The 72,089-nt window shown below is 38.9% G+C and overlaps 5 protein-coding genes across 5 annotated transcripts in view; 4 read left to right on the top strand and 1 right to left on the bottom strand.

Annotated features, from left to right (window-relative positions):
- LOC129654200 (olfactory receptor 10G9-like) overlaps positions 1 to 980 on the top strand; it is a 4,889-nt gene extending 3,909 nt beyond the window's left edge. The window contains exon 3 of the mRNA XM_055583735.1: positions 958 to 980. Coding sequence (XP_055439710.1) covers positions 958 to 980 — 23 coding nt within the window. The remainder of the gene's footprint in view (positions 1 to 957) is intronic.
- Positions 981 to 19,704: 18,724 nt separating this feature from the next.
- Positions 19,705 to 20,646, top strand: LOC129653797 (olfactory receptor 10G9-like). The gene has a single exon (XM_055583485.1). The coding sequence runs from the start codon at positions 19,711 to 19,713 to the stop codon at positions 20,644 to 20,646; it is 936 nt and encodes a 311-aa protein (XP_055439460.1). The 5' UTR covers positions 19,705 to 19,710.
- A 10,783-nt stretch (positions 20,647 to 31,429) lies between these two features.
- On the bottom strand, positions 31,430 to 32,362 carry LOC129653796 (olfactory receptor 10G9-like). The gene has a single exon (XM_055583484.1). The coding sequence runs from the start codon at positions 32,360 to 32,362 to the stop codon at positions 31,430 to 31,432; it is 933 nt and encodes a 310-aa protein (XP_055439459.1).
- A 24,895-nt stretch (positions 32,363 to 57,257) lies between these two features.
- LOC129653795 (olfactory receptor 10G4-like) lies at positions 57,258 to 58,193 on the top strand. The gene has a single exon (XM_055583483.1). The coding sequence runs from the start codon at positions 57,258 to 57,260 to the stop codon at positions 58,191 to 58,193; it is 936 nt and encodes a 311-aa protein (XP_055439458.1).
- Positions 58,194 to 68,984: 10,791 nt separating this feature from the next.
- LOC129653794 (olfactory receptor 10G7-like) lies at positions 68,985 to 69,914 on the top strand. The gene has a single exon (XM_055583481.1). It carries the CDS (start codon positions 68,985 to 68,987, stop codon positions 69,912 to 69,914), a length of 930 nt encoding a protein of 309 aa, XP_055439456.1.
- The last annotated feature ends 2,175 nt before the right edge of the window (positions 69,915 to 72,089 follow it).

Genomic DNA, 72,089 nt, shown 5'->3' with positions numbered 1-72,089 from the left:
TCACATATTGCTGAAGCCTGGCTTGGAGAATTTTGAGCATTACTTTACTAGCATGTGAGATGAGTGCAATTGTGCTGTAGTTTGAGCATTCTTTGGCATTGCCTTTCTTTGGGATTGGAATGAAAACTGACCTTTTCCAGTCCTGTGGCCATTGCTGAGTTTTCCAAATTTGCCGGCATATTGAGTGCAGCATTATAAGAACCTTATAAAATAGGTACTGTTGATACATAAGAAGTCAAAATTGAAGATTAGGTTGGCTACTCAGATTCACACAGTTAGTAAGGAATTTGGTCAAGGCTTAACCCCTGATATCTGACACCAAAGCCCATTGTATTAAATTCTACCCTGCATTGCTACCACTAAATATCAGGAAACTTTTAACTGTTTGGGGAGCAGGACAATATCATTGGACGTCAATAACCACTGAAAGAAAAAAGCGCAGAATTTTGTACAGTTATGTGTAGTTTACATATCAAATGTAGGTTTTGGAACAACTCTCCCTCATATACTGTGAAAAGAACCTTAGTTACTCTACCTCTGCCTGACTTAGATTCTAAATGCTTCATCACACTGCTGATTTACATGCTCCACGTTAAGTTGTGGACTCCTCAGAGTCCTCAGAATACTGTCTGAATACTCCTCAGAAATACTGTCTTATCCTGTATAGTAATCCACCTTCATAAATCTTGGTCTGTTTTCTTTATGATGTTCTCCCTGTTCCAGGCACTTTCCACTTCCCTGGATGTTTATACTTTCTGAGGGACCCAAGTTCTTATGCACACTCATAATATTAGATATCACTCCTAAACAGGGGCCTTCTCTTTCTCACCATGCTATTCCTGACTTCCTTTTTCAAATCCTTGTTTGTCAAGGTATTTCCATTAGGATATAAAACTATTGCATCAAATTTCCTAGGTCTAAATTTTTTCCCCCTCTTTTTCCTCATTTGGCTTGTAGGTGCTATGATTGAAGCAGTATAAGTTACCCTAAAACTCAGAGGGTCTGCCCATAATCATTCCTTGTACATTTCTAACTTATACAATTGAAAAAGGTATAAGAGAAGAGATAAATAGAGATGATAGAGGTGGGATGGAACAAAAGATCTCAGAAAACAAAGAGTAATGGATAATTGGAATACTTCAGCAATCCTTTTTATTATCAAATATTAATTGGAGCTACTTTATTGTATAAACACTTCACCATCTCATTATTAATAATAAAAAGGAATCAAATAGTTCAGAGTGATGTTTGCTTTCCACTTAGGAAATGATGAAAGCTGAGCAAACCTTTCAACACATTATGCTGTATTTTGATGTATTCTCTTGAGTCCCTCCTTGAAATAACTGCTGTGGAGCACTGAATTTGTCCTCCGAGACTCATTAGCATCATGTCATTCCCCTGTTAACCTGAAATTTTAAAATATTGTTTGTAGTAGTGTGATATGTATGATTGATTGCTTGAAGTTATATTTTCTGTGTTAATTAGTACTTGAAAAGGATCTTAAATTATAGAAGTAAATAGTTACATTATAAAAAGTAAATAGGTAACAGGTCTTCCCTTGTGGCTCAGCAGTAAAGAATCTGTCTGCCAATGTGGGAGAAACGAGTTTGATCTCTTTGTCAGGAAGATCCTATGGAGAAGGAAATAGCAACCCACTCCAATATTCCTGCCTGGAGAATTCCCTGGACCTAGAGGAGGCTGGCAGGCTATAGTCCATAGGGTTGAAAAGAGTCAGACATGACTAAAGTGACTGAGCCCGTGCACACACACACACACATCTGTATTTAAGGCACAGGAAATCCAGAATGTCAAGACAGCATTTGTGCTCCAAAAACTCTGGTACTGTGTACCACCAAAAGTGAAACCCATAAGTAAGCACGTGAGGTTCAGATTGCCATAAAGTGTATACGTGGTGCCATAGTAAACTGCATGGCATCTAACTGAAGTTAGAGAGTTGGGTGAGTCACAGTCTGAAAGTAAAATTACATAGAAGAGAAAAGGTTGCCCCAAACATATAACTCATAATAATAAAAGAGGTAGCACATGAATAATACAAAGTCTGCTTCAGCTTATGTGTTTTGGCATCTGCCCCAAATTCACAATGCTTCTACTTTTCAGGCCAAATCATACTGTATTCTGAGTCTTTTAGTTCTAAGAAGAAAATCTGGACACAAGAGGCTAAATTCAAAACATTTCAGATCTCTTTCTTTCTCTGATAATCTCAATGCCCAGACCTTGCATTCATATTGCCCAGGACCTGCCTCATCCAACCACAAGAAGCCACTAGGTGCATTCCTGCCGTGTCCCTGTGGTGGGCATGTGGAGACATTAGGTGGACAGTGCTAAGGTATTAATTCAAATGTTTACAGTTTGATCCTTTTTTTCTCACTGTGGGCAAAATGAAGACAAAAGTACATCTCTTCCTCCTTGGTAAAATGTGGGGGATGTTTTCTGCATTCAAGGTTATCATCAGCAAAATATTTTCAAGGAACATTGTTCTCATATTTTGGATACCCATCCTATCAAAAGTGACCAGGGGTCATGCTTATTAGTTTGAAAGAAACATTTATGGAACCCAAAAGACACTAGGTGAATATCATATGTTAATTACTGTAAAATGCTCTTTGAATTTCTTTCTTTTTTTTCCCTTTTTTTTTAATTATTTTTTTTTCTTTACAATATTGCATTGGTTTTGCCATACATCAACATGCATCCGCCATGGTGTACACGTGTTCCCCATCCTGAACCCCCCTCCCACATCCCTCCCCATACCATCCCTCTGGGTCATCCCGGTGCACCATCCCCAAGCTTCCTGTATCCTGCACCGAACCTGGACTGGCGATTCGTTTCTTATATGATATTATACATGTATCAATGCCATTCTCCCAAATCATCCCCCCCATCCCTCTCCCACAGAGTCCAAAAGATTGTTCTATACATCTGTGTCTCTTTTGCTGTCTTGCAAACAGGGTTGTCGTTATCATCTTTCTAAATTCCATATATATGCGTTAGTATACTGTATTGGGGAGAAGGCAATGGCAACCCACTCCAGTACTCTTGCCTGGAAAATCCCATGGATGGAGGGGCCTGGTAGGCTGCAGTCCATGGGGTCGCTAGGAGTCGGATACGAATGAGCGACTTCACTTTCACTTTTCACTTTCATGCATTGGAGAAGGAAATGGCAACCTACTTCAGTGTTCTTGCCTGGAGAATCCCAGGGACGGGGGAGCCTGGTGGGCTGCCGTCTATGGGGTTGCACAGAGTCGGATATGACTGAAGTGACTTAGCAGCAGCAGCATACTGTATTGGTGTTTTTCTTTCTGCCTTACTTCACTCTGTATAGTAGGCTCCAGTTTCATCCACCTCATTAGAACTGATTCAAATGTATTCTTTTTAATGGCTGAGTAATACTCCATTGTGTATATGTACCACTGCTTTCTTATCCATTCATCTGCTGATGGACATCTAGGTTGCTTCCATGTCCTGGCTATATAAACAGTGCTGCGAAGAACATTGGGATACACAAGTCTCTTTCAAATCTGGTTTCCTCAGTGTGTATGCCCAGCAGTGGGATTGCTGGGTCATATGGCAGTTCTATTTCCAGTTTTTTAAGGAATCTGCACAATGTTCTCCATAGTGGCTGTACTTGTTTGCATTCCCACCAACAGTGCAAGAGAGTTCCCTTTTATCCACATCCTCTCCAGCATTTATTGCTTGTAGACTTTTGGATCGCAGCCATTCTGACTGGCGTGAAATGGTACCTCATAGTGGTTTTGATTTGCATTTCTCTGATAATGAGTGATGTTGAGCATCTTTTCATGTGTTTGTTAGCCATCTGTATGTCTTCTTTGGAGAAATGTCTATTTAGTTCTTTGGCCCATTTTTTGATTGGGTCATTTATTTTTCTGGAATTGAGCTGCAGGAGTTGCTTGTATATTTTTGAGATTAGTTGTTTGTCAGTTGCTTCATTTGCTATTATTTTCTCCCATTCTGAAGGCTGTCTTTTCACTTTGCTTATAGTTTCTTTTGTTGTGCAGAGGCTTTTAATTTTAATTAGGTCCCATTTGTTTATTTTTGCTTTTATTTCCAATATTCTTGGAGGTGGGTCATAGAGGATCCTGTTGTGATGTATGTCAGAGAGTGTTTTGCCTATGTTCTCCTCTAGGAGTTTTATAGTTTCTGGCCTTATGTTTAGATCTTTAATCCATTTTGAGTTTACTTTTGTATGGAAATACAAAAAACCTCAAATAGCCAAAGCAATCTTGAGAAAGAAGAATGGAACTGGAGGAATCAACCTGCCTGACTTCAGGTTCTACTACAAAGCCACAGTCATCAAGACAGTATGGTACTGCCACAAAGACAGAAATATGGATCAATGGAACAAAATAGAAAGCCCAGAGATAAACCCATGCACCAATGGGCACCTTATTTTTGACAAAGGAGGCAAGGATATACAATGGAGAAAAGACAATCTCTTTAACAAATGGTGCTGGGAAAACTGGTCAACCACTTGTAAAAGACTGAAACTAGAACACTTTCTAACACCATACAGAAAAATAAACTCAAAATGGATTAAAGATCTTTCTTTCTTTTTAAATTGGAGTGTAATTGCTTTACAATGTTGTGATAATTTCTGATGTATAACACAGTGGATCAGCTATGTCTGCCTGCCTGCTAAATCGTTTAAGTTGTGTCTGACTCTTTGCGACCCTATGGGCTGTAGCCTGCTGGGCTCCTCTGCCCATGGGATTCTCCAGGCAAGAATGCTGGAGTGGGTTGCCATGCCCTCCTCCAGGGGGTCTTCCTGACCCAGGGATCAAACCAGTGTTTCTTATATCTCTGCATTGGCAGGCAAGTTCTTTACCAATAGTGCCACCTGGGAAGCTTGAATCAGCTTTACATTTACTTATATTCCCTTCCTCTTGGACTTCTATCCCCCACATCCCCATCCTACCTCTCTAGGTCATCATAAAGTACCAAGCTGAGCTCCCTCTGCTATACAGTAGCTTCCCACTAGCTATCCATTTTATGCATGGTTGTTGTTGTTCAGTCACTAAGCTGTGTCTGACTCTTAGCGACCCCATGGACTGCATCACACCAGGCTTCCCTGCCCTTCACTCTCTCCTGCAGTTTGCTCAAACTCATGTCCATTGAGTTGGTGATGTCATGTAACCATCTCATCCTCTGTCATCCCTTCTCTTCATGCTCTCAGTCTTTCCCAGCATCATGGTCTTTTCCAATGAGTCGGCTCTTCACATCAAGTGGCCAAAGTGTTGGAGCTTCAGCTTCAGTGTCAATCCTTCCAATGAATATTTAGGGCTGATTTCCTTTAGGATTGATGAGTTTGATGTCCTTGCTGTCCAAAGGACTCTTGAGAGTCTTCTCCAGCACCATAGTTCAAAAGCATCAATTCTTTGACAGTCAGCCTTCTTTATGGTCCAACTATCACATCTGTACATGATTACTGGAAAAACCATAGCTTTGACTATACGCTTTTTAATACCCTGTCTAGGATTGTCATAGGTTTTCTTCCAAGGAGCAAGCATCTTTTAATTTGGTGGCTGTAGTCACCATCTACAGGGATTTTGGAGACCAAGAAATAAAATCTGTCACTGTTTCCACTCTTTCCCCATCTGTTTGCCATGAAGCGATGGGACTGGATGACATGATCTTAGTTTTCTGAAAGTTGTGTTTTAAGCCAACTTTTTCACTTTCCTGTTTCACCCCCATCAAGAGACTCTAGTTCCTTTTTGCTGTTAGAGTGGTGTCTGCTGCTGCCACTGTTAAGTCGCTTCAGTCATGTCTGACTCTATGCGACCCCATAGACTGGACTATGCAGCCCACCAGGCTCCCCCGTCCCTGGGATTCTCCAGGCAAGAACACTGGAGTGGGTTGCCATTTCCTTCTCCAATACATGAAAGTGAAAAGTGAAAGTAAAGTCACTCAGTCGTGTCCAACTCTTAGCGACCCCATGGACTGCAGCACACCAGGCTCCTCCATCCATGAGATTTTCCAGGCAAGAGTACTGGAGTGGTGTCAGTCATGTGCATATCTGAGGTTGTTGATATCTCTCCTGGCAATCTGATTCCAGCTTGTGATTCATATGGCCCAGCATTTCACACAATGTATTCTACATATAAGTTAAATAAGCAGAGTGAGACAATATACAATCTTGTCCTACTCCTTTCCCAATTTTGAATGAGTCTGTTGTTCCATGTCTGGTTCTAACTGCTGCTTCTTGACCTGCATACAGGCTGTACGTACTACACATGGTGGTATGTATATGTTAATCTCTCAGTCTGTCCCACCCTCCCCACTGTGTCCACAAGTCTGTTTTATACATCTGCATCTCTATTCCTGCCTTGCAAATGGATTCCTCTGTACCATTTTTATAGATTCCACATATATGAGTTAATATACAATAGTTGTTTCTCTCTTTCTGACATCACTCAATATGACAGATTTTAGGTCCATCCACATCTCTACAATGACAAAAGAGGCAAGATTATACAATGTAGAAAATACAGTCTTTTCAATAGGTGTCTGATTCTTTTGCGGCTCCATGGACTATAACCTACCAGTCTCCTCTGTCCATGGGATTTCCCAGGAAGGAATACTGGAGTAGCTTGCCATTTCCTGCTCCAGTGGATCTCCCTGACCCAGGAATCGAACCCACATCTCCTTCATTGGGAAATAAACTCAAAATGAAATGGCAAGGGTAACATAGAATTTTGAAACAGCTAACAAGGTATCAGCCATGCTTTAGGAGGTTGGTTTATGTTTGTAGTACTGGTGGGCCATCTGAGGAGTTGAGCTGCATGGAGACAGCCATGGACCCTCACCAGTTATTCCTTTGGCATTATTTTGCAAACATTCTGCCTGGCTTTCATGTTCCCTGTTCCTTTTATAAGTTTGACTCTTTGGCTTTTTGAGTTTCTTTTTACCTGGGTTTGGGCATGTGGGGGTATGTTTTAACTGATAAATACTTTTTATAAGTTTGCTTTTTCCACTTAAAATATGCATTGTAATCATCCCTACATATCAATATCCAGTTATTTTATTTTCTGGTTTCTTTTTACATATATATGCATGTAATTATTAATTAATTAGGTTATATTACCCATCTCATATTATTATTTTCATCCTTAAAAGTATATTTGCTTGTTTTTATCATCACTAGTCTTCAGCCTATAATTAGTAACCTGATTTTATCTTTTTACTCCTCTCTCTATGCTCCTATAATACACATATTGTCAGTTTGTTTTACACAAACTGACAATGATAGCCGCACCCCCTCCTATTAGAAAATATCATGAAAATCCCTCAAGGTTAATTGATGTGATTATAAATAAGTCTTTTATTAGCTGCTACATATTTCATGATGTAGCAGTACCATGATTTATTCAACCATTCCATTTAGGAATTTTCACTCTTTTTAGTTGTTTTGCAAATATAAGTTATCTATTAACACATATATGAATAAATACTTAGCACTGGTTCTTTTATTTTTATGATGTAGCTTCCTGGACTGGAATTACTGGATTAAATTATATAAATATATATAAATTCAGTAACAATTACCAAGTTACTTTCTTATAACTATTCATATTTATACCAACAATATATAAGATAAAGCTTTTTTTTTCATCCAGGCCACCAACAGATGTTTTCACTATTTGTCCATCTAACGAACAGAAGAATTGATGCTTTTGAACTGTGATGTTGGAGAAGACTCTTGAGAGTCCCTTGGACTGCAAGGAGATCCAACCAGTCCATTCTGAAGGAGATCAGCCCTGGGATTTCTTTGGAAGGAATTATGCTAAAGCTGAAACTCCAGTACTTTGGCCACCTCATGCGAAGAGTTGACTCATTGGAAAAGACTCTGATGCTGGGAGGGATTGGGGGCAAGAGGAGAAGGGGACGACAGAGGATGAGACAGCTGGATAGCATCACTGACTCGATGGACGTGAGTCTGAGTGAACTCCAGGAGTTGGTGATGGACAGGGAGGCCTGGCGTGCTGCGATTCATGGGGTCGCAAAGAGTCGGACATGACTGAGCGACTGATCTGATCTGATCTGATCTGAACGAGTATGAATTAGTAACCTGTTCTGTTATTTGACATTTTACTGACTAGTAATGAGTTTACTCTATGAAAGAAAGTGAAAGTGAAGTCGCTCAGTTGTGTCCGACTCTTTGTGACCCCATGGACTCTAACCCACCAGGCTCCACTGTCCATGGGATTTTCCGGGCAAGAATACTGGAGCGGGTTGCCATTTCCTTCTCCAGGGGATCTTTCCCACCCAGGGATTGAAACCGGGTCTCGATGGTTCAGAGGGTAAAGCATCTGCCTGCAATGCAGGACACCCGGGTTCAATCCCTCGGTTGGGAAGATCCCCTAGAGAAGGAAATGGCAACCCAATCCAATATTCTTGCCTGGAAAATTCCATGGACGGAGGAGCCTGGTGGGTTACAGTCCATGGGGTCGCAAATAGTCGGACATGACTGAGTGACTTCACTTTCACTTTCTTTTCAATGAGTTTACTCATCTTTCCAAGGTTATTTTAATCATCAACTGTGAATTGCTGATCTGTATTCTTTGCTCAGTTTTCCAATTTGAGAGGGGGCTCTCTATATTTTTTGTTGATTTGTGAATACAATTTATTTTGGATCTAAGTTCTTTGTGAAAAATACGTATTACAATTACTATCTCCCACTCTGCAGCTTGCCTTTCACCCTCTTAATGTGACTTGGTAATAAAAGAAATGATAAATTTAAGAATGAAAGATAGTAGTGAAATTTCAAAAAGATAACATTCACAATATCATCCAGAAATCAAATAACTAAAAGATACTCAACTTTATTTTTCATCAGGAAGAGAAAAATTCCACCCCAATAAAATATCACTTCACACCCATTAGCTGCCAAAGTGGAGAAGACCAATGATGCCAAATGATGGTCATATGTGAAACTACTGGAAATTTTATGCACTGACACTGGGAGAATAAACTGGTAAAACTCTGTCAGGATCTACTAAAACAATGATAAACATTCTCTGTGACTCAGCAATTCCATTCCTAGGTATATATCTGATAGAAACACATGTGTGTGCTTATACAAATCTGAATGTGGCTCCAAAAGGAAGACTGTTTTTGTTTAGTCGCTCAGTCGTGTCCAACTCTTTTGCAACCCCATGGACTGTAGCCCACCAGGTTTTTCTGGTCATGGGGTTTCCCAGGCAAGAATACTAGAGTGTGTTGTCATTTCCTTCTCCATTGGATCGTCCTGACACATTAGGATCCAACCCACGTCTTCTGCATTGGCAGGCAGATACTTTACCACTGAGACACCAGGGAAGCCTCAAAAGGAAGACATATAGCATATAACCTATAAAATATAACATATATAAGATTATATATATTATATATAATATATTATATATAGATTTGCCAAAGAAAATTTCATATGTACATACACATGAAACATATACTCTAATTTTTTGTATCACTATTTTTAACAGGCTAAATTGGAAGCTATTCAACAGCCTATGTACTGTTGAATTAGAAATAAATTGTGGTATAGTCACACATTGGATTATAGCAAAGAGAATCTGTGCTTTATAACACACGTGAAAATGGTTTATGCGCTTATAATTTGTGCCCAGCTGTTTTGGTTCAAAATAAAAAGCAAATGTTTATTAAACATCTAGATCAATGGCTTTCAACTGTGATTTGAAAATGTTTGTAGAAGTTGTTGATTGTCTCAGAAGCTGGCATCTAGTGGCTAGAGATCATGGATGCTGCTGAACATCTTATGATGCATGGGACAGACCCCCACAAGACTCATCTTGCTCCAAATGTCAATAGTGCTGAGGTTGAAAAAACCTTGATATGGATAAAAATGTAAGTAATGATGTATAAGACCACACCAATAGAAACTGAAAAATGCTTTTTGAGAGATATATAAAAGTTTCTGAAGAAATGATGGATTATAAATTTCTCATGGCTTGAAAGACAATATTTTAAAGATTCTTATTCTCCTCAAATTGTTTACAGATTCAGTGAAATTCTAGATATAATCTCATCACTTTATTCTGTAGATATGTGGACCCTATAGTGTATTTTCAAATGGAGAGGGACTCACAAAATGGCATAGATAATCTAGAAAAGGAAAAGCTTGAAGATTTGAAAGACTGGATATCAAAATTCATTATTAAAGTTTTCCCTAGATTTTCTGGTTTTGTTTATATGTTGTCTTAATGCTTTGTTTTTTCCTTATTTATTTAAATCTTTACTTCATCTGGAATTAATTTCATTTTAGATATGGCATACTGTCAGTATTTTCTGCAAAATAAAGAATTATAATTTAATTATCTTATTAACTAAAGTGCTATTTAGAAAATTGGTTTAAGTTCTCAACTCTTTTCTCTACCTGTAGTATGGTTACTAAGCTCTAGCTGTATTACATAAGATCAAAGAAAATTAGCTGCATAATTTTAATTTTATTTTTTAATTTGTTTTGTTTTTAAATAATTCTTCAAAGATTCATTTATTTACATCATGAGTGTTCTTTCTTTTTTTTTTAATTTTATTTTATTTTTAAACTTTACAATATTGTATTAGTTTTGCCAAATATCAAAATGAATCCGCCACAGGTATACCTGTGTTCCCCATCCTGAACCCTCCTCCCTCCTCCCTCCCCATACCATCCCTCTGGGTCGTCCCAGTGCACCAGCCCTAAGCATCCAGTATCATGCATCAAACCTGGACTGGCGACTCATTTCATACATGATATTATACATGTTTCAATGCCATTCTCCCAAATCTCCCCACCCTCTCCCTCTCCCACAGAGTCCATAAGACTGATCTATACATCAGTGTCTCTTTTGCTGTCTCGTACACAGGGTTATTGTTACCATCTTTCTAAATTCCATATATATGCGTTAGTATACCGTATTGGTGTTTTTCTTTCTGGCTTACTTCACTCTGTATAATAGGCTCCAGTTTCATCCACCTCATTAGAACTGATTCAAATGTATTCTTTTTAATGGCTGAGTAATACTCCATTGTGTATATGTACCACTGCTTTCTTATCCATTCATCTGCTGATGGGCATCTAGGTTGCTTCCATGTCCTGGCTATTATAAACAGTGCTGCGGTGAACATTGGGGTACACGTGTCTCTTTCAATTCTGGTTTCCTCAGTGTGTATGCCCAGCAGTGGGATTGCTGGGTCATATGGCAGTTCTATTTCCAGTTTTTTAAGGAATCTCCACACAGTTCTCCATAGTGGCCGTACTAGTTTGCATTCCCACCAACAGTGCAAGAGGATTCCCTTTTCTCCACACCCTCTCCAGCATTTATTGCTTGTAGACTTTTGGATCGCAGCCATTCTGACTGGTGTGAATTGGTACCTCATAGTGGTTTTGATTTGCATTTCTCTGATAATGAGTGATGTTGAGCATCTTTTCATGTGTTTGTTAGCCATCTGTATGTCTTCTTTGGAGAAATGTCTATTTAGTTCTTTGGCCCATTTTTTGATTGGATCATTTATTTTTCTGGAGTTGAGCTGTAGGAGTTGCTTGTATATTTTTGAGATTAGTTGTTTGTCAGTTGCTTCATTTGCTATTATTTTCTCCCATTCTGAAGGCTGCCTTTTCACCTTGCTAATAGTTTCCTTTGTTGTGCAGAAGCTTTTAAGTTTAATTAGGTCCCATTTGTTTATTTTTGCTTTTATTTCCAATATTCTGGGAGGTGGGTCATAGAGGATCCTGCTGTGATGTATGTCGGAGAGTGTTTTGCCTATGTTCTCCTCTAGGAGTTTTATAGTGTTCTTTCTTATTGAAATATATTTGACATATAACACTGTGTAAATTTAAGGTTTACAGCATGTTGACCTGATGTACTTATATACTATAATTGCCATTGTATCAATAGTTAGCACCTCTATTATGTCACATCTAAATTTGTATTTTAAAATGAAATCAATCCCCCACCCCACACACAGTGTTCTTGAGCTTGATATATTTTTTTCTCATTTAAGTTTCAAAACCGAATAAAATGCAATAAATATAGTTCAATGCATCATTTTTTATGGTCAGCCTTCTTTGTTTTCTTTAAAATATCTTTATCTAAACAACTATAATAAAGAATGCCATAGTTATGTATAAATTCAGCTTTTAAAAATGTTTAGAAATTCAGCAGTTTTAAATCACCGTAAAATAGGGAGCAAGAGAGTGAGATATAAGATGGGAGTACAAAAGGAGATGATCACTTTTGGGTTCTGTGCAATTTTATGTTGAGAATAAACCATTGTGAGCTTATCTGCAACACTGATGAGGGAATAGGATAACTGAATCCTTCTTTCCTCTTAGGTAAAACTGCAAGCTCCAGAAATACATGAACTTTTCTCAGGAGTGTTCAAATAACAAACACACAGGGAAATATATGCGTGACTTTTAAAAACCTTTAATTAGTCCCTTTCAATTGTTTTTCTGATCATCCAGGAAACTCAAGAGGAATCTTATTCCCTGAGAAAGTAAATCAAGTTATGCTTCTCTGCCTGTCTAGCTATGTGAGTTTCCATTCTCTGCCCTTCAACTAGTGGGGTCCTAGAACAGAAAGGAACCACTCCACAAACAACCACAGGTACACCAGCTCTTTGAGTATTAACTTGCAAACAAGTGCCTCAACATAGCATGTAGCAAGTTAAACATTTTGACAGGGTGAGGGATAAACACAGATGAGTTTTATATTGAAAGGAATCACATAGTGGCGATGAGTTCTTAGAAAAGTAGATTTCTCTCATTTCCTCTTGCTCTTGCTTTCCTTCCTAAACTTCCATTCAGAGGTAAGATACTTGGGGATTGTTAGACTTCCTTCTAAATGTGGTTATCAAGTCTTTGTCTCTATTTCACTCTCTCTTTTTCTCTTTCTTTCTCTCTTTATATATACACACACACACAGACACACACTCACTGCATACATATGTATGTATATGTTTATACACACAGATATACATATCTGTATATATACAGTTAGTAATGTGCTGTGCTGTGCTTAGTCTCTCAGTCATATCTGACTCTTTGTGACCCCACGGACTGTAGCCTGTCAGGCTCCTCTGTCCATGGGATTCTCCAAGCAAGAATACTGGAGTGGGTTGCCATACTTCTCCTCCAGGGGATCTTCCCTAGTAATAAGGACCTACGAATAGTGACTAAGTTGCTATGGCATGAACATACAAGTTGAACATCAATACCTCTCACTGATACTCCTGCTTTAGGTTTCAGGCTGCCTTGCAATTCACCTGATGAAAAATTTCATACTTAATATAAATGTGATTTATCCTGATGATGGGACCCACTGGTGCAGTAGAAATTTAAGAGACATATTTGTTCCTTTTTTTGAGTTCTGATATCTACATAGGTGATCACTGTAATTGTGTCTGTTATTTACTCTTTTATTTGGGCAATATACCTTTAATGTAGTGGCGGATTCATTTTGATATTTGGCAAATCTAATACAGTTATGTAAAGTTTAAAAATAAAATAAAATTTAAAAAAAAAAAAAAAAAAAAAAAAAAAAAAAAAAAAAAAAATAAAATACATTGTATAATATATGCTGGGAAAAATTGAAGGCAGGAGGAGAAGGGAATGACAGAGGATGAGATGGTTGGATGGCATCACTGATGTGATGGACATGAGTTTGAGTAGGCTCTGGGAGTTGGTGATGGACAGGGAAGCCTGGTGCGCTGCAATCCATGGGGTCACAGAGTCAGACAGGACTGAGCGATTAAGCTGAACTGACCTTTAATGTAGCTTAAGGCACTTTGTGTGGCGATAGGATCCATTGTGTATGAGTTTTGCTAAGAGCAGAGAAACTCATTTCTTTCATATTGGTGAGTCTTTCCTTGAAAAACAGTAACAATCTTGAAATCAACTATATTTTGGATTAAATTAAGAACATCTACCTCACTTTTCACTGTACACAATTCCAACTTTTCTTGACATTCATGTAAAAAATAGGTTCCTTTCTCTTATGTTGGTTCTGTATTTTTTTGACACAAGGAGTAGATTTTAAACAAGAATCAGATACTTGATGGAATTGTCTTCTCTTATGAGGGCGTCACTGTGTTTTATGAGTATGAGGAGTGGAAGATGGGGGAGGGATATCATCACTAACAAAGCCAATACTGGAAAACACTTAGATATTTAAGATAGAAATATGCATCAAAATATTAGATGCCAGCCTGTACCCAGTGGATCGTGGTTGTGAGAACACATATGAACTTTATGTTCTTAGAACCTCCTAAAGGTTAGTCTTCGGGAGACAGTGAAGGACAGGGAAGCCTGGTGTGCTGCAGTCCATGGGGTCTCAAAGAGTCGGACATGACTGAGCGACTGAACAACAACAACAAACGTTAGTCTAGTCTAAAATTTTAAAGACAAGCATGCAGCCAGCAGTGTTATGAGGGCTGGTATTTTCTGGATCATATGTGAGGTAATAGGGATTCTGTATGGAGTTTAGATTCTTGAACTGTACTGAGGGTATTTCCTACATGAACAGGTGGTGTGTGTTAATGAAACAGCAGAACTAATCAATACTAGTGATGAAATTTTCCCTTAAGCTGTAGCTTTGAAACTGCAAAGTCTCTATAGCACAAGATAATTTATTTATTTTGTCTCCCTCCTTCTCTCTCTTACGGTCTCTGTCTCTCCATATTATCTATACCTATATGGCTTTTTAAAGCAGGACAACAGTATCATATAATTTGCTATCTATTATTGAGAACTTACAAAGCACTGAGTACTCTGCTAACTACTTTACATTATTTATCTTACTTATCTATTGTATATGGGTTTTACTAAGATCACTGAGGTAGGTGATCTTGTGCCCCATATGAGATTATAAATGAAGCTGACACATTGATTTTCAACTTTGTGAGATCTGAAGCAGAGAACCCAGGTGATCTGACCTATAGAAAGAATCAAACAGAAAATTTGAATTGTTTTATGGTGCTAAGTAATATATATATATAATATATATATACACATACATATATATATATATATATATAAATATATATAACTAACACCCAAAATATATATATATTTTGGGTGTTAGTTCTAGAAGGTCTTGTAGGTCTTCATAGAATCATTCAACTTCATCTTCTTCAGCATTACTGGTCAGGGCGTAGACTTGGATTACTGTGATATTGAATGGTTTGCCTTGGGAATGAACAGAGATCATTCTGTCGTTTTTGAGATTTCATCCAAGTACTGCATTTTGGATTCTTTTGTTGACTAGGATGGCTACTTCATTTCTTCTAAGGGATTCTTATCCACAGTAGTAGATATAATGGTCATCTGAGTTAAATTCATCCGCTCCAGTCCATTTTAGTTCACTGATTCCGAAAATGTCAATGTTCACTCTTGCAATCTCCTGTTTGACCACTTCCAATTTGCCTTGATTCATGGACCTAACATTTCAGGTTCCTATGCAATATTGATCTTTACAGTATCGTACTTTACTTTCATCACCAGTCACATTTATAACTAGGTGTTGTTTTTGCTTTGGCTCCATCTCTTCATTCTTTCTGGGTTTATTTCTCCATTGTTCTCCAGTAACATACTGGGCACCTACCAACATTTTCATTATAGGGAACTGGAATACAAAAGTAGGAGGTCAAGAGATACCTGGAGTAAGAGACAAATTTGGCCTTGGAGTACAAAATAAAGGAGGACAAAGGCTAACAGAGTTTTTCCAAGAGAACTCACTGGTCATGGCAAATACCCTCTTCCAACAACACAAGAGAAGACTATACACATGGACATCACCAGATGGTCAACACTGAAATCAGATTAATTAGATTCTATGCAGTCAAAGATGGAGGAGCTCTATACAGTCAGCAAAAATAAGACTGGGAGCTGACTGTGGCTCAGATCATGAACTCCTTACTGCCAAATTCAGACTTAAATTGAAGAAAGTAGGGAAAACCATTAAACCATTCAGGTATGACCTAAATCAAATCCCTTATGATTATACAGTGGAAATAATCAAATCAGGGATTAGATCTGATAGACAGAGTGCCTGAAGAACTATGGATGGAGGTTCATGGCATTATAAAGGGGGCAGTGATCAAGACCATCCCCAAGAAAAAGAAATGCAAAAGCCAACATGGTTGTCAGAGGAGGCCTTACAAATAACTGAGAAAAGAAGAGAAGCAAAAGGCAACAGAGAAAAAGAAAGATATACCCATTTAAATGAAGAGTTCCAAAGAATAGCATTGAGAGATACCCAATGCAAAGAAATAGAGGAAAACAATAGAATGGGAAAGACTAGAGATATCTTCAAGAAAATTAGTGATACCAAGGGAAACTTTCATGCAAAGATGGGCACAATAAAGGACAGAAATGGTATGGATCTAATATAAGCAGAAGATATTAAGACGAGGTGGTAAGAACACACAGACGAACTATACAAAAAAGATCTTCATGACCCAGATAACCACGATGGTGTAATCACTCACCTAAAGTCAGACATCCTGGAATGTGAAGTCAAGTGGGCCTTAGGAAACATCATTATGAACAAAGCTAGTGGAGGTGATGGAATTCCAGCTGGGCTATTTCAAATCCTAAAAGATAATGCTGTGAAAGTTCTGCCTTCAAATGCCAGCGAATTTGGAAAACTCAGCAGTGGCCACGGGACTGGAAAAGGTCAGTTTTCATTCCAACCCCAAAGAAAGGCAATGTCAAAGAATTCTCAAACTCCCGCACAACTGCACTCATCTCAGATGCTAGCAAAATGAAAGTCGCTCAGTTGTGTCTGACTCTTTTCAACCCCATGGACTGTATCAGTTCAGCTCAGTTCAGTTGCTCAGTCGTGTCCGACTCTTTGTGACCTCATGAATCGCAGCAAGCCAAGCCTCCCTGTCCATCAGCATCTCCCAGAGTTCACTCAAACTCATGTCCATTGAGTCGTTGATGCCATCCAGCCATCTCATCCTCTGTCGTCCCCTTCTTCTCTTGCCCCCAATCCCTCCCAGCATCAGAGTCTTTTCCAATGAGTCAACTCTTCGCATGAGGTGGCCAAAGTACTGGAGTTTCAGCTTTAGCATCATTCCTTCTGAAGAACACCTAGGGCTGATCTTTAGAATGGACTGGTTGAATTTCCTTGCAGTCCAAGGGACTCTCAAGAGTCTTCTCCAACACCACAGTTCAAAAGCATCAATTCTTCGGTGCTCAGCTTTCTTCACAGTCCAACTCTCACATCCATACATGACCACTGGAAAAACCATAGCCTTGACTAGACAGACCTTTGTTGGCAAAGTAATGTCTCTGCTTTTGAATATGCTATCTAGGTTGGACATAAATTTCCTTCCAAGGAGTAAGAGTCTTTTAATTTCATGGCCGCAGTCACCATCTGCAGTGATTTTGGAGCCCCCAAAAATAAAGTCTGACACTGTTTACACTGTTTCCCCATCTATTTGCCATGAAGTGATGGGACCAGATGCCATGATCTTTGTTTTCTAAATGTTGAGCTTTAAGCCAACTTTTTCACTCTCCTCTTTCACCTTCATCAAGAGGGTCTTTAATTCCTCTTCCCTTTCTGCCATAAGGGTGGTGTCATCTGCATATCTGAGGTTGTTGATATTTCTCCCAGCAATTTTGATTCCAGCTTGTGCTTCTTCCAGCCCAGCGTTTCTCATGATGTACTCTGCATAGAAGTTAAATAAGCAGGGTGACAATATACAGCCTTGACATACTCCCTTTCCTATTTGGAACCAGTCTGTTGTTCCATGTCCAGTTCTAACTGTTGCTTCCTGACCAGCATATAGGTTTCTCAAGAGGCAGGTCAGGTGGTCTGGTATTCCCATCTCTTTCAGAATTTTCCACAGTTTATTGTGATCCACACAGTCACTGTATAGTCCATGGAATTCTCCAAGCCAGAATACTATAGTGGGTAGCCTTTCCCTTCTCCAGGGGATCTTCCCAATCCAGTGATCAAACCCAGGTCTCCCACATTGTAGGCAGATTCTTTACCAGCTGAGCCAAAGGGAAGTCCAAGTTTGTAGCCTATCCTTTCTCTGGCAGATCTTCCCCACCTAGGAATCAAACTGGGGTCTCCTGCGCTGTAGGCAGATTCTTTACCAATGCTAGCTAAGTAATGCTCAAAATTCTCCAAGTCAGGCTTCAACAGTATGTGAACTGTGAACTTCTAGATGTTCAAGTTGGATTTAGAAAAGGCAGAAGAACCAGAGATCATATTGCCAACATCCATTGGATCATAGAAAAAGCAAGAAAGTTCCAGAAAAACTTATACTTCTGCTTTATTGACTATACCAAAGCCTTTGACTGTGTGGATCACAAGAAATTGTGGAAAATACTTAATGAGATGGAAATACCAGACCATCTTACCTGCCCCCTGAGAAATCTGTTTGCAGGTCAAGAAGCAACAGTTAGAACTGGACATGGAACAACAGACTAGATCCAAATAGGGAAAGGAGTATGTCAAGGCTGCATATTGTCACCCTGCTTATTTAACTTATATGCAGAATACATCATGTGAAATGCCAGGCTGGATGAAGCATAACCTGAAATCAAGTTTTCAGGGAGAAATATCAATAACCTCAGATATGCAAATGACAGCACGCTTATGGCAGAAAGTGAAGAAGAACTAAAAGGCCTCTTGATGAAAGTGAAAGAGGAAAGTGAAAAAGTTGGCTTCTAACTCAACATTCAGAAAACGAAGATCATGGCATCTGGTCCCATCACTTGATGGTAAATTGATGGGGAAACAATGGAAACAGTGACAGACTATTTTTTTTTTTTGGCTCCAAAATCACTGCAGATGGTGACTGCAGCCATGAAATTAGAAGAGAGTTGCTCCTTGGAAGAAAAGCTATGGCCAACCTAGACAGCATATTAAAAAGCAGAGCCATTACTTTGCCAGCAAAGGTCCATTTAGTTAAGGCTATGGTTTTACCAGCAGTCATGTATGGATGTGAGTGTTGGACTATAAAGAAAGCTGAGTGCTAAATAATTGATGTTTTTGAACTGTGGTGTTGGAGAAGACTCTTGAAAGTCCTCTGGACTTCAAGAAGATCCAGCCAGCCAATCCTAAAGGAAATCAGTCCTGAACATTCATTAGGAGGACTGATGCTGAAGCTGAAACTCCAATACTTTGGCCACATCATGCGAAGAGCTGACTCATTGGAAAAGACCCTGATGCTGGGAAAGATCGAAGGTGGGAGGAGAAAGGGATGACAGAGGATGAGATGGTTTGATGGCATCACTGATGCAAGGACATGAATTTGTGCAAGCTTCAGGAGTTGGTGATGGACAGGGAAGCCTGGCGTGCTGCAGTCCATGGGGTCACAAAGATTCAGACATGACTGAGCAACTGAACTGAACTAGCAATATTTATGATACAACAGTGGAAATTTAAAATTGATTTCTCCTATTTTTTTACATATATCTGTGTGTGTTTCTGTCTCTCTGTGTGAGAGAGTTAGAGAGGTAAGAGAGGGAGAAGACAGAATCATTCTATCCTTTTTTTCAAAGGCGACTTGTTATAAACAAAGTTGAGTATGATCCTAGAACTATGTAGCATATATGATGCAGTTTTTGTATAGAAAATGGGTTTTCAGTTTTTGATTAAATGCTGAGTGCTCTTGATATTCCCATAGAGAGAAGGAGAGATCAAAAGTGGAGAAATGACAAACATGAGCCTAGTGACAACGTTCATCCTCACGGGCCTTCCCCATGCACCAGAGCTGGACACATTTCTCTTTGGAATCTTCCTGGTGATCTATGTCCTCACTGTGGTGGGGAACCTACTCATCTTGCTGGTGATTGTAGTGAATCCTCACCTGCACACCCCCATGTACTACTTCCTGAGCAACCTGTCCTTCATTGACATGTGGTACTCCACGGTCACTACACCCAAAATGCTGATGACCCTGGTTTCCCCAGAAGGCAGTCCTATCTCCTTTCCCAGCTGTGTGGCCCAGCTCTACTCCTTCCACTTCCTGGGCAGCACCGAGTGCTTCCTCTACACCGTCATGTCCTATGACCGCTTCCTGGCCATCAGTTACCCACTCAGGTACGCCAGCATGATGAGTGGGAGGACGTGCGCTCTCCTGGCCACAACCACGTGGCTCAGTGGCTCTGTGCACTCTGCTGTCCAGACCACACTGACATTCCGTTTGCCCTTCTGTGGACCCAACCAGATCCAGCATTACATCTGTGATGCACCAGCCATCCTCAAACTGGCCTGTGCAGACACATCCACCGTGGAGATGGTGATCTTTGTCAACATTGGGGTGGTGGCCTCAGGCTGCCTTCTTCTTATTGTGCTGTCTTACATGTCCATCATCCATTCCATCCTGAAGATCCACACCTCAGAGGGAAGATGGAGAGCCTTCCAGACCTGTGCCTCCCACTGCACTGTGGTCCTTTGCTTCTTTGGCCCTGCTGTTTTCCTTTACCTGAGACCAGGCTCCAAGGAGGTTGTGGACAGAATTGTGGCTGTTTTCTACACTGTGATGACACCCCTTCTGAACCCTGTGATCTACACCCTGCGGAACAAGGACGTGAAGAAAGCTCTGTTGAAGTTTAAAGACAAAGTAGTGTACTCAGAAAGCAAATAAGCTATATTATGTAGATACACATATTTAAAAAACTTAGTAATATAATTTAGTCATCAACAAGAAATGTATTACATTTATAGTTCTCAGTATGAAATTTTATCTAAATCAGCTAGTCAGGAATATTTGTTTGACTAATTTTTCTGAGGAATTTTAAAGGCCATATTAGGTTTTTTAAACATGATATTTCAGTTTATTGGGCTTCCTTGGTGGCTCAGATGGCAAAGAGCCTGCCTACAATGCAGGATACCTGGGTTTGATCCCTGGGTCAGGAAGAATCCCTGGAGAAGTGAATGACTATCCACTCCAGAATTCTTGCCTGGAGAATTCCTGGACAGAAGAGTCTGTCACACTACAGTCTATGGGGTCAAAAAGAGTCAGACATGACAGACCAACTAACATGTTAACACACTTTCACACTTCCAGTTTATTAATTTAGTGAAACCAAGGCACATATCATATTATCCTAAACTGCATAGTTCCTTGCAATGTAATTTGGTTTGACCTTTTCTATTGAATATCATTTAAAAAATTTGTTGGAGTGTAGTTAATTTCTAATAATATGTTAATTTAAGGCATAGAGCATAGCAATTCAGTTATACATGTACATATATTCATCCTTTTTCAGATTCTTTTCCTATGTAGGTTATTATAGGATGCTGAGTGGAGTTCCTTGTGCTGTATCATAGGTCCTTATTCATTATCTACTTTATATAGAGTTGTATATGAATGGACTGGTTCCCAATTGGGAAAGAAATACATCAAGGCTGTATATTGTCACCCTGCTTATTTAACTTATATGCTGAGTAAATCATGCGAAATGCCAGGCTGGATGAAACACAAGCTGGAATCAAGATTGCTGGGAGAATTATCAATAACCTAAGGCATGCAGATGACACCACCCTTATGGCAGAAAGTGAATAGGAACTGAAAATCCTCTTGATGGAAGTGAAAGAGGAGAGTGAAAAAGTTGGCTTAAACCTCAACATTGAAAAAGCTAAGATCATGGCATCCAGTCTGATCACTTCATGGTAAATAGATAGGGAAACAATGGAAACAGTGACAGACCTTTATTTTCTTAGGCTCCAAATCACTGAAGATGGTGACTGCAGCCATAAAATTAAAAGATGCTTACTCCTTGGAAGAAAAGCTATGACCATTCTAGACAGCATATTAAAAAGAAGAGACATTACTTTGCCAACAAAGGTCCATCTAATCAAAGCTATGGTTCTTCCAATAGTCATGTATGGATGTGAGAGTTAGACCATAAAGAAAGCTGAGTGCTGAAGAATTGATGCTTTTAAACTGTGGTGTTGGAGAAGACTGTTGAGAGTCCCTTAGAGTGCAAGGAGATCAAGCCAGTCCATCCTAAAGGAAATAAGTCCTGAATATTCATTGAAAGGACTGATGCTGAAGCTGAAACTCCAATACTTTGGCCACCTGATGCAAAGAACTGACTCATTGGAAAAGACCCTTATGCTGGGAACAACTGAAGGCAGGAGGAGAAGGGGATGACCGAGGGTGAAATGGTTGGATAGCATCACTGACCTGATGGGCATGAGTTTGAGTAGGCTCCGGGAGTTGGTGAAGGACAGGGAAGCCTGGTGTGCTGCAGTCCATGGGGTCGCAAAGAGTTGGACATGACTGAGTGACTGAACTGAACTGATATGAATGTTAATCCCAGGCTACTAACTATTATCTCTCACCCCACCTTGTTTCCCCTTTGGTAACTATAAAGTTTGTTTTTGGAATCTGTGAGTCTATTTCTGTTTTGTAAATAAGTTCATTTATATAATTAAAAAATATATAAAAATACCACTTTCTCCATCCATGCCTCTGTGGACATTTAGGTTGGTACTATGTCTTGGCTATTCTAAAATAGTGTTGCTATGAACATTGTAGTGCCTGTATCTTTTCAAATTATGGTTTTTCTCTGGATATATGCACAGGAGGGGATTACTAGATCATGTGATATTTCTATTTTTACTATTTTAAGGAGTTCCATACTGTTCTCCATACAGGTTGTGACAATTCACGTTCTCATCAATAGTGTACAAGGTTTCTCTCTTCTCCACAGCCTCTCTAGCATTTTTACATTAAAAAACATTATTCGTAGATTTTTTGAGGATGGCTGTTCTGACCAGTGTGAGGTGATACTTCATTGTAGTTTTCATTTGCAATTCTCTAATTATTAGTGATGTTGAACATCTTTTTATGTGCTTTTGGCACTCTGTATGCCTTCCTTTGGACTTCCTAAGTGGCTAAGTGGTTAGAATCTGCCTGCCAATGCGGGAGATGCAGGAAATGTGGGTTCAGTACCCTGGGCATAGAAGATCCCTTGGAGGAGGAAGTGGCAGCCCTCTCCAGTATTCTTGCCTGGATAATCCCATGGACAAAAGAGCCTGGCAGGCTACAATTCACGAGGCTGCAAAGAGTTGGATACAACTGAGTGACTGAGAATGCAGCATGCAGGCCTTCCTTTGAGAAATGTGTATTTAGATCTTTTGCCCATTTTTTGATTGAGTTGCTGTTTTTTTTTGACACAGAGTTGCTTGCATATTTTAGATATGAATCCTTTGACAATCGCTTCATTGGCAAGTATTTTCTCCCATTCCATGGCTTGTCTTTTTGTTTTCTTTATAGTTTTCTCTGCTGTGCAAATGCTTTTAGTTAAATTAGGTCCTATTTGTTTATTTCTGCTTTTATTTTCATTAATCTAGTAGGTGAATAGGAAAGCTACTTCTGCGATTTATGTCTGAGTGTTCTGCCTATATTTCCCTCCAAGACTTTTGTAGTGTTCAGCCTTATATTTGGGTTTTTGAACCATTTTGACTTTATTTTTGTGTTAGAGAGTGTTCCAAACTAGTTCTTTTACATGCAGCTTTACAGTATTCCCAGAACCACTTATGAAGAGACTGTCTTTTCTCTACTGTATATTCTTGCCTCCTTTGTCATAGATTACTTGGCCATATGTGTGGGGATTTATTTCTGGGCTTTCTATCTGGTTCCATTGGTCTAAATTTAAGTTTTTGTGTAGTACTGTACTGTTTTGATTACTGTAGCTTTGTATTATAGTCTGAAGTAAAGGAGCCTGGTACGTCCATCTTCACTTATCTTTGTCAGGATTGGTTTGGTTCTTCAGAGTCTTTTCTGTTTCCTTATAATTTAAATATTTTTTTACTCTAGTTTTGTGGAAAATGTCATTGGTCACTTGATAGGGATTGCTAAGAATCAGTAGATTGCCTTTTGACATATAACATTAGTAGTGGGTGTACAAAATAATATTTCAATATTTGTATATATCGCAAAATACCACAGTAAGTCTAGTTAACATTTGTCAAAATTCATAGCGACAATTTTTTTTTATTTTGTAAGAACTTTTAAGATCTGTTCTTTAGCAACTTTCAAATATATAATAGAATGTTATTAAGTATGATCACCATATTGTTTGTGCTGTCCCATGACTTATTTATTTAATAACTGGAAGTTTTCACCTTTTGACCCCCTTCATTCATTTTGCTCACTCTCCATCACCTGCCACTACCATATTCAGTTCAGTTCAGTTCAGTCGCTCAGTCATGTCTGACTCTTTGCGACCCCATGAATCACAGCACGCCAGGCCTCCCTGTCCATCACTAACTCCTGGAGTTTACTCAAACTCACGTCCATCGAATCAGTGATGCCATCCAGCCATCTCATCCTCTGTCGTCCCCTTCTCCTCCTGCCCCCAATCCCTCCCAGCATCAGAGTCTTTTCCAATGAGTCAACTCTTCACATGAGGTGGCCAAAGTACTGGAGTTTCAGCTTTAGCATCATTCCTTCCAAAGAACACCCAGGGCTGATCTCCTTCAGAATGGACTGGTTGGATATCCTTGCAGTCCGAGGGACTCTCAAGAGTATTCTCCAACACCACAGTTCAAAAGCATCAATTCTTCGGCACTCAGCCTTCTTCACAGTCCAATTCTCACATCCATACATGACCACCGGAAAAACCATAGCCTTGACTAGACGGACCTTTGTTGGCAAAGTAACGTCTCTGCTTTTGAATATGCTATCTAGGTTGGACATAACTTTCCTTCCAAGGAGTAAGCGTCTTTTAATTTCATGGCTGCAGTCATCATCTGCAGTGATTTTGACATTAGCAATCACTATTCTGTTTTTTATATCTATAAACTTGACTGTTTGTTGTTGTTGCTGATTCCACATACATGTGTGATCATAAGATATTTATCTTTGACTTAGTTCACTTAGCTTAATGTCCTCAAGGTCTGTTCATGTTGTCACAAATGGCAGGATTGCCTTCTTTCTCATTGGTAACTTATATTAAATATCCCATTATGTATGTGTGTGTGTGTGTACACATATATACACACACACATATATATACTGTGGTGAGATATATCTATATCTATATCTATATCTATATCTATATCTATATCTATCTATCACAGTCAAGAATGAAAGATAAGGTATTCCCTACAGGAACAATATAAGCATTGTACTCTGAATATTTTTCCTAGCCTTCCTCAAATGGATCCATGTTCTTTCCATAGAGTAACTAGTGAAGGAAAATACCACACCATTTTAAATTTCTTAAATTTTGGCTGTGCCAGCTGATAAATGGAGCGCTGAGCCAAGTCCACCTTGGAAAAATACTTTACCCTGCAATTAATTCCTAGTTCATAAGTGTGGAGTAGGAATTGATATCTCAGAATCTGAGAGAGTGTTCTTGTTGGCTTTCTGACCCTGGAGTAAGTAGGAGCTGTTCTAGGCCATGTGGAAGCCCTTGGTCTTCCCACTTTCAAGAAGAGTCATAAAAACTTTTGATTTTTGAGGAGACTCACAGAGGTTAATACTACTATCAAAAATTAGAAAGATCCAGAGGGATGGAATGGGGAGGGAGGAGGGAGGAGGGTTCAGGATGGGGAACACATGTATACCTGTGGCAGATTCATTTTGATATTTGGCAAAACTAATACAATTATGTAAAGTTTAAAAATAAAATAAAATAAAATAAAAATAAAGTGGAAAAAAAATAAAATTAGATCAAAAAAAATTAGAAAGATTCAGGATGAAAATTTTGATTACATTCCTATTTAACTCTACAGGTGCAGAATGATACAGAATCATAGATTTAATGGTATAGTGACCAAAGTCACAGCTCCTGATCTAGATGTGGTCTGATTAGTGTGTGTTAGGACAGCCATGAGTAAGGTGATCTCCAGCTGTTAATCACTTCTAATTTGTGAAAATTTCCAAAACACAATCTCATGCATAAAAATTTTCATATACATAATAGTTACATGCATAACACACATATTTCATAATGCTAAAATGAGATATGTGTGAACATGATCCAGTTTGAAAACAAAATGTTGCCTGAACCTCTGGAGCATCCTTTGTGATTTTCTCCCATAGCAATCTCTTCTCTTGGTATGAGAGATACAAACTACCCTGACATTACTGTTAGCACTCCCGTTGATTTTCTTTTACCAGTAAGTTTACCAACTATGTTTCATCCCTGTTTTGAACTCATATAAATGGAACCATGCAGCAGCATTTTAACCTAAAAATATCTGTTTAAAATATTTGACTTTGGTGTCTGTAGTTACTTAAAATTTTAAAAAATTATGTAGTTTCTGTTTTATGAATAAAACTTTTTTTTCTATGCTTTTCTGTACTTCCTCTCTCTTCTTTTCACACTGAACAACAATGTGAAAACATCAGATAATATCTTCTGAACAATAGTTTTTTTTTTTTCCTAAAGAAGTTCTCTTGATAATTTTTGCAAGGCAGATCTGTTGGCAACAAATTTGTTTGTCTGACAAAGTCATTATTTTACTTTCAAGTTGGAGGATAATAGTATTGGGTTTAGAAGTCCAACATGATAATTTTTTTTTATCACCTTTTAAGTATTTCACTCCACTATTTTCTTGATTGCCTGGTTTCTAATCATATTTCCTCTGAAATTCAGAGTGGTTTATGCATTTTGAATTGTAGGTCCTTATCAAATTGATATTTTGAGCTTATTTCTCTCATTCTATGTGCTGTTTTTTACCTTCTTCATGATGTCTTTTGGAGGATGTCTTATTTTGAGCAGTGTGGAAAGTTGAGGAGCCTGACACTTTCTGATTAATAAGGAAATCCTCTCTATTAAGTATAGCATCTTAATTGACTTAAATTTTTTTTTGAAATCTAAAACAATCATAGTTTTGATAATTATATTTTTATTACAGTGTTGCAATGTACTTTTATTACCAAGTTTCAATTGCCCATTGGGTAACTGAAGATCAGCTATTAGTATACATATATCCCCTCCTTCTTGAGCCTCCATCCCACCAGCCCCCCATACCACCCCTCTAGGTCATCACAGAGCACCAAGCTGAGCTCCCTGTATTATACAACAGGTTCCAACTAGCTATCTGTTTCATACATGTCGGTGAACCAATGCTTCTTTCTTGATTCTTCCCACCCCACCCTTCCCCCACTGTGTCCACATGTCCATTCTCTACATCTGAGTCTCTATTCCTACCCTGAAAATAGTCACATCTGCACCATCTTTCCAGATTTCATGTCCAACTCTTTACAACCCTATGGACTATATATATATATATATATATATATATATACACACACACATTAATATATAATATTTGTATTTTTCTTTCTGACTTACTTCACTGTGTATGACAGCCTTTAGGTCCATCCACATCACTACAAATGACCCATTTTTTTCTCCTTTGCATGGATGAGTAATGTTCCATTGTATATATGCATCACATCTTCTTCATCCATTCATCTGTCAATGGACATATAGGTTGCTTCTGTATCCTGGCTATTGTAAATAGTGCTACAATGGACATTGGGGTACATGTGTTTTTTTGAATTATGGTTTTCTCAGTATATATGCCCAGTAGTGGAATTTCTTGCAATACCTGCCGTCTAATTTGGTTTTCTCTTACCTTGGACGTGGGGTATCTCTTCATGGCTGCTCCAGCAAAGCACCGTCGCTGCTCCTTACCTTGGACGAGATTGCCCCTCCTGACCTTGAATGTGGAGTAGCTCCTCTCGGCCCTCCTGCACTGGCGCAGCCGCCTGTAAGAGAAACCTGTAAGTGAGATGGTTGCGAGAGGGCATCAGAGGGCAGACAAACTGAAACCATAATCACAGACAACTAGCCAGTCTGATCACATGGACCACAGCCTTGTCCAACTCAGTGAAACTAAGCCATGCCATGTGGGGCCACCCAAGATGGATGGGTCATGGTGGAGAGGTCTGACAGAATGTGGTCTACTGGAGAAGGGAATGGCACACCACTTCAGTATTCTTGCCTTGAGAACCCCATGAACAGTATGAAAAGGCAAAATGATAGGATACTGAAGGAGGAACTCTTCAGTTCAGTAGGTGCCCAATATGCTACAGGAGATCAGTGGAGAAATAACTCCAGAAAGAATGAAGGGATGAAGCCAAAGCAAAACAATACCCAGTTGTGGATGTGATTGGTGATACAATCAAGGTCCAATGCTGTAAAGAGCAATATTGCATAGGAACCTGGAATGTTAGGTCCATGAATCAAGGCAAAATGGAAGTGGTCAAACAGGAGATGGCAAGAGTGAATGCTGACATTCTAGAAATCAGTGAACTAAAATGGACTGGAATGGGTGAATTTAACTCAGATGAGCATTATATCTACTACTGTGGGCAGGAATCCCTTAGAAGAAATGGAGTAGCCATCACGGTCAACAAAAGAGTCCAAAATGCAGCATACATTTTGCTGGGACAATCAGCACATAAGAGGCAAATGTTGAATAAGAGGGAAAAAAGTTTAAATACATGAAATTTGATGCAATAACTTTATCTACTAATGGAAATATCTGACAAACTGAAGTTATTAGGGACTTGAACAAGGAAGGCAGGAACAGCATGTACAGAAAGAGAAGGCCCCTCTTTAGGATTGATATATAAAATTATGAGTGTGCATCAGAAGTTGGGTCCCTCAGTAAGTATAAACATACTGGGAAGTGGAAAGAGCCTGTAGCAGGGAGAGCATCTTAAATAAATGATACCAACAATTATGAAGGTGGAATACTACAAGAAAAAATAATATTTTTCCTTGAGAAGTCCACACCTTAATGTGAAGCTCACAAATATATAGTGTTATAAAGCACTTAGAATCTAAGTCAGGCAGAGTTAGGGTAGCTAAGGTGCTTTTCATAGTATACGGGGGAAATAAGTTTTTTTTAAAAAACCTACATTTGATATATAAACTACACACAACTGTAAAAAATTCTGTTCTTTGTTGCTTCAGTGATTATTGATGTTAACTGATATTTTGTCCTCAAATAATTAAAAGGTTCCTGGAATTATGTTATACCAATACAGAATTTCACTAGAATTTCACTCCATGGGTTTTGATGCTGGGTATTTGGGTGAAGGGCTTCCCTGGGGGCTTAGATGGTAAAGCATCTGCCTGCAATATGGGAGAACTGGGTTTGATCCCTGGGGCGGGAAGATCCCCTGGAGAAGAAAATGGCAACCCACTTCAGTACTCTTGCCTGGAAAATCCTATGGACAGAGGAGGCTGGTAGGTTACGGTCTCTGGTGTTGCGAAGAGTCAGACACGACTGAATGACTTAACCTAACCCATTTGGGATTAAACCTTAACCACATTCCTTACTAACTGTGTGAATTTGAGTAAGAAACCTGATAATCTTCAGTTTTCTACATTAGATATCAATAGTACCTATGGCATAGTGTTCATGTAATGATAAGGTCTCTAGTAAAGAATAAATAAGGTGTCTAATATATCCCAAGCTCAATAACACTTATGTTTTTGCCTCTGAATTGTTCCAGAATAATTTAATTCCATGTAATTTTAATGTTTCATGAACTTTATTGCAGTTAAATTACTTGAAAACTAGTAAATACAGAATATCAAATTTATTAAAACATTTGGAATAAATGCATTGTCAATAATGGTGTTAATCATGATACTAATTTATTATCAGTGATTTAAAGAAAACTACTTACATGCATCTTCACAAATACAATATTTCTGAAGATGTGTGAATCACTAGTCAATCACGAATATAGTTTGTAAAAGGATTGACTCTGAGAATCAGGCTATCTAGCTGGTGGTCCCAGGTTTGAATTTTAAAACTTTAATTAAGAAGCTATTGCATATTGGTACTGCTACAGTCCACAGAGTCACAAAAAGTCAGATGAGACTGAATGACCAATACTTTCACTTCTCAAAGCACTTTTACTTCTACTAACTCATTGAATCCTCCAAACAGTATTGTTAGAGAAGGTCTTTCACAGCTGAAAAACAGAGATACAAAGCATAACTATTTTAACCTTATTTGAACCAATATTTGCTTTTGTTTACATGCAGTTATAGCACTTCACCGATTGCATGTAGAAGTCCACTTGTATGGGCTGTGTAGCTATGCACTGGGGGGGTTTTAAGGGTGTTTTGTCTTTACTAGGCCTGATTTTTCTAACTTGTAAAAGAAATATGTTGAAATCCCATGATGCCAAGTGATTTAATTACACATTAATTTTTCTACTTTCTTTCTATAGGAAGCACACTTGGCTCCAGCCTACAATGTAGGGTGTCCTTGTCCTAGAGCAGGTTGAGGTTTGGTGAATCTGAATTTCCAAGACTCTGAAATATTGAGAGAAGGTGCTCTCTGAGCAGCATGACCTTCATCACCATCCACAGTGAAATGACCCAGCATAGAATGGTTGTGCTGAATATGAGCATCTGGTCCATTAATACAGGAATTTAAGGTCAGATTATGTGATGGAGACTGGAGGTGTCTGATGGTAGCTTCCTCCTGATCACACTGACCAAACCTGAGAAACCTCAGGGCTCTATGAAGGTGATGATGGTTCCCAGTCTCTGAAAGGAGCCTCTCAGATCCTGGCAGACCTACCTGGAGAGACAACAATCCTCTCAGATGTGTGGGACTCTTTCAGTGTGGGAGCACTGACCAGAGTCAAGAGGTCCTGGGAAGTGGGGTAGTTACCTTGAGACCATCATGCAAACACCCACACAGGTGTACGCACATGTGCGTGAACACACACACACACACACACACACACACACACACGCAGCCACACACACACAAAAAAAACCTGAGGAGACAGGTGCACAGCTGTATTGATCAGTAAGTGACCTCTGATAATTGTTGCTGTTCTTGAGCAGTGTCCTCAATTTGTGTGCATAATACATCAACAAAAAAGTATATTATCAACTTAGGTATATATAAATAGCTCACTATTCTGCATCCAAGATCCAAGTTGAATATTCACTCTTTAAAAAGGTAAAAATCATGTTATATGTCAATTATATATGAATACAATTAGAGGAAAAGGTAAAATAAACATGTTGCAGAGAAATGACTTCATAGATAAAAATTTAACATGTTTATCATAAATAAAAAATTTGTAATTTTTTCAATTGGATGGAATGGGGAGGGAGGAGGGAGGAGGGTTCAGGATGGGGAACATATGTAAACCTGTGGCGGATTCATTTTGATATTTGGCAAATCTAATACAGTTATGTAAAGTTTAAAAATAAAATAAAATTAAAAAAAAAAAATATCCTTGAAACAAATTTTCCAAAGAAGTTTGGATAAAGTTTAATACTGAGAACTATATACATAAAATTTTCACACTGATAAAATCATATATTGTACTATACTATATTGTATTTCTATGTTTCATTGTACTATTCTATTACTATATTTTTTAAATGAGCAAGTGTACATTACAGAGATTATTAGCTCTGCAAATACACTACTTTGTCTTTAAGCTTCAACAGAGCTTTCTTCACTTCCTTGTTCCTCAGGGTGTAGACCACAGGGTTCAGAAGGGGCATCATCACAGTGTAGAAAACAGCCACAATCCTGTCCATAGCCTCCTTGGAGCCTGGTCTCAGGTAAATGAAAACACAAGGAACAAAGAAGCAAAGAACCACAGTGCAGTGGGAGGCACAGGTCTGAAAGGCTCTCCATCTTCCCTCTGAGGTGTGTATCTTCAGGATGGAATGGATGATGGATACGTAGGACAGCACTATCAGGAGAAAGCAGCCTGAGGCCACCACCCCAATGTTGACAAAGATCACCATCTCCACGGTGGATGTGTCTGCACAGGCCAGTTTGAGGATGGGTGGTGCATCGCAGAAGTAATGCTGGATCTGGTTGGACCCACAGAAGGGCAAACGGAACGTCAGTGTGGCCTGGACAGCAGAGTGCACAGAGCCACTGAGCCACGTGGTTGTGGCCAGGAGAGCGCACATCCTCCCACTCATCATGCTGGCATACCTGAGCGGGTAACTGATGGCCAGGAAGCGGTCATAGGACATGACGGTGTAGAGGAAGCACTCGGTGCTGCCCAGGAAGTGGAAGGAGTAGAGCTGGGCCACACAGCTGGGAAAGGAGACAGGACTGCCTTCTGGGGAAACCAGGGTCATCAGCATTTTGGGCACAGTGACCGTGGAGAACCACATGTCAATGAAGGACAGGTTCGTTAGGAAGTAGTACATGGGGGTGTGCAGGTGAGGATTCACTATAATCACCAGCAGGATGAGAAGGTTCCCCACCACAGTGAGGACATAGATCACCAGGAAGATTCCAAAGAGAAATGTGTCCAGCTCTAGTGCATGGGGAAGGCCCGTGAGGATGAACGTTGTCACTAGGCTCATATTTGTCATTTCTCCAGGCTTTTGATCTCTCTTTCTCTCTATGGGAATATCAAGAGCATCCAGCATTTAATTGAGAACTGAGAACCTATTCTCTATATAGAAATTGCATTATACATGGTAGATAATTCTAAAATTATACTCCACTTTATTACAAAACTTCTTTGTTTTTTCTTTTTTTAAAAATATAAATTTATTTATTTTAATTGGAGGTTAATTACTTTACAATAATTTTATTTTTAATTGGGTGTTAATTACAATGTTGTGATCGTTTCTGCATGGAATACCTTCACTATCATCCTCTGTGTCTCTGTCTCTCTTTCTCTCTCTCACACACACAAATTGAGATATATATATATATATATACATATGCAGATGAAAGTACAAGAAATCCATTGCATATATTTATTGATGCATCATTGTTACTGTTGTTCAGTCACTAAGTCATGTCTGACTCTTTGTGACCCCATGAACCGCAGCACACGAAGCTTCCCTGTCCTTCACCATCTCCCAGAGTGTGCTCAAACTCATGCCCATTGAGTCAATGATGCCGTCCAACCATCTCATCTTCTGTCATCCCCTTCTCCTCCTGCCCTCAATCTTTGTCAGAATCAGGGTCTCTTCCAATGAGTTAGCTCTTTGTATCAGGTGGCCAAAGTATTGGGGCTTCAATTTCAGCATCACTCCTTCTAGTAAATACCACAAATTTAGTAGCATGCTGCTGCTGCTGCTGCTAAGTTGCTTCAGTCATGTCCAACTCTGTGCAACCACATAGACGGTAGCCCACCAGGCTCCCCCATCCCTGGGATTCTCCAGGCAAGAACACTGGAGTGGGTTGCCATTTCCTTCTCCAATGCATGATAGTGAGAAGTGAAAGTGAAGTCACTCAGTCGTGTCCAACTCTTAGCCACCCCATGGACTGCAGCCCACCAGGCTCCTCTGTCCATGGGATTTTCCAGGCAAGAGTACTGGAGTGGGGTGCCATTGCCTTCTCCGTTTAGTAGTATAAAACAATTCAAATTTACTGTCTTACAGTTTTTTGAGTAAGTTCAGAGCAGGTTAAGAATCTAAACTCCATCCAAAATCCCTACAACCTCCCATATGACCCAGAAAATGGCAACACTCACAACACTGCTGGCCTCATGCTTGTCTTCTTTTTAGATAGTTTTTCATGAGGCTCTGAGAACATAAACTTCATACGTGTTATCCCAACCACAGTCCCTGGGTAGGGACTGGTTTCTAATATAATGATACATATTACTATCTTAAATATATATGTATTCTTTAATGTTGGCTTTGTTAGAGATGATATTCCCAGCACCGCCCCCCCCCCATCTTCCAGTCCTCATAAATCCAGGTGATACTCCCAGAAGAGAAGATAATTCTGTCAAGTATTTGATTCTTATTTAAAGTTACTACCTGTTATAGGAAAGAGAGAGCCAACATAAGAGAAAAGAGCATATGCCAGCTTGAAGTCAAGAAAAGTTGGAATTGTGTACAATGGAAAGTGAGGCAGAAATGATGTTTGTAACAATGCAATAATGTTGAGGTCAGGGTTATTATGAATTATTTTTTGAGGGAAGACTCACCAAGATAGGAGAATTGAAGATATCTACTCTTAGCAAAGCCTATACAAAATGGATCTGATCTGCAGACAATGTGATTTAAGCTACATTAAAGCTATATTTTTCATATAAGAGAATAAATAATGGAGTCAGAGTTAACCCTATATATATATAGACAGATATCAGAACTCAAAAAATGGAACAAATGTATCTCTAAAGTTTCTACTGTACCAGGGGATCCCATCATCAGGATAAATCACAGTCAGGTTAGATAACGTACGAAAATTTTCATCAGGTGAATTGCAAGGTAGCCTGAGACCTGAGGCAGGAATATCATTGAGAGGTATGTGTTTGACTTGTCTGTCCATGCAATAGCAACTTACTTGCTATTCGTAGGTCCTTATTACTATTTCATATATACATCTATGTATTTATGTTGTGAACAATGCAGGGCTTAGTGGTACCAACTTCTCACTCAGCCCCTGCACAGTCAAAAATCCATATAAAACTTTGACTTCCCAGAAACTTAATGACCAATAATCTACCGCTAACCTTCCCTTACTGATGGCATAGCAATAAATTAACAAATATTTTGTATGTTATATGTACCATATACTATACTTGTATAATAAACTAAAGAAAAGAAAATGCTATAAAGAAAATTATAAGAAAATACACTTATTGTACTGTATTTATGGATATTGCAAGTTTATGTCAACTGTTTACAAAAGGAATCACCTGTTTTAGCACTATTTTAATGTTGTCATTCAGGATGGAAGACACTGTAGGTGTTACTCATATCACTAATAGTAGACATCAAAATGAAAAGATAAGTGAAAAAGAAATTCACCTTTATTTACAGCTATAACAATTCATGCATTGATAATGAAGATGTAGTTAAATGATTGCTTCAAGGTAGCCTAGTTCATACACTAATGAATGAATTGTTAGAAAACTCTTATGTGATACAGTATTATAGCTATATTCATTGTACAATATTAACAACATTGTTACTTAAAAAAAAACCATATATCTGTGATGATAGGCTAATGTTTCTTCCATTATGATGAAGAGAGGCATTCTGTATGGGAATGTAACTCTTTGAAAGTAAAGTTGTAAAATGGTACAAAAGCTAACACAATATTAGTTTTATGTTAAATGTCACTCATCTTTGCCTCTTTAAGGATATACTAGTATCTCCATATGTTTTATGTATTCATGACATACCTAACAGTTTCTTAATTTTTTTGATATTTCTAGGCTATGATTTCTAGGTGACTTTTTTCAAATTGTTGCAACCTCCAAAAACTTTCCAATATATTTATTCAAAAACTCTGTAAATGGATGAGTGTTCAAACTTGTTTTATTCAAGGTTCAACCATATGTGTGTGTGTGTGTGTGTGTGTACATATATGAGAGAGACTTGATGACTACATTTAGATGGAAGTCTAACAATCCCCAAGTAACTTAACTCTGAATAAGTTTAAGAAGGGAAACAAGAGGAAATAAGAGAAATACACCTTTCTAAGAACTCACCTTCTAGTATGTGATTCATTTCAGTATAAAACTGATCTGTGCTTTTGGTTGTTGTTGTTTATACCAAAATCTTACTTCCTACATGCTATGTTGAGATACTTGTTTGCAGGTTACAACTAAAGGAACAGATACTCCTGTGATTGCTCAGTGAGAAAGAGTGCTTGATTTCTGTTCAAGAACCCCACTAGTTTAAATGCAGAGAATGGGAACTAACACAGCTGGATGGGTAGGAGATTATCTTGATTTAGTGTCTCAAGGGATAGGATTACTCTTGAGTCTTCAGGTTCCCTTGATAAGCAGAGGAACAACAGAAAGATTAATAAAAGGTTTTAAATAATCATGCATATTTCTCCTATGTGCTGGTTACTTGAATCATCTTGAGAAGAGTTCATGTCTTTCAGAAACTAATATTTATACCTAAGAAGAAAGAAGGATCCAGTTACCCCATCCCCTCAAAGGGGATGCAGGTAGACTTGTAACTGCTTTCTCTGAACTTAAAATGGTCCAGAAATTATAACTCTCATCACCTGCTGCCACTCTTCATCTCACTGTCTCTCTTCCACCATCTTCTTCAGGTGGCTTAAAACATCTACATTTCCAAAGATTTTTATTATTTAAAATTTTAGAGAGACTTTTCCTATAGAAATACCTAAAGATAATTATTTCCAAGTTGATAATTAACAATAATAAGATTCTATTGCTGACACATGTTTTATGGTGGCATGACAACTAAAAGCCAACAGAATATCCCTAAGGAGGAATGGGTGAACAAAATATGCTACATTATAAAATATCAAGCAGCTATTTAAAAGATTGTAACAACAGCAGTTAACTTTGTAGGGTTTTCATGAGATATTTTCATGGGGGCATATATGATGCACAGAGTGTAGATAACATTGTGCCATTTTTGTAAAGAAAACAATGACAGTTTATATATTTTAAAAGTATTGATAAAGGAGCATAAAAATATAATTATTAAACTAATCTGGGGTTGAGGGGTGGGAATGAAGGAAAACTAAAAAAAAAGCAAAAATGCAAAAATAATAATATAGCATATATGATATAATGTAATTGTATTTAAATTATATACATTATCATATGCATAAAGAAACCAGAAAATATAAGAATTAGATATTGATTTACTGATTGAAGAGTGGCCCATAATATAATTTTTAAGTGAAAGAAAGAAGGGTAAACAAAATTTTATGTGTCAGCTAAAGCATACCATTATACTTTCTCATACACACTCACACGCAACAACCCAGAAAAGCCAAAGAACCAAACTTGTAAAAGGAATAGGAAACTGGTAGAATTATTGCAAAATCATGCCAATGAATATCTGGTGAGGGTCCACTGCTATCTCCATGCAGTTTAGCCCTACAGAGGGTCACCACAAACATAAACCTCCTAAAGCATGGCTGGCATGAAGTCAGTCCTGCCTTTCAAAACCAGATGTTGCCAATGCTATCACTGCGTCATCCAAATTCATTCTCCCTTATATGTGCTTGTTATTGCTGCTTGCTTCTGATCCAAAGTCAAGATTGACAAATTCTGCTGTTCAAGGCTAGATCCCATACCCACCTTCTGTATTTGCTGTGAAAGTGAAAGTCACTCAGTCATGTCCGACTCTTGGCTACCCTATGGACTATAGAGCCCATGGAATTCTCCAGGACAGAACACTTGAGTGGGTAGCCAGTCCATTCTCCAGGGGATCTTCCCAACCCAGGGATCGAATCCAGGTCTCCCACATTGCAGGCAGATTCTTTACCAGCTGAGCAACCAGGGAAGCCCAAGAATACTGGAGTGGGGAGCCATTCCCTTCTACAGGGGATCTTCCCAACCCAGGAATCAAACCAGGGTCTCCTGCACTGCAGACGGATTTTTTACCAGCTGAGCTACATGAATGGGAAACTATCTGGTATTTTGGCTTCTATAGCAGAAAGCATTGCCACATGCACAGAGAGTATAGAAGATACACAGCCAAAATATATGAATAAGCAAATACATCAATAACAATCCATGACAGTTCACCACAAAGATCACTTACAAGTTGTAAACATACTACCCCTTGGATTTATACACACACAATATCAGCACCTAAAATAATGCAAGTTAATTCCTCATGTCACTCCTCTCAGAGAAAATGTCATGCCAATATATCACCGTTTATTTCATACAGATCAAATCTGTAGTCTCAAAAAATGTATAGATGTGTAGTCCAGGTTCGATGCACGATACTAGATGCTTGGGGCTGGTGCACTGGGACGACCCAGAGGGTTGGTATGGGGAGGGAGGAGGGAGGAGGGTTCAGGATGGGGAACACATGTATACCTGTGGCGGATTCATTTCGATATTTGGCAAAACCAATACAATATTGTAAAGTTTAAAAATAAAAAAAAGTGTAGATGCATTTTGTCCATAAATCACAAAACGTGACACATGGATAAAATAATAAAGTTATCATGAACCTGTCTTATATATGACAATGGAGTGAATGGAGGGGAGAAAATTAAAACACAAAAATAAATATGCACTGAAACAATGCAGAAAACACATGGAGAAGGTTGGATACTAATTTCCCAAATGGTTAGGAGGTAACAGCTAATATTCATGACACTCGCTTCTTCAACATTTTATTATCAGGAAATTCAACATGCCAGTGTTGCCAAAAAGGTGAATCAAACCATTATTTCTGCAACACACAAACATGTTTGAGCTCGCTAAATTAGGTTACAGTCATTTGCTGTTAATTTTTCCTTCTGGATATAGTCAAATGCAGAGGCATCCCATGGAGTTACCTAGATTCACTGTCTGGATTGGGCTTCCCCAGTGGCTTAGTGGTAAAGAATTCCCCTCTATGCAGGAGATGCAGGAGATACAGGTTCAATCCATAGGCCAGGAAGATCCCTTGGCAGAGGAATGGAAACCCATTCCAGTATGCTTGCCTGGAGAATTCTATGGACAGAAGAGCCTGGTGGGCTACAGTCCATAGGGTCACAAAGAGTTGGACATGACTGAAGCAACTGAGCACAGCACTGCACTGTCTGAGTAAGGAAGAGGGCAAAGTACGAAATTACTGCCTATGTGTTAGTACAGTATCAGCATGTTGTTCAGTAGAGGGATAAAAGCCAGTCATTCTACAATTTTGTGTTCATATGACAGGCCAGATAACTCTCATAATACATTATGCCAAGAAAGTCTCCATATGAAAATAAGAAGGCATGTTTTCCCTTATATGTCAGGACCTCATTGAGATTATTTGAACTATTTATTTAGTGCTTCAAGAATAAAATGAAATAAAAGAAACTTCAGGATAAATTAGAAGTTTGTGGTTAACGTAAACAGCCTGCTATATATAAAATAGATAAATAACAAGGGCCTATTTTATAGAACAGTAACTATATTCAATATCTTATAATAACCTATAATGGAAAATAATTTTAATATATATATATATGCATATATACATATATATGAGTTCACATGTATATATGTAACTAAATCATATTTTGTACACCTGAAAAACCTAAACATTGTGAATAAACTATACTTCAGTACAAAGTGGTTAACAAAAAGAAACAAGTAAATAATAAGAATAAACAAAACAAGTAAAAATAAATAAAAAATAAGATGAAAAATTCTGGCCTCTCCTTACCTAGTTCCCCACAAATGTGGCCACAACCACTGATATTCAGGCTCAAAACCACTATATTTTTTTGAGCATAATTACTTTTATTTTATTTTTTAATATAAATTTATTTTATTTTATTTTATTTTATTTTTTTTTTGCTTTTTACCAGTTTTATTTTTTTTTTAATTTAATTTTATTTTTAAACTTTACATAACTGTATTAGATTTGCCAAATATCAAAATGAATCCGCCACAGGTATACATGTGTTCCCCATCCTGAGCCCTCCTCCCTCCTCCCTCCCCATTCCATCCCTCTGGGTCGTCCCAGTGCACCAGCCCCAAGCATCCAGTATCGTGCATCGAACCTGGACTGGCAACTCATTTCATACATGATATTTTACATGTTTCAATGCCATTCTCCCAAATCTTCCCACCCTCTCCCTCTCCCACAGAGTCCATAAGACTGTTCTATACATCAGTGTCTCTTTTGCTGTCTCGTACACAGGGTTATTGTTACCATCTTTCTAAATTCCATATATATGCGGTAGTATACTGTATTGGTGTTTTTCTTTCTGGCTTACTTCACTCTGTATAATAGGCTCCAGTTTCATCCACCTCATTAGAACTGATTCAAATGTATTCTTTTTAATGGCTGAATAATACTCCATTGTGTATATGTACCACAGCTTGCTTATCCATTCATCTGCTGATGGACATCTAGGTTGCTTCCATGTCCTGGCTATTATAAACAGTGCTGCGATGAACATTGGGGTACTCGTGTCTCTTTCCCTTCTGGTTTTCTCAGTGTGTATGCCCAGCAGTGGGATTGCTGGATCATAAGGCAGTTCTATTTCCAGTTTTTTAAGGAATCTCCACACTGTTCTCCATAGTGGCTGTACTAGTTTGCATTCCCACCAACAGTGTAAGAGGGTTCCCTTTTCTCCACACCCTCTCCAGCATTTATTACTTGTAGACTTTTGGATCGCAGCCATTCTGACTGGTGTGAAATGGTACCTCATAGTGGTTTTGGTTTGCACTTCTCTGATAATGAGTGATGTTGAGCATCTTTTCATGTGTTTGTTAGCCATCTGTATGTCTTCTTTGGAGAAATGTCTATTTAGTTCTTTGGCCCATTTTTTGATTGGGTCATTTCTTTTTCTGGAGTTGAGCTGTAGGAGTTGCTTGTATATTCTCGAGATTAGTTGTTTGTCAGTTGCTTCATTTGCTATTATCTTCTCCCATTCTGAAGGCTGTCTTTTCACCTTGCTGATAATTTCCTTTGATGTGCAGAAGCTTTTAAGGTTAATTAGGTCCCATTTGTTTATTTTTGCTTTTATTTCCAATATTCTGGGAGGTGGGTCATAGAGGATCCTGCTGTGATGTATGTCAGAGAGTGTTTTGCCTATGTTCTCCTCTAGGAGTTTTATAGTTTCTGGTCTTATGTTTAGATCTTTAATCCATTTTGAGTTTATTTTTGTGTATGGTGTTAGAAAGTGTTCTAGTTTCATTCTTTTACAAGTGGTTGACCAGAGTTCCCAGCACCACTTGTTAAAGAGATTGTCTTTAATCCATTGTATATTCTTGCCTCCTTTGTCGAAGATAAGGTGTCCATATGTGCGTGGATTTATCTCTGGGCTTTCTATTTTGTTCCATTGATCTATATTCCTGTCTTTGTGCCAGTACCATACTGTCTTGATAACTGTGGCTTTGTAGTAGAGCCTGAAGTCAGGTAGGTTGATTCCTCCAGTTCCATTCTTCTTTCTCAAGATCGCTTTGGCTATTCGAGGTTTTTTGTTTTTCCATACAAATTGTGAAATTATTTGTTCTAGCTCTGTGAAGAATGCTGTTGGTAGCTTGATAGGGATTGCATTGAATCTATAGATTGCTTTGGGTAGTATACTCATTTTCACTACATTGATTCTTCCAATCCATGAACATGGTATATTTCTCCATCTGTTAGTGTCCTCTTTGATTTCTTTCACCAGTGTTTTATAGTTTTCTATATATAGGTCTTTAGATTCTTTAGGTAGATATATTCCTAAGTATTTTATTCTTTCCGTTGCAATGGTGAATGGAATTGTTTCCTTAATTTCTCTTTCTGTTTTCTCGTTATTAGTGTATAGGAATGCAAGGGATTTCTGTGTGTTGATTTTATATCCTGCAACTTTACTATAGTCATTGATTAGTTCTAGTAATTTTCTGGTGGAGTCTTTAGGGTTTTCTATGTAGAGGATCATGTCATCTGCAAACAGTGAGAGCTTTACTTCTTCTTTTCCAATTTGGATTCCTTTTATTTCTTTTTCTGCTCTGATTGCTGTGGCCAAAACTTCCAAAACTATGTTGAATAGTAATGGTGAAAGTGGGCACCCTTGTCTTGTTCCTGACTTTAGAGGAAATGCTTTCAATTTTTCACCATTGAGGATAATGTTTGCTGTGGGTTTGTCATATATAGCTTTGATTATGTTGAGGTATGTTCCTTCTATTCCTGCTTTCTGGAGAGTTTTGATCATAAATGGATGTTGAATTTTGTCAAAGGCTTTCTCTGCATCTATTGAGATAATCATATGGTTTTTATTTTTCAATTTGTTAATGTGGTGTATTACATTGATTGATTTGCGGATATTGAAGAATCCTTGCATCCCTGGGATAAAGCCCACTTGGTCATGGTGTATGATCTTTTTAATGTGTTGTTGGATTCTGATTGCTAGAATTTTGTTAAGGCTTTTTGCATCTATGTTCATCAGTGATATTGGCCTGTAGTTTTCTTTTTTTGTGGGCTCTTTGTCAGGTTTTGGTATTAGGGTGATGGTGGCCTCATAGAATGAGTTTGGAAGTTTACCATCCTCTGCAATTTTCTGGAAGAGTTTGAGCAGGATAGGTGTTAGCTCCTCTCTAAATTTTTGGTAGAATTCAGCTGTGAAGCCGTCTGGACCTGGGCTTTTGTTTGCTGGAAGATTTTTGATTACAGTTTCAATTTCCGTGCTTGTGATGGGTCTGTTAAGATTTTCTATTTCTTCCTGGTCGAGTTTTGGAAAGTTGTACTTTTCTAAGAATTTGTCCATTTCTTCCTCGTTGTCCATTTTATTGGCATATAATTGTTGATAGTAGTCTCTTATGATCCTTTGTATGTCTGTGTTGTCTGTTGTGATCTCTCCATTTTCATTTCTAATTTTATTGATTTGATTTTTCTCCCTTTGTTTCTTGATGAGTCTGGCTAATGGTTTGTCAATTTTATTTATCCTTTCAAAGAACCAGCTTTTGGTTTTGTTGATTTTTGCTATGCTCTCTTTTGTTTCTTTTGCATTTATTTCTGCTCTAATTTTTAAGATTTCTTTCCTTCTACTAACCCTGGGGTTTTTTAATTGGAGGCTAATTACTTTGCAATATTGTATTGGTTTTGCCATACATCAACATGAATCTGCCATGGGTGTACATATGTTCCCCATCCTGAACCCCCCTCCCTCCTCCCTCCCCATACCATCCCTCTGGGTGATCCCAGTGCACCAGCCCCGAGCATCCTGTATCATGCATCGAACCTGGACTGGCAATTTGTTTCATATATAATAGTATACATGTTTCAATGCCATTCTCCCAAATCATCCCACCCCTCTGCCTCTCCCACAGAGTCCAAAAGATTATTCTATACATTTGTGTCTCTTTTGCTGTCTTGCATACAGGGTTATCATTACCATCTTTCTAAATTCCATATATATATGTGTTAGTATACTGTATTGCTGTTTTTCTTTCTGGATAACTTCACTCCGTGTAATAGGCTCCAGTTTCATCCACCTCATTAGAACTGATTCAAATGTATTCTTTTTAATGGTTGAGTAATACTCCATTGTGTATATGTACCACAGCTTTCTTATCCATTCGTCTGCTGATGGACATCTAGGTTGCTTCCATGTCCTGACTATTATAAACAGTGCTGCGATGAACATTGTGATACATGTGCCTCTTTCAATTCTGATTTCCTCAATGTGTACGCCCAGCAGTGGGATTTCTGGGCCATCAGATCAGATCAGATCAGATCAGTTGCTCAGTCATGTCCGACTCTTTGCGACCCCATGAATCGCAGCACCCCAGGCCTCCCTGTCTATCAGCAACTCCCGAAGTTCACTGAGACTCATGTCCATTGAGTCAGTGTTGCCATCCAGCCATCTCATCCTCTGTCGTCCCCTTCTCCTCCTGCCCTCAATCCCTCCCAGCATCAGAGTCTTTTCCAATGAGTCAACTCTTCGTATGAGGTGGCCAAAGTATTCTGGGTCATATGGCAGTTCTATTTCGAGTTTTTTAAGGACTCTCCACACTGTTCTCCATAGTGGCTGTACTAGTTTGCATTCCCACCAACAGTGTAAGAGTGTTCTTTTTCTCCACACCCTCTCCAGCATTTATTGCTTGTAGACTTTTGGATCGCAGCCATTCTGACTGGTGTGAAATGGTACCTCATTGTGGTTTTGATTTGCATTTCGCTGATAATGAGTGATGTTGAGCATCTTTTCATGTGTTTGTTAGCCATCTGTATGTCTTCTTTGGAGAAATGTCTATTTAGTTCTTTGGCCCATTTTTTGATTGGGTTGTTTATTTTTCTGGAATTGAGCTGCAAGAGTTGCTTGTATATTTATGAGATTAGTTGTTTGTCAGTTGCTTCATTTGCTATTACTTTCTCCCATTCTGAAGGCTGTCTTTTCACCTTGCTTATAGTTTCCTTTGTTGTGCAGAAGCTTTTAGTTTAATTAGGTCCCATTTGTTTATTTTTGCTTTTATTTCCAATATTCTGGGAGGTGGGTCATAGAGGATCCTGTTGTGATGTATGTCAGAGAGTGTTTTGCCTATGTTCTCCTCTAGGAATTTTATAGTTTCTGGTCTTACATTTGGATCTTTAATCCATTTTGAGTTTATTTTTGGAATGGAGAAGGAAATGGCAACCCACTGCAGTGTTCTTGCCTGGAGAATCCCATGGATGGAGGGCTGGTGGGCTATAGTCTACGGGGTTGCAAAGAGTCAGACATGACTAAGCAACTAACACACACACACATGGTGTTAGAAAGTGTTCTAGTTTCATTCTTTAACAAGTGGTTGACCAATTTTCCCAGCACCACTTGTTAAAGAGATTATCTTTTCTCCATTGTATAATCTTGCCTCCTTTGTCAAAGATAAGGTGTCCATAGGTGCGTGGATTTATCTCTGGGCTTTCTATTTTGTTCCATTGATCTATATTTCTGTCTTTGTGCCAGTACCATACTGTCTTGATAACTGTGGCTTTGTAGTAGAGCCTGAAGTCAGGCAGGTTGATTCCTCCAGTTCCATTCTTCTTTCTCAAGATTGCTTTGGCTATTTGAGGTATTTTGTATTTCCATACCAATTGTGAAATTATTCGTTCTAGCTCTGTGAAAAATACTGTTGGTAGCTTGATAGGGATTGCATTGAATCTACAGATTGCTTTGGGTAGTATACTCATTTTCATTATATTGATTCTTCCAATCCATGAACATGGTATATTTCTCCATCTACTAGTGTCCTCTTTGATTTCTTTCACCAGTGTTTTATAGTTTTCTATATATAGGTCTTTAGTTTCTTTAGGTAGATATATTTGTACGTATTTTATTCTTTTCATTGCAATGGTGAATGGAATTGTTTCCTTAATTTCTCTTTCTATTTTCTCATTATTAGTGTATAGGAATGCCAGGGATTTCTGTGTGTTGATTTCATATCCTGCAACTTTACTATATTCATTGATTAGCTCTAGTAATTTTCTGGTGGAGTCTTTAGGGTTTTCTATGTAGAGGATCATGTCATCTGCAAATAGTGAGAGTTTTACTTCTTCTTTTCCAATTTGGATTCCTTTTATTTCTTTTTCTGTTCTGATTGCTGTGGCCAAAACTTCCAAAACTATGTTGAATAGTAATGGTGAGAGTGGGCACCCTTGTCTTGTTCCTGACTTTAGGGGAAATGCTTTCAATTTTTCACCATTGAGGATAATGTTTGCTGTGGGTTTGTCATATATTATATTGAGGTATGTGCCTTCTATTCCTGCTTTCTGGAGAGGTTTTTTTTTTTCATAAATGGATTTTTAATTTTGTCAAAGGCTTTCTCTGCATCTATTGAGATAATCATATGTCTTTTATTTTTCAATTTGTTAATGTGGTGTATTACACTGATTGCTTTGCAGATATTGAAGAATCCTTGCATCCCCAGGATAAAGTCCACTTGGTCATGGTGTATGATATTTTTAATATGTTGTTGGATTCTGATTGCTAGAATTTTGTTAAGGATTTTTGCATCTATGCTCATCCATGATATTGGCCTGTAGTTTTCTTTTTTTGTGGCATCTTTGTCAGGTTTTGGTATTAGGGTGGTGGTGGCCTCATAGAATGAGCTTGGTAGTTTACCTTCCTCTGAAACTTTCTGGAAGAATTTGAGTAGGATAGGTGTTAGCTCTTCTGTAAGTTTTTGGTAGAATTAAGCTGTGAAGCCATCTGGACCTGGGCTTTTGTTTGCTGGAAGATTTCTGATTACTCTTTCAATTTCCATGCTTGTAATGGGGCTGTTAAGATTTTCTATTTCTTCCTGGTTCATTTTTGGAAAGTTGTATTTTTCTAAGAATTTGCCCATTTCTACCACGTTGTCCATTTTATTGACATATAATTGCTGATAGTAGTCTCTTATGACCCTTTGTATTTCTGTGTTGTCTGTCGTGATCTCTCCATTTTCATTTCTAATTTTATTGATTTGATTTTTCTCCCTTTGTTTCTTGATGAGTCTGGCTAATGGTTTGTCAATTTTATTTATCCTTTCAAAGAACCAGCTTTTGGCTTTGTTGACTTGGCTATGGTCTCTCTTGTTTCTTTTGCATTTATTTCTGTCCTAATTTTTAAGATTTCTTTCCATCTACTAACCCTGGGGTTCTTCATTTCTTTATTTTCTAGTTGCTTTAGGTGTTCAGTTCAGTTCAGTCGCTCAGTCGTGTCTGACTCTTTGCGACCCCATGAATCGCAGCGTGCCAGGTTTCCCTGTCCATCCAGGCCTCACTGTCCATCACCAACTCCTGGAGTTCACTCAGACTCATGTCCATCGAGTCAGTAATGCCATCCAGCCATCTCATCCTCTGTCGTCCCCTTCTCCTCTTGCCTCCAATCCCTCCTAGCATCAGAGTCTTTTCCAATGAGTCAACTCTTCACATGAGGTGTCCAAAGTACTAGAGTTTCAGCTTTAGCATCATTCCTTCCAAAGAAATCCCAGGGCTGATCTCCTTCAGAATGGACTGATTAGATCTCCTTGCAGTCCAAGGGACTCTCAAGAGTCTTCTCCAACACCACAGTTCAAAAGCATCAATTCTTTGGTGCCCAACCTTCTTCACAGTCCAACTCTCACATCCATACATGACCACAGGAAAAACCATAGCCTTGACTAGATGGACCATGTTGGCAAAGTAATGTCTCTGCTTTTGTATATGCTATCTAGGTTGGTCATAACTTTCCTTCCAAGGAGTAAGTGTCTTTTAATTTCATGGCTGCTTTCACCATCTGCAGTGATTTTGGAGACCCCAAAAATAAAGTCTGACACTGTTTCCCCATCTATTTGCCATGAAGTGATGGGACCAGATGCCATGATCTTTGTTTTCTGAATGTTGAGTTTTAAGCCAACTTTTTCACTCTCCACTTTCACTTTCATCAAGAGGCTTTTGAGTTCCTCTTCACTTTCTGCCATAAGGGTGGTGTCATCTGCATATCTGAGGTGATTGATATTTCTCCTGGCAATCTTGATTCCAGCTTGTGTTTCTTCCAGTCCAGCATTTCTCACGATGTACTCTGCATATAAGTTAAATAAACAGGGTGACAATATACAGCCCTGACATACTCCTTTTCCAATTGGAACCAGTCTGTTGGTCCATGTCCAGTTCTAACAGTTGCTTCCTGACCAGCATATGGGTTTCTCAAGAGGCAGGTCAGGTGGTCTGGTATTCCCATCTCTTTCAGAATTTTCCCCAGTTTATTGTGATCCACACAGTCAAAGGCTTTGGCCTAGTCAATAAAGCAGAAATAGATGTTTTTCTGGAACTCTCTTGCTTTTTCCATGATCCAGCATAGGTTATTTATTTGACTTTTTTCTTGTTTCTTGAGGTATGCCTGTATTGCTATGAACTTTCCCCTTAGCACTGCTTTTACAGTATCCCATAGGCTTTGGCTTGTGTTTTCATTTTCATTCGCTTCTATGCATATTTTGATTTCTTCTGTGATTTGTTGGTTATTCAGAAGTGTATTGTTCAGCCTCCATATGCTGGAATTTTTAATGTTTTTCTCCTGTAATTGAGATCTAATCTTACTGCATTGTGGTCAGAAAAGATGTTTGGAATGATTTCAATTTTTTTGAACTTACCAAGGCTAGATTTATGGCCCAGGATGTGATCTATCCTGGAGAAGTTTCTGTGTGTGCTTGAGAAAAAGGTGAAATTCATTGTTTTGGGGTGAAATGTCCTATAGATTAGGACATTAGGGCTAACTGGTCTATTGTATCATTTAAAGTTTGTGTTTCCTTGTTAATTTTCTGTTTAGTTGATCTATCCATAGGTGTGAGTGGGGTATTAAAGTCTCCTACTATTATTGTGTTATTGTTTATTTCCCCTTTCATACTTGTTAGCATTTGTCTTACATATTGTGGCGCTCCTATGTTGGGTGCATATATATTTATAATTGTTATATCTTCTTGGATTGGTCCTTTGATCATTATGTAGTGTCCTTCTTTGTCTCTTTTCACAGCCTTTGTTTTAAAGTCTATTTCATCTGATACGAGTATTGCTACTCCTGCTTTCTTTTGGTCTCTATTTTCATGGAATATCTTTTTCCAGCCCTTCACTTTCAGTCTGTATGTGTCCCCTGTTTTGAGGTGGGTCTCTTGTAGACAACATATGTAGGGGTCTTGTTTTTGTATCCATTCAGCCAGTCTTTGTCTTTCAGTTGGGGCATTCAACCCATTTACGTTTAAGGTAATTATCAATAAGTATGATCCAGTTGCCATTTATTTTATTGTTTTGGGTTCGAGTTTATACACTCCTTTTGTGCTTCCTGTCTAGAGAATATCCTTTAGCATTTGTTGGAAAGCTGTTTTGGTGGTGCTGAATTCTCTCAGCTTTTGCTTGTCTGAAAAGCTTTTGATTTCTCCTTCATACTTGAATGAGATCCTTGCTGGGTACAATAATCTGGGCTGTAGGTTATTTTCTTTCCTCACTTTAAGTATGTCTTGCCATTCCCTCCTGGCCTGAAGAGTTTCTATTGAAAGATCAGCTGTTATCCTTATGGGAATCCCCTTGTGTGTTATTTGTTGTTTTTCCCTTGCTGCTTTTAATATTTGTTCTTTGTGTTTGATCTTTGTTAATTTGATTAATATGTGTCTTCAGGTGTTTCACCTTGGGTTTATCTTGTTTGGGACTCTCTGGGTTTCTTGGACTTGGGTGATTATTTCCTTCCCCATTTTAGGGAAGTTTTCAACTATTAATCTCCTCAAGTGTTTTCTCATGGTCTTTCTTTTTGTCTTCTTCTTCTGGGACTCCTATGGTTCGCATGTTGGGGCGTTTAACATTGTCCCAGAGGTCTCTGAGATTGTCCTCATTTCTTTTAATTAGTTATTTTTTTTTCGTCTCTGATTCATTTATTCCTACCTTTCTATTTTCTACCTCACTTATCCTATCTTCTGCCTCTGTTATTCTACTGTTGGTTCCCTCCAGAGTGTTTTTGATCTCATTTATTGCATTATTCATTATATATTGACTCTTTTTTATTTCTTCTATGTCCTTGTTAAACCTTTCTTGCACCTTCTCAATCCTCTCCAGGCTATTTATCTGTAACTCCATTTTGTTTTCAAGATTTTGGATCATTTTCATTATCATTATTCAGAATTCTTTATCAGGTAGATTCCCTATCTCTTCCTCTTTTGTTAGGTTTGGTGGGCATTTATCCCATTCTTTTACCTGCTTGGTATTCCTCTGTCTCTTCATCTTGTTTATATTGCTGTGTTTGGGGTGACCTTTCTGTATTCTGGCAGTTTGTGGAGTTCTCTTTATTGTGGAGTTTCCTCACTGTGGGTGGGGTTGTATTGGTGGCTTGTCAAGGTTTCCTGGTTAGGGAAGCTTGTGTCGGTGTTCTGGTGGGTGGAGCTGTATTTCTTCTCTCTGGAGTGCAATGAAGTGTCCAGTAATGAGTTATGATATATCAGTGGGGTTGGAGTGACTTTGGGCAGCCTGTATATTGAAGCTCAGGGCTGTGTTCCTTTGTTGCTGGAGAATTTGCATGGTATGTCTTGCTCTGGAACTCATTTGCCCTTGGGTGGTGCTTGGTTTCAGTGTAGGAATGGAGGTGTTTGATGAGATCCTATTGATTAATGTTTCCTGGAGTCAGGAGTTTTCTGTTGTTCTCAGGATTTGGATTTAAGCCTCCTGCCTTTGGTTTTCAGTCTTCTTCTTACAGTAGCTTCAAGACTTCTCCATCTATACAGCACTGATGCTTCTCAAGATCTATAGGCCCCTTCCTATGTAGTCGGTGCTAACTACAGGGTTTTAATCTATTGCACCTGTCACTTCCAAGGCATACCCTCGGTTTGTTTTAGCTTCTGTTTGCTGATCTCTTTAGTGTCTAATTTCTGTCCTGACACAAGGGGGCGGTGGTGGACACTTTTTAGGCTCACTTGTTCAGTTGTGCTGTGGGGAGGGAGAAACACTGCAAACAAATAACACTGGCATGTGCTCGCAGTGTCTCAGCCACAGTGGGTTTGCCCCTGCTCACGGCGTATGTGCTTTCCCTGTCTACACTGCTTAGGCTCTAGGTTGCTCTGTCGGGAACTGTCTGAGGCTGGCCCTGGGTTGTATGCACTCCCCAGGTCTAAGCTGCTCAGGTTCAGGCACTAGGGTACTCCTCAGATGTACAGACTTGGTTAGGCCTGCGTTTTGTGCCCTTCCCAGGCCCAAGCAGCTCAGGTGAGCAGGTGTTTGGCGAGTGCAGTTGCTGCGACTTATCGCCTCTCCCGTCCCTGCCGCTTGGTTTTCTGGGTGTACAACCGGCCCACCTTCTCAGGTGGATGTCCACCGTCCAGAATCCCAAGAAATCTTAGTTAGCAACGAAGCCTGCTTGCAGTTTGGTAGATGATGCCTCTCTGGGGCCGCTATTGCCCTGTTCTGGCTCTGGCTGCTCTCGCCTTCCTGTCTCTAGCGGGGGATGGGCTGGTCCACAGCCGGCTAGCTCTAGTCAGTCCTTTGTTCTGTGAGCGGGCCTGGCGGTGTCTTAGGTTAGGGCTTTTCGCGGGGTAGCTAGCCCAGTCTGGTTTCCTATCTGAAGTTAGTTCCCTCAGATTGCCCTAGGGGCATTCAGGCTGGGTCCTTTCTCTAAGCAATGCAGCCCGCGCTTCCCTGCCCAGTCCCTGCTTGCTGGTGGCGGATGTAGGCGTCTGCGCTGTTTCTCCACTGGGAGTTACCATTGGGCATGTAATCTATGGGTTTTAATTATCTATTTATTTTTCCTTCTGGTTATGTTGCCCTCTGAGGTTCCAAGGCTCACCACCAGACTCACCAGTGAAAGTGTTTCCTGGTGTTTGGAAACCTCTCTTTTTTAAGACTCCCTTCCTGGGACAGATCTCTGTCCCTATCTCTTTTGTCTCTCTTTTTATCTTTTATATTTCTTCCTACCTCCTTTTGAATACAATGGGCTGTTTTTCTGGGTGCCTGATGTCCTCTACTGGCATTCAGAAGTTGTTTTGTGGAATTTATTCAACATTCAAATGTTCTTTTCATGAATCTGTGGGGGAGAAAGTGGTCTCCCCGTCCTATTCCTCTGCCATCTTAGGACCGCCCCCCATGTCCAGTTCTAACTGTTGCTTCTTGACCTGCATACAGGTTTCTCAGGAATGATGAAAGCTGAGCTAAACTTTCAACACATTGTGTTGTATTTTGATGTATTCTCTTGAGACTCTCCTTGAAATAACTGAAATAACTTCTGTGGAGCCCTGAACTTGTTCTCAGAGACATTATTATGGTGTTGTTCCTCTGTTAACCTGAATTTTAAAATATTGTTTGTAGTAACATGATGTGTATGATTGATTCCTTGAAGCTGTTTTCTTTGAGTTTATTAGGACTTGAAAAGGATCCTAAATTATAGAAGTAAATAGTTAAATTATAAGAAGTAAATAGTTAACATAGAATCTGGCTCAACTCCATAATGAATAGGGACAACTGAGAGTGGAAAAGCTGGCTTAAAACTCAACAATAAAGACACTAAGATCATGGCATCTGGTCCCATCACTTCATGGCAAATAAAAGGGGAAAAAGTGAGATGACCATTTATGGGTTCTGGGCAATTTTATGTTTAGAATAAACAGTTGTGAGTTTATCTGTATCACTGATAAGGAAATAGGGTAACTGAGTCCTTTTCTCTTAGGCATAAGTACTAGGTGCAGAAAGTCATGAACTCCTCTCAGGAGTGTTTAGATAACAAACACATAGGGAAATATGTAGGTAATTATTAAAAATCTTTCATTAGTCCCTTTCTGTTGTTTTTCTGTTCATCTAGGGAGCCTGAACACCCAAGAGTAATCCTATTCCCTGATAGAGCAAATCAAGTTACATTCCACCTTTCTAGCTATGTGAGTTTCCCTTCTCTGCCCTTAAGTTAATTGGGTCCTTGAACAGAAATGAACCACTCTTTCTCAACAAGCAACCACAGATACACCAGCTCTTTGAGTAGTAACTTGCAAATAAGTGCCTTGACATAGCATGCTGAGTGTTCATTCTTCAGGGTGAAGGGTAAACACAAATGAATTTTATATTTTTATAAATTTATATAGTTATATTTTTATAAATTTAAATATATTAAATTTAAATTATCAATATAGTTATATTTATATATTTGGAGAAGGCAATGGCACCCCACTCCAGTACTCTTGCCTGGAAAATCCCATGGATGGAGGAGCCTCGTAGGCTGCAGTCCATGGGGTCGCTGAGAGTCGGACATGACTGAGCAACTTCACTTTCAGTTCTCACTTTCATGCATTGGAGAAGGAAATGGCAACCTGCTCCAGTGTTCTTGCCTGGAGAATCCCAGGGACGGGGGAGCCTGGTGGGCTGCCGTCTATGGGGTCACACAGAGTCGGACACGACTAAAGTGACTTAGCATAGCATAGCATATTTATATATTTATAAAATATATATACATAATCATGCAGTGAAGGTGAGTTCTTAGAAAGGTAAATTTCTCTCATTTCCACTTGCTTTCTCTCTTAAGCTTTCATTGAGAGATAACATATTGTTATCTAACATCGTTAGATAAGGTATTGCTAATCACTTGTGGTTATCAAGTCTTGACTGTCTTTCACTCTCTGCCTCTGTTTCTATACTTATTCTTTCTCTCTGTATGTGTAATACATAACACAAACTGCAGATATATATATACACACATATATGTATATACACACAACATACACATATCTGTATGTGTACAATTAGTAATAGGGACATATGAAAAGGGACAAAGTTGCTATAGCATAAACAGACAAGTCAAACCCTGTTATCTCTCTCTGATAATGCCAGCCTTAGGTCTCAGGCTACCTTGCAATGCACCTGACGAAAATTTTCATACTTTATCTAATCTCTGGGATTTATCCTGGTGATGGGATCCCACTGGTACAGTAGAAATTTTAGAGATACGTTTGTTTCATTTTTTTGGTTCTGCTACCCACATAGGATATTAGAGTAATTGTCACTGCTATTTACTCTTTCATTTGAAGAATATAGCTTTAATGTAGCTTCAGCCAGATTGACTGGCGAGAGTATCCACTCTGTGTGGGCTTTATTAAGAGCAGAGAACCTCAATTCTCTCACATTGGTGAATCTTTCCTTGAAAAATAGCAACAATCTTGAACTCAACAATATTTTGGATTAAACTAAAAACATCATTTCTGCCTCACTTTCCATTGTACACAATTTCAACTTTTCTTTATATTCAGTTCAGTTCAGATCAGTCACTCAGTTGTGTCTGACTCTTTGCGTCCCCACGTACTGCAGCATGCCAGGCTTCCCTGTCCATCAACAACTCCCGAATCTTGTTCAAATGCATGTCATCGAGTCAGTGATGTCATCCAACAATTTCATCCTCTGTCATCCCTTTCTCCTCCTGCCTTCAATATTTCCCAGGATCAGGGTCTTTCCAATGAGTCAGTTCTTTGCAACAGGAGGCCAAAGTATTGGCGTTTCAGTTTCAGCATAAGTTAGGATGAATATTCAGGACCGATTTTCTTTAGGATGGACTGGTGGGATCTCTTTGCAGTCCAAGGGACTCTCAAGAGTCTTCTCCAACACCACAGTTTAAAAGCATCAATTCCTCAGCACTCAGCTTTCTTTATAGTCCAAGTCTCACACACCCATAAATGACTATTGAAAAAGTCATAGCTTTGACTAGACAGACTTTTTTTTTCAGCTTAATCTTTTTACAATTTTTTTTATTTTTAAACTTTGTTGGCAAAGTAATGTCTCTGCTTTTTAATACACTGTCTAGTTTGGTCATAGCTTTTCTTCCAAGGAGCCAGTGTCTTTTAATTTCATGGCTGCAGTCACCATCTGCAGTGATTGTGGAGCCCCCCAAAATAAAGTCTGTCACTGTTTCCATTGTGTCCCTATGTATTTGCCACAAAGTAATGGGACCGGATGTCATGATCTTAGTTTTTTAATGTTGAGTTTTAAGCCAGCTTTTTCACTCTGTTCTTTCACTTTCATCAAGAGGCTCTTTAGTTCTTTGCTTTCTGCTATAAGTGTGGTGTAATCTGCATATCTGAGGTTATTGATATTTTCCCCAGCAATATTGATTCCAGCTTGTGCTTTGTCCAGCCTGGCATTTCACATGATTTACTCTGCATATAAGTTAAATAAGCAGATTGACAATATACAACCATGACATACTCCTTTCCCTCTTTGGAACCATTCTGTTTTTCATGTACAGTTTTAACTGTTGCTTCTTGACTGGCATGCAGACTTCTCAGAAGGCAGGTAAGGTGGTCTGGTACTCCCATCTCTTGAAGAATTTTCCATTGTTTGTTGTTATCCACACAGTCAAAGGCTTTGGTGTAGTCATTAAAACAGAAGAAGATGTATTTCTGGAACGCTCTTGCTTTTTCCATGATCCAAAGGATGTTGGCAATTTGATCTCTTGTTCCTCTGCCTTTTCTAAATCCAGCTTGAACATCTGAAAGTTCACGATTCATGTACTGCTGAAGCTTGGCTTGGAGAATTTTGAACATTACTTTGCTAGTGTGAGAGATGAGTGCAATTGTGCGGTAGTTTGAGCATTCTTTGGCATTGCCTTTCTTTGGGATTGGAATGAAAACTGACCTTTTCCAGTCCTGTGGCTACTGCTGAGTATTCCAAATTTGCTGGCATATTGAGTGCAGCACTTTCACAGCATCATCTTTCAGGATTTGAAAGAGCCAAACTGAAATTCCATCAAGTCCACTAGTTTTGTTTGTAATGATGCTTCCTAAGGCCCACTTGACTTCACATACCAGGATGTCTGGCTCTAGGTGAATGATCACACCATCGTGATTATCTTGGTCGTGAAGATCTTTTTTGTACAGTTCTTCTGTGTATTCTTGCCACCTCTTCTTAATATCTTCTGCTTCTGTTAGGTCCATACCATTTTTGTCCTTTATAGAGCCCATCTTTGCGTGAAATGTTCCCTTACTATCAATAATCTTCTTGAAGATATCTCTAGTCTTTCCCATTCTATTGTTTTCCTGTATTTCTTTGCACTGAATCACCGAGGAAGACTTTCTTATGTCTCCATGCTATTCTTTGGAACTCTGCATTTAAATGGGTATATCTTTCCTTTTCTCCTTTGCCTTTAGCTTCTCTTCTTTTCTCAGTTATTTGTAAGGCCTCTTCAGACAACAACTTTTCCTTTTTGCGTTTCTTTTTCTTAGGGATGTCATGATCATTGCCTGCTGTAATGTCAGGAACCTCTGTCTATAGTTCTTCAGGCCCTCTATCCGATCTAATCCCTTGAATCTATTTGTCACTTCACTGTATAAGCATAAGGGATTTGATTTAGGTCATACCTGAATGGTCTAGTGGTTTTCCCTACTTTCTTCAATTTCAGTCTGAATTTGGCAATAAGGAGTTCATGATCTGAGCCACAGTCAGCTCCTGGTCTTGTTTTTGCTGTCTGTCTAGAGCTTCTCCATCTTTTGCTGCAAAGAATATAATCAATGTGATTTCAGTGTTGGCCATCTGGTGATGTCCATGTGTAGAGCCTTCTCTGTGTTTTTGGAAGAGAATCTTCCAACATGACCAGTGTTTGTTATGACCAGTGTGTTCCCTTGGCAAAACTGTTAGCTGTTTCCCTGCTTCATTTTGTACTCCAAGGTGAAATTTGCCCGTTACTCCAGATATCTCTTGACTTCCTACTTTTACATTCCAGTCCCCTATAATGAATAAGACATCTTATTTGGGTGTTAGTTCCAGAAGGTCTTGTAGGTCTTGATAGAACTGTTCAACTTCAGCTTCTTCACCTTTACTGGTTGGGGCATAGAGTTGGTACTGTAATATTGAATGGATTGCGTTGGAAATGAACAGAGATCATTCTGTCGTTTTTGAGACTGCACCCAAGTATTGCATTTCAGACTCTTTTGTTGACTATGATGGCTATTCCATTTCTTCTAAGGGATTCTTGCCCACAGTAGTAGATATAGTGATCATCTGAGTTAAATTCACCAATTCCAGTCCATTTAGTTCACTGATTCCTACAATGTCGATGTTCACTCTTACCATTTCCTATTTGACCACTTCTAGTTTGCCTTGATCATGGACCTAACATTCTAGGTTCCTATTCAATATTGTTTTTACAGCATAAGACTTTGCTTCCATCACCAGTCACATCCACAACTGGGTATTGTTTTCGCTTTGGCTCCATCTCTTTCTTCTTTCTGGTGTTATTTTTCCAATATATCTTGATATTAAGTTAACATAGACCTTTTTCTCTTATGTTGATTCTTTCTTGTTACAGGTAGTAGATTTTACATAAGAGTCATATGCTTCATAGAATTGTCTTCTCTTTTGAGGTCATTTCATGGATTTATGAGTATAAGGAATGGAAGATTTGGGGAGAATATCATCTCTTACAAAGCTGATAAGAGAAAGTATTATATTTAAATGTTTAGGATAGAAATCTATATGTGAGAAACTAGCTACTTCCCAGTGGATTGTGGTTGGGAGAACACATATGAAGTTTATATTTTCAGAGCTTCCTAAGTGGCTACATAAAATAAGGCAAATTTGAAGCTAGCTGTGTTGTGATGGTTCATATTTTCTGGATCACATGAGAGGTTGTCAGGATTCTGTATGAAGTTTATAGTTTCTTAACCTGCTCTGAGTTTATTTCCTATATAAATAATTAGTGGTAGTTAGTGAGACACCAGTACCAATACCAGTGATGAAATTTTCCTCAAAATTGTAGCTTTGAAATTGAGAAGTCTCTATAGCACAATGAGAATTTATTTTCTCTCTCTACTCCCTCTCTGTCTCTGTCTTTTTCTCCCTCCATAGCTATAGCTATACATTTAAAATAACAAGGCAACAGCTCCAAATAATTTGATATCATTTACTGAGTACCTATGAATGTCATTACTTTACTAAGTCGTTGTCATTTATTATTATCTTACTTCACTCTGACATTGCCACTGAGACAGGTGATCCTGAACTTCAGATGAGATGAGAGACCAACCTGAAACTTTGATTTCAACATTGTGAGACCTGGAGCATACAACAAGCTAATATGATCCAGAGAAAGTATAAAATAGAAAATTTGGCTTGTTTTATGGTGCTAAGTTAGTAGTATTAATGATACATCAATAGAAACTTGCATGGTTTTCTTCCTTTTTCGCATCTATCTGTGCGTGCCTGTGTGTGTATGTGTGTGTGTGTGTGTGTGTGTGTGTGTGTGTGTGTGACACACAGAGAGAATGAAAGGGATATAAGAGAGAGAAGATGAAATAGTTCTATCTCTTTTTTTAAAGGGAGGTTTGTGGTAAGCAAAGTTGAGTATGACTCTAGAATTACAGACCATGTATAATGAAGTTCTCAGTTCTCAATAAAATGTTGGATGCTATTGATATACCCACACAGACAGAGAGACCAAAAGTGTGGAGAAATGAGAAACATGAGCATAGTGACAACGTTCATCCTCATGGGCTTTCCCCATTCACCAGAGCTGGACACATTCCTCTTTGGAATCTTCCTGGTGATCTATGCCCTCACTGTGGTGGGGAACCTTCTCATCCTGCTGGTGATCACAGTGGATCCCCGCCTGCACACCCCCATGTACTACTTCCTGAGCAACCTGTCCTTCATTGACATGTGGTTCTCCACGGTCACTGTGCCCAAAATGCTGATGACCCTGGTGTCCCCAGAAGGCAGTCCTGTCTCCTTTCCCAGCTGTGTGGCCCAGCTCTACTCCTTCCACTTCCTGGGCAGCACCGAGTGCTTCCTCTACACTGTCATGTCCTATGACCGCTTCCTGGCCATCAGTTACCCGCTCAGGTATGCCAGCATGATGAGTGGGAGGATGTGCGCTCTCCTGGCCACAACCACGTGGCTCAGTGGCTCTGTGCACTCTGCTGTCCAGACCACACTGACGTTCCGTTTGCCCTTCTGTGGACCCAACCAGATCCAGCATTACTTTTGTGATGCACCACCCATCCTCAAACTGACCTGTGCAGACACCTCTGCCAACGAGTTGGTGATCTTTGTCAACATTGGGGTGGTGGCTTCAGGCTGCTTTCTTCTTATAGTGCTGTCCTACATGTCCATCGTCCACTCCATCCTGAAGATCCGCACCTCAGAAGGGAAATGGAGAGCCTTCCAGACCTGTGCCTCCCACTGCACTGTGGTCTTTTGCTTCTTTGTTCCCTGTGTTTTCATTTACCTGAGACCAGGCTCCAAGGAGGCTATGGACAGGATTGTGGCTGTTTTCTACACTGTGATGACGCCCCTTCTGAACCCTGTGGTCTACACCCTGAGGAACAAGGAAGTGAAGAAAGCTCTGTTGAAGCTTAAAGACAAAGTAGTGCATTCACAGAGCAAATAATCTCTGCAATGTAGACTTGCTCAGTTAACAAATATAGTAATAGAATAGTATAGTGAAACATAGAAATATAAGAGTGTATAGTACAATATATGATTTTATCAGTGCAAAATATTTTGTATATAAAGTTCTCAGTGTTAATCTTTATCCAAACTTCTTAGTCAGAAACATTTGTTCCAAGGATTTTTTTCAAATTGAAAAAATTACAAATATTTTATTTATGATAAACATGCTAAATTTTGATCTATGAAGTCTTTTCTCTGCAACATGTTTATTTTACCTTTCCTTCTAATTTTTTTCATATACAATTGGCATATAACACAATTTTTACCATTTTAAAGGGTGAATATTCAACTTGGATCTTGGATGCAGAATAATGAGCTATGTATATATACCTAAGTTGATAATATGCTTTTTTGCTTTTGTCTTATGCACATAAACTGGGGACACAGCTTAAGAACAGCCAAAATTATCAGAGTCACTTACTGAGGCAGCTGTGCACCTGCCTCCTCAGTTCTTGTGTGTGTGTGTGTGTGTGTGCGCACGTGCACGCATGTGCATGCCTGTGTGTGTGTTTGCATGAAGGTCCCAAGGTAACTGCCCTGCTTTCCAGGACCTCTTGACCCTGGTCAGTGCTCCCACACTGAAAGAGTCCCACACGTCTGAGAGGATTGTTGTCTCTCCAGATAGGTCTGCCAGGACAAGCTGTGGATCTGAGAGGCTCCTTTCAGAGACTGGGAACCATCACCACCTTCATAGAGCCCTGAGGTTTCTCAGGTTTGGTCAGTGTGATCAGGAGGAAGCTACCATCAGACACCTCTAGTCTCCATCACATAATCTGGCCTTAAATTCCTGTATTAATGGACCTGATGCTTATATTCAGCACAAACATTCTATGCTGGGTCATTTCACTATGGGTGGTGATGAAGGTCATGCTGCTCAGAGAGCACCTTCTCTCAATATTTCAGAGTCTTGGAAATTCAGATTCACCAAATCTCAATCTGCTCTAGGACAGGGACACCCTACATTGTAGGCTGGAGGCAAGGGTGATTGCTATTTAGAAAGAAAGTCGAAAAATTAATGTGTAATTAAATCACTTGGCATCATGGGATTTCAACATATTTCTTTCACAAATTAGAAAAATTAGGCCTAGTAAAGATAAAACACCCTAAAACCCCCCAGTGCATAGCTACACAGCCCATACAAGTGGACTTCCATGTGCAATGGGTGAAGTGTTATAACTGCATGTAGACAAAAGCAAATATTGGTTCAAATAAGGTTAGAAATAGTTTTATGCTTTGTATCTCTGTTTTTCAGCTGTGAAAGACTTTCTCTAGCAATACTGTTTGGAGGATTCAATGAGTTAATAGAAGTAAAAGTGCTTTGAGAACTGAAAGTGTTGGTCATTCAGTCCTGTCTGACTTTTGTGACTCTGTGGACTCTAGTAGTACTGTACACAATAGTTTCTTAATTAAAGTTTTAAAATTCAAACCTGGGACCACCAGCTAGATAGCCTGATTCTCAGTTCAATGCTTTTACAAACTATTTTCGTGAATGACTAGTGATTCATGCATCTTCAAAAGTACAGTAATTTGAAGATGGCGTGAATGTAATTTTCTTTAAATAATGGATAATAAATTAGTATCATGATTAACACAATTATTGACAATGCAATTATTCCAAATGTTTTGATAAATTTAATATTCACATATTTACTAGTTTTCAAGTAATTTAACTGCAATAAAGTCCATGAAACATTAAAATTATATGGAATTAAATTATTCTGGAACAATTCAGAGGCAAAAACATAAATGTTATTGAGCTTGGGATATACCACACACCTTATTTATTCTTTACTAGAGACTTTATTATTACCCAAACCCTATGCCATAGGTACTATTGATACATAATATGAGAAAACTGAAGATGATTAGGTTCCTTACTCAAATTCACAGTTAGTATGGAATGTGGTTAAGGCTTAATCCTAAATGGGTTAGGTTGAGTCATTCAGTCTTGTCTGACTCTTTGCGACCCCAGGGACTGTAAGCTTCCAGGCTCCTCTGTCCATGGATTTTCTGGGCAAGAGTACTAGAGTGGGTTGCCATTTGCTTCTCCCAAGAGATCTTCCCAACCCGGGGATCAAACCCAGGTCTCCCGCGTTACAGGCAGATGCTTTACCATCTGAGCCACCAGGGAAGCCCTGCACACAAATACGCAAATATCCAGCACAAAAACCCATGGAGTGAAATTCTAGCCTGTATTGGTATAACAGAATTTCAGGAACATTTTAATTCTTTGAGGACTAAACATCAGTTAACATCAATAAGCACTGAAATAACAAAGAACTGAATTTTGTACAGTTGTGTGTAGTTTATATATCAAATTTAGGCATTTTTTCAAAAGCTAATTTCCCCCCATATACTATGAAAAGCACTTTAGCTACCCTAATTCTGCCTGACTTAGATTCTAGGTGCTTTGTAACACTATATATTTTTGAGCTCCAAATTAAGTTGTGGACTTCTCAAGGAAAAATATTGTCTTTTCTTGTAGTAATCCACTTTCATAAATGTTGGTCTCATTTCTTTAAGATGCTCTCCCTGCTACAGACTCTTTCCACTTCCCAGTATGTTTATACTTTCTGAGGGACTCAACTTCTGATGCACACTCATAATTTCAGATATCACTCCTAAACAGGGGCCTTCTCTTTCTGTCCATGCTGTTTCTGCCTTCTTTGTTCAAGTCCCTAATAACTTTAGTTTGTCAGATATTTCTGTTAGTAGATAAAGCTATTGCATCAAATTTTATGTGTTTAAACACTTTTCCCACTTATTCAACATTTGCCTCTTATGTGCTATGATTGTCCCAGCAAAATGTATGCTGAAGCTCAGAGGGTCTGCCCATAATCCTTCCTTATACCCTTCTTTTAAAATTGAAAGAATAGTAAGAGAGATAAATAGAGAAAGATGAGACAGATGGGACAACATGAAAAAGCTCTGGAAAATAAAGTACAATAATGGATAATTGAAATACTTCATTAAAAATTTTTTACATTATCAAATATTAATTGGAACAGCATTATTTGTAAATATTTCATTATGTCATTGTTATGCCCTAAGAGTTACAAGTGCTGTTCTCAAAACAGGAAAATAAAAAGAGTAAAATAATTCACAATTGGTACTGCACTTAAGGAATGATGCTGTTGTTCAGTCGCTCAGTCACGTCTGTCTCTATTTGACCACATGTACTGCAGAACACCAGGCCTCCCTGTTCTTCACCATCTCCCAGAGCCTGCTCAAATTCATGTCCACTGACTTGGTGATGCCATCCAACCATCTCGTCCTCTGTTATTCCCTTCTCTTCCTGCCTTCAATTTTTCTTAGTATCATGGTTTTCTCCAGTGAGTCAGTTCTTTGCATCAGGTGGCCAAAGTATTGGAGCTTCAGCTTCAGCATCAGTCCTTCCAATGAATATTCAGGGCTGATTTCCTTTAGGATTTACTGGTTTGATCTCCTTGCAGTCCAAGGGATTCTCAAGAGTCTCCTCCAACACCACAGTTCAAAAGCATCAATTCTTCGGCGCTCAGCTTTCTTTATAGTCCAACTCACATCCATACATGACTACTGGAAAAACTATAGCCTTTACTAGACAGACCTTTGTTGACAAAGTAATATCTCTGCTTTTTAATATGCTGTCTAGGTTGCTCATAACTTTTCTTCCAAGGAGCAAGCGTCTTTTAATTTCACAGCTGCAGTCACCATCTGCAGTGATTTTGGACCCCACTGTCACTGTTTCCATTGCTTCCCCATCTATTTGCCATGAAGTGATGTGACAAGATGCCATGATCTTAGTTTTTTGAATGTTGAGCTTTAAGCCAACTTTTTCACTCTCCTCTTTCACCTTCATCAAGAAGCTCTTTAGTTCCTCTTTGCTTTCTGCTGTAAGGGTGGTGTCATCTGCATATCTGAGGTTATTGATATTTCTCCTCCTGCTGCTGCTGCTGGTAAGTCGCTTCAGTCGTGTCCGACTCTGTGTGACTCTAGAGACGGCAGCCCGCCAGGTTTCCCCGTCCCTGGGATTCTCCAGGCAAGAATGCTGGAGTGGCTTGCCATTTTCTTTTCCAATGCATGAAAGTGAAAAGTGAAAGTGAAGTCGCTCAGTCATGTCTGACTCCTAGCGACCCCATGGACTGTAGCCTACCAGGCTCCTCCGTCCATGGGATTTGCCAGGCGAGTACTGGAGTGGGTTGCCATTGCCTAGCAATCTGGATTCTAGTTTGGGCTTCACGCAGTCTGGCATTTCTCACGATGTACTCTGCATATAAGTTAAATAAGCAGAGTGACAATGTACAGCCTTGATGAACTCCTTTCCCAATTTTGAACCAGTCCATTTTTTCATGTCCAGTTCTAACTGTTGCTTCTTGACCTGCCTACAGGTTTCTCAGGAATGATGAAAGCTGAGTGAAACTTTCAACATACTGTGCTGTATTTTGATGTATTCTCTTGAGACTCTCCGGAGAAGGCAATGGCAACCCACTCCGGTACTCTTGCCTGGAAAATCCCATGGACGGAGGAGCCTCGTAGGCTGCGGTCCATGGGGTTGCTAAGAGTTGGACACAACTAGTGACTTCACTCGGAGAAGGAAATGGCAATGCACTCCAGTACTCTTGCCTGGAAAATCCCATGGACGGAGGAGCCTGGTAGGCTGCAGTCCATGGGGTCGCTAGAGTTGCACACGACTGAGCGACTTCACTTTCACTTTTCACTTTCATGCACTGGAGAAGGAAATGGCAACCCACTCCAGTGATCTTGCCTGGAGAATCCCAGGGACAGGGAAGCTTGGTGGGCTGCCGTCTATGGGGTCGCACAGATAGGACACGACTGAAGCGACTTAGCAGCAGCAACAGCAGCAGCGACTTCACTTTCACTTTTAACTTTCATGCATTGGAGAAGGAAATGGCAACCCACTCCAGCGTTCTTGCCTGGAGAATCCCAGGGATGGGGAAGCCTGGTGGGCTGCCGTCTATGGGGTTGCACAGAGTCGGACATGACTGAAGCAACTTAGTAGCAGCAGCAGCTTGAGACTCTCCTTGAAGCTTGAGACTCGCCTTGAAATAACTGAAATAACTTCTGTGGAGCCCTGAACTTATCCTCGGAGACATTATTATGGTGTTGTTCCTCTGTTAACCTGATATTTAAAAATATTGTTTGTAATAACATGATGTGTATTATTGATTCCTTGAAGCCGTATTCTCTGAGTTTATTAGTACTTGAAAAGGATCCTAAATTATAAGAAGTAAATAGTTAACACAGAATCTGGCTCAACTCCATAATGAATATGGATGACTTAGAGTGGAAAAGATGGCTTAAAACTCAACATTCAAGACACTAAGATCATGGCGTCTGGTCCCATCACTTCATGGCAAATAAAAGGGGAAAAAGTGAGATGACCGTTTATGGGTTCTGGGCAATTTTATGTTTAGAATAAACAGTTGTGAGTTTATCTGTATCACTGATAAGGGTAACTAAGTCCTTCTTTCCTTTTAGGCATAAGTACTAGCTCCAAAAAGTCATAAACTCTCAGGAGTGTTTAGATAACAAACACATAGGGAAATATGTAGGTAGTTATTAAAAATCTTTCATTTGTCCCTTTCTGTTGTTTTTCTGTTCATCTAGGGAGCCTGAACACCCAAGAGTAATCCTATTCCCTGAGAAAGCAAATCAAGTTACATTCTACCTTTCTAGCTACCTGAGTTTCCATTGTCTGTCCTTAAGTTAATTGGGTTCTTGAACAGAAATGAACCACTCTTTCTCAACAAGCAATCACAGATATACCAGCTCTTTGAGTAGTAACTTGCAAATAAGTGCCTCGACATAGCATGCTGAGTGTTCAACATTCTCCAGGGTAAAGCTTAAACACAAATGAATTTTATATTGAAATAATCATGCAGTGAAGGTGAGTTCTTAGAAAGGTAAATTTCTCTCATTTCCACTTGCTTTCCCTCTTAAGCTTTCACTGACATTTAAGATATTGTTATCTAACATTGTTAGATAAGACATTGATAACCACTTGTGGTTATCAAGTCTTGACTGTCTTTCACTCTCTGTTTCTATTCTTATTCTTTCTCTCTGTATGTGTAATACACATGCACAACTGCACACATATATATATATATACACACACACACACACATATATGTATATACACACACAACATATACATATCTTTATATGTACAATTAGTAATAGGGACCTAGGGACCTAGGGATTAGAAAAGGGACAAAGTTGCTACAGCATAAACAGACAAGTCAAACCCTGTTATCTCTCTCTGATAATGCCAGCCTTAGGTCTCAGGCTGCCTTGCAATTCACCCGATGAAAAATTTCATACTTTATCTGATCTATGGGATTTATACTGGTGATGGGATCCCACTGGTACAGTAGAAATTTTAGAGATACGTTTGTTTCATTTTTTTGGTTCTGATACCCACATAGGATATTAGAGTAATTGTCACTGCTATTTACTCTTTCATTCGAAGAATATAGCTTTAATTTAGCTTAAGCCAGATTGTCTGGAGATAGTATCTATTCTGTGTGGACTTTATTAAGAGAAGAGAGCCTCATTTCTCTCACATTGGTGAATCTTTCCTTGAAAAATAGCAACAATCCTGAATTAAAAACATCATTTCTGCCTCACTTTCCATTGTACACAATTTCAGCTTTTCTTGATATTCAGTTCAGTTAGATCAGTCTCTGAGTTGTGTCTGACTCTTTGTGACCCCACGTACTGCAGCATGCCAGGCTTCCCTGTCCATCACGAACTCCCGAAGCTTGCTCAACCTCGTGTCCATTGAGTTGGTGATGCCTACAACCATTTCATCCTCTGTCATCCCTTTCTCCTCCTGCCTTCAATCTTTCCCAGGATCAGGGTCTTTTCCATTGAGTCACTTCTTCACATCAAAGTATTAGAGTTTCAGCTTCAGCATCAGTCCTTTCAATGAATATTCAGGGCTGCTTTCCTTTAGGATGGACTGGTGGGATCTCCTTGCAGTCCAAGGGACTCTCAAGAGTCTTCTCCAACACTACAATTCAAAAGCATCAATTCTTTGACACTTAACTTTCTTTATAGTTCAGCTCTCACATCCATACATGACTACTGGGAAGACCATAGCTTTAATTAGATGGACTTTTGTTGGCAAAGTAATGTTTCTGCTTTTTAATAGCTTTTCTTCCAAGGAGCAAGCGTCTTTTAATTACCCAGCTGCAGTCAGCATCTGCAGTGATTTTGGAGCCCAAGAAAATAAAGTCTGTCACTGTTTCCATTGCTTCCCCATCTATTTGCCATGAGGTGATGGGACTGGATGTCATTATCTTAATTTTTGAATGTGGAGTTTTAAGCCAACTTTTTCATTCTCTGCATTCACTTCTATCAAGTAGCTCTTTAGTTCTTCTGCACTTTCTGCTATAAGGGTGGTGTTATCTTTGTATCTGAGGTTATTGATATTTTTCTCAGCAATCTTGATTTCAGCTTGTGCTTTGTCCAGCCCATCATTTTGGATGATATATTCTGCATGTAAGTTAAATAATAAGGTTGACAGTATACAACCATGACATACTCCTTTCCCTATTTGGAACCAGTCTGTTGTTCCATGTCCAGTTCTAACCGTTGCTTCTTGACCTGCATACAGATTTCTCAGGAGGCAGGTTAGGTGGTCTGGTATTCCCATCTCTTTCAGAATTTTCCACAGTTTATTGTGATCCACACAGTCAAAGGCTTTGGCATAGTTAATAAAGCAGAAGTTTTTCTGGAACTCTCTTGCTTTTTCGATGACCCAACGGATGTTGGTAATTTGATCTCTGGTTCCTTTGCCTTTTCTAAATTCAGCTTGAACATCTGGAAGTTCACGGTTCACGTCCTGCTGAAGCCTGGTTTGGAGAATTTTGAGCATTACTTTGCTTGCATGTGAGATGAGTGCAATTGTGTGGTAGTTTGAGCATTCTTTGGCATTGCCTTTCTTTGGAATTGGAATGAAAATTGACCTTTTCCAGTCCTGTGGCCACTGCTGGGTTTTCCAAATTTGCTGGCATATTGAGTGCAGCACTTTCACAGCACCATCTTCCAGGATTTGAAATAGCTCAACTGGAATTCTATCACCTCCACTAGCTTTGTTCGTAGTGATGCTTTCTAAGGCCCACTTGACTTCACATTCCAGGATGTCTGGCTCTAGGTAAGTGATCACATCATTGTGATTATCTTGGTCATGAAGATCTTTTCTGTACAGTTCTTCTGTGTATTCTTGCCACCTCTTCTTAATATCTTCTGCTTCTGTTAGGTCCATATCATTTCTGTCCTTTATCAAGCCCATCTTTGCATGAAATGTTCCCTTGGTATCTCTAATTTTCTTAAAGAGATCTGTAGTCTTTCTCATTCTATTGTTTTCCTCTATTTCTTTGTATTGATCACTGAGGAAGACTTTCTTATGTCTCCATGCTATTTTTTGGAACTCTGCATTTAAATGGGTATATCTTTCCTTTTCTCCTTTGCCTTTAGTTTCTTTTCTTTTCTCAACTATTTGTAAGGCCTCCTCAGATAAGCATTTTGCCTCTTTGTGTTTCTTTTTCTTGGGGATGGTCATGATCACTGCCTCCTGTACAATGTCAGGAACCTCCATCCATAGTTCTTCAGGTGCTCTTGTCTATCAGATCTTATCACTTGAATCTATTTTTCACTTCCACTGTATAATTGTAAGGGATTTGATTTATGTTATACCTGAATGGTCTAGTGGTTTTCCCTACTTCCTTCAGTTTAAAAGTTTGAATTCTGCAATAAGGAGTTCATGATCTGAGCCACAGTCAGCTCCCCATCTTGTTTTTGCTCATTGTATAGCACTTCTCCATCTTTGGCCACAAAGAATGTAATCAATGTGATTTCCTTATTGAGCATCTGGTGATGTCCATGTGTAGAGTCTTCTCTGTGTTGTTGGAAGAGGGTGTTTGCTATGACCAATGCATTCCCTTGGCAAAACTCTGTTAGCTGTTTCCCTGCTTCATTTTGTACTCCAAGGCCAAATTTGCCTATTACTCCAGGTATCTCTTGACTTCCTACTTTTGTGTGCCAGTCCCCTGTAATGAATAGGACATCTTTATTGGGTGTTAGTTCTAGAAGGTCTTGTAGGTCTTGATAGAACCGTTCAACTTCAGCTTCTTCAGCATTAATATTGAATGGTTTGCCTTGGAAATGAGCAGAGATCATTCTGTCATTTTTGAGACTGTACCCACATACTGCATTTTGGATTCTTTTGTTGACTGTGATGTCTACTCCATTTTTTCTAAGGGATTCTTGCCCACAGTAGTAGATATAATGGTCATCTGAGTTAAATTTGCTGATTCCAGTCCATTTTAGTTCACTGATTCCTAAAATGTTGATGTTCACTCTTTCCATCTCCTGTTAGACCACTTCCAATTTGCCTTCATTCATGGATCTAAGATTCCAGGTTCCTATGCAATATTTTTCTTTACAGTATCGTACTTTACTTGCATCACCAGTCACATCCACAACTGGGTGTTGTTCTCATTTTGGCCCCATCTCTTCTTTCTTTCTGGTGTTATTTGTTCAATATTTCTTGATATTAAATTAACATAGGTCCTTTTCTTTTGTTCTTCCTTGTTACAGGTAGTAGGTTTTACATAAGAATCATATGCTTCATAGAGTTAATTGTCTTCTCTTTTGAGGTCATTTCATGGATTTATGAGTATAAGGAATGGAAGATTGGGGGAGAATATCATCTCTAACAAAGCTGATAAGAGAAAATATTATGTTTAAACATTTAGGATAGAAATATGTATGTGAGAAACCAGCCGCTTCCCACTGGATTGTGGTTGGGAGAACACATATGAAGTTTATATTTTCAATGCCTTATCAATGACTGCATAAAAGAAGACAAGTTTGAGGCTAGCAGTGTTGTGATGGTTGATATTTTCTGGATCACATGAGAGGTTGTCAGGATTCTGTATGAAGTTTATAGTTTCTTAACCTGCTCTAAGATTATTTCCCATGTAAACAGTTAGTGGTAGTTAGTGAGACACTAGTACCAATACCAGTGATGAAATTTTCCTCAAAATTGTAGCTTTGAAATTGAGAAGTCTCTATAGCACAATGAGAATTTATTTTCTCTCTCTACTCCCTGTCTGTCTCTGTCTTTCTCTCCCTCCATAGCTATAGCTATACATTTAAAAAGCAAGGCAACAGCTTCATATAATTTGGTATCATTTACTGAATACCTGTGAATGTCATTACTTTACTAAGTAGTTGTCATTTATTATCTTACTTCACTCTGACATTGTCACTGAGGCAGGTGATCCTGAACTTCAGATGAGATGAGAGACCATCCTGAAACTTTGATTTCAACATTGTGAGACCTGGAGCATACAACAAGCTAACATGATCCAGAGAAAGTATAAAATAGAAAATTTGGCTTGTTTTATGGTGCTAAGTTAGTGTTCATGATATATCAATAGAAATTTGTGTGGTTTTTTTCCCTTTTTGACATCTATCTGTGTGTGCCTCTGTGTGTGTGTGTGTGTGTGTGTGTGTGTGTGAGAGAGAGAGAGAGAGAGAGAAAGTGAGAGGGATATAAGAGAGAGAAGATGAAATCGTTCTATCTCCTTTTTCAAGGGAGATTTGTGGTAAGCAAAGTTGAGTATGACTTGTATAATGCAGTTCTCAGTTCTCAATAAAATGTTAGATGCTCTTGATGTTCCCATAGAGAGAGAGAGAGAGAGACCAAAAGTGTGGAGAAATGACGAACATGAGCGTAGTGACAACGTTCATCCTCATGGGCTTTCCCCATTCACCAGAGCTGGACACATTCCTCTTTGGAATCTTCCTGGTGATCTATGTCCTCACTGTGGTGGGGAACCTTCTCATCCTGCTGGTGATCACAGTGGATCCCCGCCTGCACACCCCCATGTACTACTTCCTGAGCAACCTGTCCTTCATTGACATGTGGTTCTCCATGGTCACTGTACCCAAAATGCTGATGACCCTGGTGTCCCCAGAAGGCAGTCCTGTCTCCTTTCCCAGCTGTGTGGCCCAGCTCTACTCCTTCCACTTCCTGGGCAGCACCGAGTGCTTCCTCTACACCGTCATGTCCTATGACTGCTTCCTGGCCATCAGTTACCCGCTCAGGTATGCCAGCATGATGAGTGGGAGGATGTGCGCTCTCCTGGCCACAACCACGTGGCTCAGTGGCTCTGTGCACTCTGCTGTCCAGACCACACTGACATTCCGTTTGCCCTTCTGTGGACCCAACCAGATCCAGCATTACTTTTGTGATGCACCACCCATCCTCAAACTGACCTGTGCAGACACCTCTGCCAACGAGTTGGTGATCTTTGTCAACATTGGGGTGGTGGCTTCAGGCTGCTTTCTTCTTATAGTGCTGTCCTACATGTCCATCGTCCACTCCATCCTGAAGATCCGCACCTCAGAAGGGAGATGGAGAGCCTTCCAGACCTGTGCCTCCCACTGCACTGTGGTCCTTTGCTTCTTTGGCCCTGGTGTTTTCATTTACCTGAGACCAGGCTCCAAGGAGGCTATGGACAGGATTGTGGCTGTTTTCTACACTGTGATGACGCCCCTTCTGAACCCTGTGGTCTACACCCTGAGGAACAAGGACGTGAAGAAAGCTCTGTTGACACTTAAAGTAGTGCATTCACAGAGCAAATAATCTCTGTAATGAAGATACACTTATTTAACAAAGTTAGTAATATAATTTAGTGATCAATAAGAAATGTATTACAGTTATATATCTCGGTGTTTAACTTTATCCAAATCTGCTACTCAGGAATATTTGTTTAATGAATGTTTCTGAGGAATGTTATTATAAAAACCACATTATATTTTTAAACATGATTTTCCAGTTTATTAATTTAGTAAAATGAAAACATTTTTTCTTTTAAAAAATTTTTTTTTAAAATTTAAATTTATTTATTTTAATTGGAGGCTAATTACTTTACAATATGTCAGCAGATGAATGGATAAGAAAGCTGTGGTACATATACACAATGGAGTATTACTCAGCCATTAAAAAGAATACATTTGAATCAGTTCTAATGAGGTGGATGAAACTGGAGCTTATTATACAGAGTGAAGTAAGCCAGAAAGAAAAACACCAATACAGTATACTAATGCATATATATGGAATTTAGAAAGACGGTAATGATAACCCTGTATGCAAGACAGCAAAAGAGACACAGATGTATAGAACAGTCTTTTGAAAACATATATTTTCTTAAACTGCATAGCTCCTTATAATATAATTTGGTTTAATCTTTTTTTTTAATTGAAGAATTACAATTTTTGTTTTAGGGTATAGTTGATCTAAAATGTGTTAGTTTCAGGTGTACAGCATAGTGATTCAGTTATACATATACATGTATTCATTCTTTTTCAGATTCTTTTCCCACTTAGGTTATTGAAGAATATTGAATAGAGTTCCCTGGGCTATTTAGTAGGTCCTTGTCAGTTATCTATTTCATATATAGTAGTGTGTGTGTGTGTGTGTGTGTTTGTGTTAAACCCAGGGTCTTCCCTCTCCCCCTTCTTCCCCACCATGTTTCTCCTTGGTAACCATATGTTTGTTTTTGAAATCTGAGTCTGTTTCTGTTTTGTAAATAAGTACTTTTATATCATTTTAGAAATTAGATTTTACAAGTGAATCATATCATTTGATATGTATCTTTGTATGACTTACTTCACTTAGTATGAGAATCTCTGGGTCCATCCATGTTGTTACAAACGGTATTATTTCATTCTTTTTAATGGTTGAGTAATATTCCATTGTAATTTTTTAAATGGAAGGATAATTGCTTTACAGAATTTTGTTGTTTTCTGTCAAACATCAATAAGACTCAGCCATAGGTACACCCTCTCAAATCTCCCTTCCATCTCCCTCCCCATCTCACCCTTCTAGATTGTCTCAGAGGTCCTGTTTGAGTTCTCTGAGTGACATTTGGGTTGCTTCCATGTCTTGGCTGTTGTAAATTGTGTTACAGCAAACATTTGTGTGCATGTATCTTTTCAAATTAGGGTTTTCTCCAGATATAGGCCTAGGAATGAGATTGCTGGATCATATGGTAGCTCTACTTTTAGTTTATTAAGGAACCTACATACTGTTCTCCATATTGGCTGCACAAATTTTCATGCACACCAACCGTGTAGGGGTTCCCTTTTCTTTACACCCTCTCCAGCATTTGTTGTTTGTAGATTTTTTGATGATGGTCATTCTGACTGGTATAAGGTGATATCTCAATGTAGATATGTTTTGATTTGTATTTCTCTAATTATTAGTGATATCGAGCATCTTTGCATGTACTTTGTGGCCATCTGTATATCTTCTTTGGAGGAATGTGTATTTATATCTTCTGCCCACTTTTTGATTGAGTTGTTTTTTTTTTTTTTTTTTGACATAGAGCTGCATGGGCTGTTTGCGTATTTTGGAGATTAAACCCTTTTCAATTGCTTCATTTACACACTTTTTACCCCATTCTGGGGGTTGTATTTTCTTTTTGTTTATGGATCCCTTTGTTGTGCAAAATCTTTTTCTTTTTCTTTTTTTGTGTGCAAAATCTTCTAAGTTTAATTAGGTCCCTTTTTTTTATTCTTCATTATTTTAGTAGGTGGATCAAAAAAGATCTTGCTGTAATTTATGTCAAAGTGTCTTCTGACTACTTTTTCCTCTAATTGTTTTATAGTATTACTCTTATTATTTAAAATTCACACTTATGTTTTAGATAAATTAAAAATAAGAAAAATAATATTTTACTAATATTTATTCTTCTCTGATGCTTTTTTAAAATGTCAATTCATAAGACTGTTCTATACATCAGTGTCTCTTTTGCTG

This window comes from Bubalus kerabau, chromosome 5 (genome assembly GCF_029407905.1).
Source record: "Bubalus kerabau isolate K-KA32 ecotype Philippines breed swamp buffalo chromosome 5, PCC_UOA_SB_1v2, whole genome shotgun sequence".
Taxonomy (NCBI): domain Eukaryota; kingdom Metazoa; phylum Chordata; class Mammalia; order Artiodactyla; family Bovidae; genus Bubalus; species Bubalus kerabau.
This window is presented reverse-complemented; position numbering and strand designations above follow the sequence as displayed.

What these genes read in the sequence shown, in the direction of transcription:
- LOC129653794 (XM_055583481.1), top strand. Translation starts at nt 68,985, where the DNA reads ATGACGAACATGAGCGTAGTGACAACGTTCATCCTCATGGGCTTTCCC.
- LOC129653797 (XM_055583485.1), top strand. Translation starts at nt 19,711, where the DNA reads ATGACAAACATGAGCCTAGTGACAACGTTCATCCTCACGGGCCTTCCC.
- LOC129653796 (XM_055583484.1), bottom strand. Translation starts at nt 32,362, where the DNA reads ATGACAAATATGAGCCTAGTGACAACGTTCATCCTCACGGGCCTTCCC.
- LOC129653795 (XM_055583483.1), top strand. Translation starts at nt 57,258, where the DNA reads ATGAGAAACATGAGCATAGTGACAACGTTCATCCTCATGGGCTTTCCC.